Source organism: Pungitius pungitius, chromosome 10 (genome assembly GCF_949316345.1).
Source record: "Pungitius pungitius chromosome 10, fPunPun2.1, whole genome shotgun sequence".
NCBI lineage: Eukaryota > Metazoa > Chordata > Actinopteri > Perciformes > Gasterosteidae > Pungitius > Pungitius pungitius.
In genome coordinates, this window is record NC_084909.1 from 12,171,447 (window position 1) to 12,243,535 (window position 72,089).

Here is a 72,089-nt window from a genome sequence, read left to right on the forward strand (position 1 = left end):
ATGGGTTTTTAGTTAATAATAAAATCCTCCTTTTAACCACGCTTTTAAGTCTTGTGATCCATGCTGTTCTTCCTCTGATGAACAAGAACCTGTTTTTATGGAGACCATGCTGATACCTTTTTTACAAATGTATCTTATTTTTTATTAGATTTTAAGTCCCCCGCCTTACAGGGCTGACATGTGCCCCCCACAATGTAATCGTTAGGGAAACACTGACATAAAATCTACAAAATGCAGATATTGTACTTTAGACACCAAAACAGTTCATTCAAAGAAAGTTAGTCGTTACTACGTAGATTGAGAATTTAAGAAAAAAGAAAAATAATAAAAACCTACTTAATATCTATTGTGTATTATTATACTTCATGTATATAAAATTAGCCTCACTTACCATCTCTACATGTGATGCACAACAAACAATACTATTAGTATACTTTGATGCCATTACTCAGGCACAAGTCTTGCTTGAAATATTATTCCAAACATTATATTGGTGTACTACATGTAAGAGGAAAACCAATATTTCTGGAAAATACCTGATCAGGGATAGACAATAATTTCAAATATGCTTTTTTATATTAATTTAATCAGAATAATCTAATAATGCCCCAAAAGAACTCTATCAGAGTGGTGAGATGTCCGCACAGCTAAACTATGTGCTTAAATCCCTACAAAGCTATTTAAAGCAAAGTGGACCTTTTCAAGTTGTCATTTGTTCTATTGTAAAACATATTGGTCTTGACTGTCGATGTCAACAACTTGGAAATAGAAACTAAGAGAACACAAGTTGAAACATACTTCAGCAGACCCCTGCACTTGCATCTCTCTAAATCATTTTTTCTTAACACACACAACACTTCTTCACTCAACACTCCTCCCTCATCCATCCCTTGCGTTGCAGTCATTTGTTTCTGGCTGTCTTTGATCATGAGCTGGGGAGGACAGTAATCTACTGGAAGCCAAGTGTTTATATCTAGGACAGCTGAGAATTAGGTCACATGTGATTTCTGCCGCCCCGGGCCCACACGGGCGCTACCTAAAAGTTTCATTGTGAATGTCTTTTCCTACGGTGCTCAAGTTTGTCAACAATGACTCGGCAGAATGGATGCAAATGCCCTGCCAAGTGTCAAGAGGAGACTATGATAAAAGACAGATGTCCTGCATAATGCTCCATAACTTAAATCAATAGCGTGGCAGCAAGCCAGCTTCAAAGAAGGTTATGGTGATCTATACAGAAACCTCTCTTCCAGCACGCTTAAGAATGCAACAAAGGGATGGAGCACACAGCATTTTGGCTATTTAGTGAGTGGAGTTATAGGTCAGGGGACACAGGGAACACCGCTCAGTGTACCGTGGACCATGAAGAGCGACAGTTGCTGGGTCCCGAACTTTAATCCGGTCCGAAATATCTTAACAAGTATCTGATAGAACGCCATGGAGTTCTGCAAAGACATTTACGGTGCACAGAAGATAAATTCACATTTCCTCTAGCGGTGGTGAATCGTCAACAACTATTGGATGGATGGCACTGGAATTTGTTACTCCTTTGTTATGTTCCCCTCAGGATTATTTGCAAAAACTTTTATTTAAAAATAGTATTTTTTACTCCTGACCCTTTTCATGAACTGATGAAAATCATTTTTGTCATTCTCACTTGTGTTTTAGGTCTTGCACCGATTGGCAAATTACAGCACACGAATGCAGTACACTGTGATGGTGCTAAACATCAGCATGTTTAGCTTTGCTCTTATCATTTGGCTACAACCTCACATTTTGAGATACTATCCTTGCTCTAGTGTCTAGAAAGATCTATAAAGCAAACAAAACATTTACTTAATAAGAGAAATAAACTATTCATTTGAAGTCTAACAGTGTGCAGACCTCCTCTGTGCCTTGCTCTAGTGTTTCTAACAATTTGCCTTTTGTAAACAACTACTCCTAAATATATTTAAAAAAAACATTTGCCAGGTCTTATCAAAGACCGAACTGCCATTACCATCTCTACATGATACGTCACATTTATATTTGAAATAGTGCTTTGAAATGTGCCTGCAGAACCAAACCAGCAGGAGGCCCAGTTGACTTTTTTGAAAAGGTAATACCACTGCTGATCGGTTACATGGGGAGTGAAATGTAGGACTTTTCAAAAGAAAGTTATAACGTCACAACAAAATGTTTCTGCACAGTTACACATAATGCTGCTGCATATTTTCTCCGTCAGGCAGGCTACCAATAGAGAGCAGCGATGTGGCCAGGCAAACTAATGTCACACACGATGGAGACACGTGTGCTCCAGCAGATGTGCCGGTAATTATGGGGGAATGAATTGTGATGTTTTAAGAGGAGATTAGGGGCAATTACAGTGATTCCAAGCACTGGATCCAGGCCCCGAATGCACACCAACATAATTACCAGGCAAGAGCTCCCATCTCACAGTGAGCACGATGGCTTCTGTAAGATGTTTATCTTTCAATATTTAAAGATGTTGATTCTTTTCGGGATTTGGTCTGTGATGTGTTGGCTGCTGTTGTCGCTGTTAATGACTTTGAAGGAGCTTGGTGATTGTAGCGTCGACTACGTCACCGGGCAGCGGGGTAACACAGGTGGGTGGTTCACTTAATTGATTGACGTCACGGGCTATAAGGGGAAGCGAGCATTTGTTGGCAGGTGGTCTCGTCAGGAGAGATGCGCCACCGGTAAGCTGCTGTTGTTGTTTCATTTGAGCTGTTTTATGTGTGTTTGCCTGTTACGCTGCTCTGGTTTAGATGTTATTTGCTCCGTATGATAATCGCTGTCGGCTCGAAAGCGTTTGGAATTGGAGCGGTTTCGCTGTCACACTCACTACTTCCTGGTTGCGGTGCTGGATGGGAAATGTAGTAAATCGGTCTATTTTGTTAATGGGTTGCTACGCACGGCGCCACTATCTAAAACTACACTCTTTTTACTCCCGTTTACTGATGTACACCCTTGTGGTTTGGGACTATGAGTTTAATGTGTAAATTTGATTGATGTGTTTCTATGATTAAATGTTTGGTAGTCACTCAGTTAACACTTATAATAAATAGATAAAGGAGGAGAGGAAGTTAACCCTCGGGAGTCAATCAAGGACCGCAGGCTAAGGAACAGAGGTCTTGAAAGAGAGGTTATTGAACTCGGAGAGATGCTGGAAGAGTGGAAAGAGTTGGTCCCTGGTCCAAAGGCAGTCGATCTCAGGACACGCCACAAGACATTCAAGAAGAGGGTCCTGGCGTTGTCTGATAAACTGGAGGACGATGAAGCAGTAAAGGGTAGAGAAAGAAACCTGGGAGATGATGGCAGCGCGGTTGGTGAGCCGAGACAAGATGCTTCTTTCCTTTCTCTCCCTGACATGTCTGCTGATCTCAAGTTGAAGCCCAAACCATACACAGGGGCACCAAACATGAACACCCGACCCCTTAGACAGAAAAGCAGCCCCGATAGGACCAAAGGAAACTATAATCTCCAGCCTCAAATCAGCCTTGAAAGAGCACGGCTACCCACTTTCTTCGGTGACATGAGGGAATATTATCGCTGGAAGAACGAGTGGGGGGACCTAGAAGAATTGGGTAACCCACAAGGTGTTGAATGTATAAAAAAGTTCCACTTATTAAATAGTCTCCATGAGAAGGTCAAGAAGGATCTAGTTCTATCTAGCTGTGAATCTGCCGACGATATGTTCAGGCTGCTGGACAGCAAATACGGTAACAAAGCGAAAATAGTCCTACTGATCACCAACGAGGTCCAGGCTCTTCCACCCGTCAAAGGAAACAATCCAAGAAGAACCATTGAATTGATCCAGCTGTAGAAAGGGCACTGTGCAACCTCCAGATCCTTGGTGAAGAGGACGCTGTGAAGAACCGTGTTGTTGCTCAATCTCTTGAAAGCAAGCTTCCCAGTTCTCTCAAGAAGGAATGGATTATTCACAAGACTGACCCAGCAAACCGGTTCTCTCCACTGTATCATTTTGATTTCCTCCTACGGTTCTTAAAGAAGCAGGAGGAGATTCTGGAAGAGTTGGATCAGTTGGAACTGAGCTCTGCAGATAAAGGCCCTGTGGAAAAGGGTGCTGCAGACTACCCAGATAAAAGAGGGAAGATGGCTTTCACAAAATCCACAGGAGGTCAGAAGGATGACTATCCCAGCTGTACTGTCTGTGGAGATGACTCCCATGCCGGCAAGCTGTTTGCCTGCAGGATCTTCAGAGAGCAAGATCTCTTAAGAAAGAGGGCACCTTTGAAGAAGCTAGGGTTGTGTTCCAAGTGTTTACGTTCCCACCCCAAGGATGGAAAAGGATGCACACCCAGATACCTCTGCCCGAAAGGAGACTGTCGTAAAGGAGGGGTGTCCGACCACAATTACCTCCTGTGCCCTAAACCGCCAACTCCAAAGAAGGACAGCACTAGTGAGGATCAGAGTACTGTAAAATTTGGAGGAAAGAAACTTGGCCTAACCGACAAACAAGAGGAGTTTCTGGCAGAGCTTACTCCAGAACAAAGAGAGAAATACAAGGATGCATTCTCAAATAGAATATCATCAACTGTATGCGCCAAGGCTGGAAAGAGTCTGCAAGAACATCCAGTGGTGATGATGCTGATGGAAGTGACGACAAACTCAGGTTGCCTTGTTGGCTCCCTAATCGACCTCGCATCTGACACAAATTATATCACAAATGAAACCGCTGATCGCCTGGGACTGTGCGGTGAGAACATCAGACTTGTAGTCCATGGAGTCGGGGGGATGAAAAAGGCTGTCTCGACCAGAAGATATTCCCTGCGGCTGAAGATCGAGACCTCCAAGGGAAAAGTGGCAGAGCATAGAATTCTCTGCTATGGCCTGGAAACCATCGCGGAGGTCACTCAATCAGTCACCGCGGAGCAGCTGCAGAAGTTCTTCCCCAATGTGCCCAGAGACGAACTGGTCCGCCCCACAAAGATTGACCTCCTTATCAGTCACCGGGAAGGTCGTCTTGTTCCCCAGCCAATCAAGATTGTGGAAGACCTCATTCTTTGGGACGGTCCACTAGGAAAGACTGTTGGGGGAACTCATCCCAATCTCATTGAGACAGTCGATTTGGCCGTGTACCGCTCTGAAACTCACCTAGCAAGGACCATGAGAACGGCCTCGATGGCGTACAAAGAAACCATCATACCTCTGAGGGAGGAAAGACATGAGTATACCCGGAGCACTGCAACCGCCAACAAAGAGGTTTTTGAGTGGTTCAGGTGGGACAGCATCGGAGCAGCCTGCAATCCTCAATGTGGTGGCTGCAAGTGTGGCAGGTGCCCCCCTGGTGGAAAAGAAATGACCCTCAAGGAAGAGCGGGACCTGGAAAAGATAAAAGAGTGCCTAACATACGTGCTGGCGGACAAACACAGCAACTCTCCCCACTGGGACACAGCGTATCCCTGGAAGACAGACCTCAAAACACTGCCAGACAATCGGAAGGCAGTGGAGGCAACTTTCAGAAATACTGAGAAACGTCTGGGGAAGGAACCTGCGTGGAAGGCTGCATACAAAGAACAAATCCATGAAATGCTATCAAGAGGGGCTGCCGTAAAACTCACAAGGGAGGAAATTAACAACTGGGAAGGACCTAAATGGTACATCAGCCATCTGGTTGCACCAAACCCGCACTCCTCCTCAACCCCTGTAAGAATTGTCTGGAATAGCAGCCAAGAGTTCAGAGGCATAAGTCTAAATGATCTCCTTCACAAGGGTCCCGAGGTACTCAATCCCATCAGAGGTGTACTTCTGAGGTTCAGGAGTGGACTCCATGCTGCACTGGGTGACGTGAAAAAAATGTACAACTCAGTGTGGCTGAAAGATGATGAAGTTCACCTCCACCGCTTTCTCTGGAGAGACAACCCAGAGGACAACATTGAGGAGTTTGCAGTTGTCAGAGTCAATATCGGTGATAAACCTGCTGGATGTATCGCGCAAGTTGCAATGCGAGAGACAGCCAATCTTCCTCAGTTTGCTGATATGATTGAAGAACGGCGAGCTCTAACCGAGGACAGCTATGTGGATGATATCCTGACCTCGCACGATGACCTCAGGATGCTGAAAAGGGTCACTAAAGGGGTAGAGGAGATTCTGGAAGCGGGAGGATTTTTCCTCAAACCTTGGGTTCTGTCACGCCAAAGTGGGAGGAGTGGAGACCCTGCTGAAACAGCTGTACCCAGGACTCTGGTACTGCCCAATCAAATGCATGATGGGGAGAACAAAGCACTTGGGGTCGGCTACGAACCTGAGACCGACACGCTCCGGTTGCTGACTTCTATCAACTTCTCGAAGAAAAGAGGAAAAATGAGGACAGGAGTTAATCTGAGCATGGAGGAGGTCAGGAGACAAACACCAAACCCCCTTACCCGACGCATACTACTTAGCCAGATTGCCGCATTATACGACCCAGTTGGTCTTGCCTCTCCAGCCAAGCAGAAAGGAGTAATGTTAGTACGAGAATCATTCCAGGAAGCTGGCAAGGACAACCCATCTAAAGACACATGGGATGCTCCTCTCTCACTAAAACTCAGAGACGCTGCAATAACGCTCTTTGAAGAATTTGTGAGACTTGGCCAGGTAAGGTTCGAGAGAAGCCTCACGCCGCCGGGAGCCATAGGCCCACCAACAGGAATCACGTTCTCAGATGGAAGCGAATCCTCCTATGGAGCTGTACTCTACCTGCGGTGGGAAACTCAAGACAAAGTTGAAATGAAGTTGGTGGAATCCAAGGCTAAACTTGCCCCTCTCGATCAAAAGGGAGATGTGATTAAAGCGGAACTCTGTGGTGCGGTCTTCGCTACTCGCTTAAAAAGGTATTTCGAAAAACACTGCCACATCAAAGTCGACCAATGGATTCACTTTGTGGACAGCCAAACAATCCTAGCAGCCATCCAAAAGGACAGCTACGGCTTCCAGACCTTTTTCGCTAATCGAATCGGTGAGATTCAGAAAGCCGGAAATGTGGAAGATTGGAGGTGGATTGAAGGAAGACGAAACATTGCTGACATACTTACCAGAGGTGCGACTCCGGAGGAACTTAATGAAGGATCGAGGTGGCAGCAAGGCCCTGAGTTCCTGAAATTACCGAAGACAAACTGGCCCATGAAGATGGCCAGTGAAATTGCACCCTCTGCTGCTGAAGATGTGGGAAAACTTCAGCGGAAGGCCTTCTCGGCAGTGGTCACCAGGGCCCAGTTAAAGGAAAAAACTGGCCTGAGCGGGCCCGGCATCAAGGCGGACCTAAAGCAGGATGGAGTCAACCAACCGACGCCACCAGCTGTCCCGATTGCAACATCAGCGGAAGACGCACAGAGAAGGCCCTGGGCAGTTGGACTGGTGCGCCTTGTGGAACCTCAACGCTTCAGTACTCTGTCCAAACTGTGTGGTTCCATAGCCTGGACTCGACGGGCTGCAGAAACCTGGCTGGGAAAACGCCTGGCACCAGACTCCTCAAAGTGGGAGGCAGACCGCTCTTTTCTATCTTCTGAGGAGAGAGAGCGAGCCTTCGAAGACCTGGTCCTCGCAGCCCAAGATGGCAGTCAGTTCCCAGTCTCAACACTAAATCGCTTGGTGGTCTACAACGACGGGAGCACAGGAATCCTTCTCTGTGGAGGGCGAATCCAATCCTGGAAAGAAGATGGAACAGCTGTCCCTATAATTCCATCTCTCTCATGGCTTGCAACACTACTGTCAAGAGAAGCTCATAATGAGAACCACGAAGGTATTGCTGCCACGCTGCTGCGTACCAGGAGGAAAGCATGGATTGTGCAAGGCCGGAGAATAGTAAAGAAAGTTGTGAACGACTGTATCGCATGTCGCAAACGGAAAGGGAAGATGTGCCAGCAGATGATGAGTGATCTGCCGCCAGAACGCTCACAGCGTGCTAACCCATTTGAGTATACCACACTTGACCTCTTTGGCCCCTTTGAAATTAAGGATGCTGTCAAGAAAAGAACAGGGAAAAAGGTTTGGGGCATAGTATTCTGTTGCATGGCATCAAGGGCAGTTCATGTGGACCTCGTTGACGACCAATCATCGGAGAGCTTCCTCCAAACTTACTCTCGCTTTGTGGCATTGAGAGGCCATCCCAGAAAGTTGTGGTCAGATAGGGGAACTAATTTCATTGGAGCGAAGCCTGCCCTACAAGACTTGCATAGGTACCTTGCTACCTTACGGGAAGCGTCCATAGAGGACAAAACCGCTAAAGATGGGACAGTGTGGGCATGGAACCTTCATCCGGCTGACGCACCTCATCGCAACGGGGCTGCAGAAGCTGCAGTCAAGCTCATAAAAAGGGCTCTCACTAGTCTCGGAGGGACAACAAGCTCACTTACCTGGGGTGAACTACAAACCCTCTTCTACCAGGCAGCTAACCTCTCAAATGAAAGGCCGATCGACGCCAGGGCTCAAGAACAAGAAGATTCTATAGAATACTTGACCCCCAATACTCTTCTTCTCGGGAGAACCAGGGAAGGAGGAGACACAGGAGGAATTGATTTAGAGACTCATCCCTGGCGCCATCTCAGAGCCATCCAGATTGGTGTGGATATGTTCTGGAAGAAGTGGAGTGAACTTGCCGGACCTAACCTCTTCGTTCGACCAAAGTGGCACCGGATCCAGAGGAATGTAGCAGTCGGTGACGTTGTCAGGATTGCTGATCAAAACGCATTGCGAGGGCAGTTCCGGCTCGGACGGATCCAGGCCGTGTACCCCGACAAGAAAGGACTTGTGAGAGACGCTGACGTTAAGACGTGTGCAGGCCCCCCTGCCTCCTTAATGGGTGGGCAACGTGGGAGGAATCCTCAGCACCAGACGTCTGTCATCCTACGGAGAGATGTGAGGAGACTGGTAGTCCTCATCGCTGTGGAAGACCAGAGACTCCTAGACAGCACGCCCAGATCCTGCCCTCTCTAACTGGCTGGTACCTGAACAGTGACAATGCGTACTATACTTAGAGAGGAGAAAAAAAATAAATAAATATATATATATATATATATGATGAAATTGTTGTCTGTGACCGCCTTAAATCACATGATCAGTCGGTCAAGTGGGAGGTGTAGCGTCGACTACGTCACCGGGCAGCGGGGTAACACAGGTGGGTGGTTCACTTAATTGATTGACGTCACGGGCTATAAGGGGAAGCGAGCATTTGTTGGCAGGTGGTCTCGTCAGGAGAGATGCGCCACCGGTAAGCTGCTGTTGTTGTTTCATTTGAGCTGTTTTATGTGTGTTTGCCTGTTACGCTGCTCTGGTTTAGATGTTATTTGCTCCGTATGATAATCGCTGTCGGCTCGAAAGCGTTTGGAATTGGAGCGGTTTCGCTGTCACACTCACTACTTCCTGGTTGCGGTGCTGGATGGGAAATGTAGTAAATCGGTCTATTTTGTTAATGGGTTGCTACGCACGGCGCCACTATCTAAAACTACACTCTTTTTACTCCCGTTTACTGATGTACACCCTTGTGGTTTGGGACTATGAGTTTAATGTGTAAATTTGATTGATGTGTTTCTATGATTAAATGTTTGGTAGTCACTCAGTTAACACTTATAATAAATAGATAAATATATATATATATATATAGTATAATAATATTTATAAGACCAGATACTATATGTTAAAGAACCATGGTATATTTTGCATTTTTGAAATAATGTTGTTTACACTGTAACCCCTTTTTATTTATACAGGTTTATAACCTGCTATGTGGAAAATTACAGCTGTAATTGTGGAATCAATCGGCTTAATAAAAAACTACAAACGAGTTAGAACAACGTGTCCTCTCCTGATGCCCCGTTCGGTGGGGAGAATCTTATAGAACCGAACAGTGATATATTTAGCTGCTAATCAGACAAAATTAATCTAAAGTTGTCTGGAAATTGTGTTGCAGTCCAATAACTTGCAGGAATGTGTTGGATGGCATTGTATGTGAGGGGGTATCCACAAGAGGCCAAAACAGCGATGTAATTTCATTTGGTTGCCACACTCATCACATCTAAATGAAGATTAATGAACACATTATGGAGGGTTGAGAATAATAATAATCCTGTTGTTTTAGAGGCTCTAATTTGTTTGAGAACATGCTGTCAAGCTACAGACGGCTTATTGCCATTTGCTAATGAACTGCTCATTGACATGGTGGGGGGGGCTTCATCTGTATACAGTAAAGCCACAAGCTGCAAGCGTGAGGACGTATGTGACTGTGATGAAGAGAAACCTTGGAGTGAGCAGGAAGGAGATGCTGTATGCGGAGGGAGCGCCAATTCCCTAAATAACTTGTTCATTGATCGCGGTAACCAGATGCAGTATTGATAGTGTTCTTCACACAAAGGACCCTGATCCACTAAAAATGAGTTACGATAGAATAAGGAGGAAGGGCCTCTATACTGCATTGCAGCTCTACGACCCTGGAGATATGATATAGTATAGTTTGGGTAAAACAACAATACGAGTCGTTTTTCTCATTTTTGCTACTTATTGATTTATTTGAATAGACAAACAATCAATGTATAGGATTCTGTAGCTTCAAAGTGATTGGCATGCCCTTTGAGTCGAGTATACAACGGCTCACTATCACCTCTTGAGGTGCAAGTGGTCTTACGAGAGTTGACGTGCAGCGGCCCATTTCAATAGATATCTCTGCGGGGAAAAAAAACATAGCTGTCTTTGACATAATGTCAGTTTATTTCTGGAATGTTTTGAATGCTATTTCTGGCCAGATCGCACCTTGATGAAGAAACGGACTACTTTATTTCATAAATGGCAAAAAAAAAAGATTTACGTTGAACTTTATCTTTGATTCTCAGTTATATTTATAATATGAAGATTCAGTTTCCATAGACTCAAGCCTCCAGACCACCTAAACAGCACTGTGTACAGCTTTGCTAGTTCTCCACCCGCACAGAATGATCTAGTGTAGATAGAGCACACAGAAATAGACTAATCACTTCACAGAGACACTTACATATCACCCTTTGTGTGTATGTCTTTGTATATATGTGTGTGTGGGTGGGTGGATGGTTGTGTGTAGGGGGACACACAACACACAGAGATTGAATAAACCCATCTGTGAATGGTACTAGAGCAAGTACCTCACAATACTCTATCATCAAAGCATGTGTTAATTAGATGGAAATCTACATATATAAAATCTCATTACACAGTGAGGATCGACCTGAGCATTATTCAGAGACAAAAATAAAGATCTGAATAATGGACCACTATCAGTTTCTACCTCATTTTATCTCTTAAGAGTGATGGACAGTCAGTGTTTTGACGTGGCCAAGCTCCAAAATACCATCCTTGTGCACATGGGAAATACTAAATATAATTCTATGGCTCCTCTAGTTTTCCAACCACTTCCATAACAAGTAATCACACCCATTTTCACACTGATGACAGGTGCTACCATGTAAGGTGACCTCTACCCTACAGGATTATCCAAAAATTCATACCCATTAACACACCTGCCACACTTTCTGGGGAAAAGTGTTTTGCTCAAGGACAAATCAAAACTGACTACTCCATGTGTTTAGTGGCCCAGAGTCCAACCGCCAAACCTCTGATAGAGGCGAGACCGGCCCTACCCTCTGAGTCACATGAGTTATTAATAACAGCCAGCTTGGGATGCTCACACATTCAGCTCGGCTCACAACGCAGCTGCACTATGTCTTATTTGTGTGCAATACCTGAGGTTTATGAGTTCTGTCGCAGTCAGGGCCAGGAAATCACGTCCAACCCAGATGAAATAAAATGTGAATCAAAAAGGAGAGGGCATTCCTATTATTTCCTGAGTCATCACGCATCTACTCTAATACTTTCCGCCTGCCCCCCTTCACAATTCTCCCTTTATGCTCACTCTGTGTTAAAAAATTGTCTGCCTAATATGATTTTTAAGTTTATTAATCTTCTCCATCTACTTTACCCATAGACTGATACACGGAGAGCCCCTGCGAGTTAGAGACAAGGTTACATTATCATAACCCTTCTTTCCTTACCAGGGGGTACTGCTGCTCCTGTGCCGCTCAATAAGGTTGTTGAGCAGAGATGCATACTGCTTTATATCATACGGGGTTCGCACAGATCCATAGCAATACAAAGCGCCGCGCGCAAGCGGTCAAGAACCCTTTGCCCTTCCAGGTCAAACGTCCTCCCAACTGCACTGTATTTGCCCTCTTTATAGTTGAGGCAAAGTTGCAAAGTGCGCCACCCAGTGTTAAACAATGAAAAACAGGAATCTGAAAACAAGCGGGACTGACGTTGTCCTGGTAATCCACGATGGTTCTTTTATTTTCAATAAAGCACATTTTTAATAGCCTCACTCATCACTGAGGTACTGTTTACATCCCCCTCGTCAATGTAGGGACCCAGGATGTTGTACTCTAACCCTGCAATGTGTTAGGTACTTGGTGATGTGTGGATGGATCCGTTGGGCAATTTCTGATTCCTCACACCCCCCGAGATGGCGAGAAGGTGAGAGAAAAGGGAACCAGTGTGACAGAAAGAAAGATCATTGTTTGTGTGTAATGGATGCAAAAGCAATGTCAGCTCTTGACATCTTGCATTATCTTTCACAGTTTACAGCTCTGCTGTAAAGTAGACTTATCGCGCAGAATAAGAACCGTGTAAGAGTGTCTTTGAGTTAAAGAGTCTAAAGGAGATAGCAGAGGTGTGGACTCGAGTCAGACTCGAGTCATGAATTTGATGACTTCAGACTGGACTCGACAAAACGTACAAAGACTTGCAACACGACTTGGACTTTAACATCGATGACTCGTGACTTCACTTGGACTCGAGAAGACTTGCTACTTCCCATGAAAACTGGGGGAACACATTTTCACACGGCCGCGCCGCTCTGTTTATCTGCATCTGTCAAAAAAATGTGCGCCACCTGTATGCAGAGAGCGCGCGCTGCCTGCACGACATCCAATCACTGCAGTCCATTTTACCGTATCAACGAGACAGCTCGTTCATGCTTACAAAAATCTGGATTTTTGAACCCGGATTCAGACTCCGATGGAAATCCTCGCCAACATTATGTCAACGTCCGTTGTAAAGTATTATAACACAGTCACAGTCGATCCACCATTACCCTTCCCTTCGTAGTCTAGGTCTGTGAGGCAGCGCACCATCACCCAGGGTTCCCCGTCCCCACTATAATAAGAGGACTTGAAATGACTCGAAACTAAAATGGTAAGACGTTGGACTCGACTTGAGACTTGTCGGCTTTGACTTTTGACTCGACTTGACTTGGGACTCGAGGGCAACGACTTGAGTTACTTGTGACTTGCATAACAATGACTTTGTCCCACCTCTGAGAGATAGAGAGGGAGAGTCATCCTAAAAGTGACAGTGAGCCTGCCAGCATGTGTGGCCATGAATTTATAACAGGATTTCAGCAAATGAGATGTTTGTCGAACAATCTGACACAAAGGTGTGGAAAATACAGGAACTTGATTGTATGCAGCAAGAAAATCAGACATCAGCCCCAATATATAAATTCAAGCTTAATTGTCCAATGAAAGTGCCTAAACTGTCAAAAACATGTGGGAATTGTAGACCTAAGAATAGTGCAGTTGCGGTCTCTTATTGCTCTTGTTAATGTGGTGGGGTTGAACGGAGCCTTTCGGCTGGCTCCTCCCCAACCAAACGGCCAATTAGGAGCAGGCCTTTAAAATCACCTCTTGTTGTGTTGTGCTGTACAGGTATGTTTGGTTGCATGTTGTTTTGGTTTCTAATGGTGTCTTAAAATCTGTATACTAACACAGAGCACCTGTTGTTCTGTACAGTGAATCTGCTGCTGTTTTGCTCCATTATATTTGGTAATCTTTCATCTACTTTGTCATTTCTTTTTACTTTTTGTGGTTTTTCTTGCTGTGTTTTGACGACTTAAGTTTTTAAGTTTTTTTTCTATAATTCTTGGGGTGTAAGTCTCCAGGTGGCGTTGTTGGTCTCTCTCCCTAACGCCCCGCCACATTAAGGGTGGTATCTCTCTCCCTCTTCAGGTAGCTCGGCATCCTGCTGGGAATTACCAGGTGAAACTGCTTGGTGAGCGGGCTTGGAAGAAATCAGCTGGTTGGAGCCAAAGTGGGTAAAAGGCTGGGGGAAGCCAAAAAAAAAAGAAGAGCTTGGAGTTGAAGGCACGCCCTTTGCAGTGTGTGTTGATGTGTTGGCAGTTTGTTTTCGTGGCTTTTTCCTACTGTTGGACTGTAAGTTTTGAGTTCTGTCTACGATCTAGATGCTTTGATTTATTGTTAAATAAATCAATTTGGTTTACAAATTCCTTTAATAGTTTTTTATTTGTTGCTCCCCTAGACATCACTCGAGGGACGTACTAATTCGGGGCTCGTAATAACTTGTGATATTGACTCTGCTGCGGGTGTGATTATTGAAGCGCATGGTCATAGGCGTAACCACGCATCCATTGGGGGGGTCGTGTCCCCCCCCAATATACAGTAGAAAATATGTAAAATGTATGTTCTCCTTTTATGAACCCTATAAATGGATTGATCTCTCGGCTCGTTACTGCCAGCTGGAGGAGAAGAAAACGTGCCGCTGCATCTTTCTCTCCAACATGCACTCACTGAGCAACAATTTGGACCAACTTCAGCTGCTGGTGAGGAGAGACAGAGACTTTTCTACATCCTCAGTTTTGTGCTTCACAGAGACCTGGCGGGCTTCTAGCTGCTCAGAGTGGACTGCGACACTGAGCTCTCCGTTAAGGGTGGAGGAATCTGCTTCTACTCCTACACCAGCTTGTGCAACGGCGTAACAGTGATCCTGCAACACTGTTCTCCTGATCTGGAATCCTTCACCATTAACCGTAAACCCTTTTACTCCCCCCGTGAGTTCGCTTCATTCATCTTGGTCGGTGTTTACATTCCACCGTCGGGCAACGTGCACGAGGCACAGCAGTCACTCACCGACCAGATACGGCATGTGGAACGGACCAATGCGGACACCTTGGTGACTTTTACAAAGGAAGTTCATGGCTGGGGTTTCCTAAGTACAAACAGTTTATTAAATGCCCAACCAGAGAGGAGAACTCAAACAGGATCAATGTTACACCACACCTGCCTACCCGCCGACCAGCTTTATAAAAAAATGATGGGGAAGGGTATTCATTTAGAGCCCCCCCCCCCAATGTTTAAACCATGGTTATAGTTTCTGTTAGGTAAGTGAAGTTCTGTCCCTGACAGGAAAGAGCAGATTCCCTTTGGAGTTCGTTGGGGGGGGGGCATTGATAGTGTGGTGCGAAAGTGGTTAGAGCATTTGTCTTTGGAGCACGTCCGAGGCTGCGGGTGGGGTGCCAGTTCAAGGTTGCTCCACCTGGCCGGCGGGTTTCAGTTGCGTAAGTAACCACCACAAGTAACACCTGAAGACTAGCAGGGAGGTTAGTTAGTCTTGTGTTAGGGAGCTAGAGGGACTGGAGCAGCAGGGATACAATGTAGTGCAGTCGGCGATGACCCAGTCACCCGGTCAGTATGGCAGCCTTAGATATAGCGGTGTTTGGCTAATCCTTCTCTCACTCAATTCGAGAGGTGTAAAAAGAGTGAGTTGAGGGAGATGGCAACGTATTATAGTGTCCCGGTGTCTAGTTCACTTTTAAAAGGGGAGCTGAGGACTGTTTTTCTTAGTGAATTATGTAGCAGAGGGGTTCTCAGCTTGCCGGTATAGGCATGGGACGATGAGGACTCTGGTCCTCAGATTGTGGCTGAGCGGAAGCCGAGGAGTTCCACTCCAGTTATGCAGAGTAGTGGGGAGGAGACAAAGCTGGGCACAACGCCCCAGTTTTTTCCCTTTTTCATGGAGTCATCTCCAAGTTCTGTGCTGGATTCCCGTATAAAGCTGCGCTTTGCTTGTCTTCACTTGGACAAGGAGTAGCGGGAGCGGGAGGAGTTGGAGTTGCAAAAGTTGGAGGCAGAGACTGCTTATTAAATGCGCGAGTTGGAGTTACATCCAAGTGCTATGCGAGGTCCTGCAAGTGCACTATCAACATCTGACAATGCTGCTGCATTTGACGTGAGCAAGCATATTTCGTTGGTTTCTGTGCTTCGGGAGAGAAGTGGAAACATATTTTGGTGTCTTTGAGCGCATTGCTGCTGCTTTGCGTTGGCCAGAGAACATGTGGGCTATCTTGCTACAGTGCAAGTTGGTGGGTAAGGCTCAGGAAGCATGCTTCTCACTGTCTGCGGAAGATAGCCTGGAGTACGAGTTGGTGCCAGAGGCTTATAGGCAGGGGTTTCGTGGTCTTTTAAAGTCATACGACCAGAGATAAAAAGATTTTTTCATCGGTAGTGTAAGGCATGTAATCTGTTGTCTGTGTGTGAGCTGGTCATGATGGAAGAATTTAAAAATGGTGTGCTGGAGCGTACTGTTATTTATTTAAATGTGCAGAAGGTGACTACCTTGCAGCAAGCTACTCTGGCAGATGAGTTTGCTGTAATGCACATATGGCATATGTAGCACAGTGGCTCCGCTCACTCCTATCTCTCCATTTTTGGAGTGTTCTAAATCAGGTGGCTTTCCATCAATGCTCCCCCTCCCACTGTCTGTCAACAAGCTTTGAGCAATTATCCTCGTTGTTTCGATCGCGGGGCGGGGCCGCTGATATTATACTGTTACGGCCTGCCTATTGTGCCTAGGGGTGTACATTATTAAGCTATGTTTCTTTCTTCAGGCTACAAAATCGTTGTCTGTATGCTTTCGGCTAGTTCATAAGTCCTGAGTATTGCGCTTTTTACCTTGTCATACCTTGTCAGACTATTTTCAACAGAAAGGGTTGCACATGTGTCTTGTGCCTTACCAACTAACTTGCATTGCAGTAATAGAGGCCAGACCTCCTCTGACCAATGCAAGGCAGCGGCAATGTTTTTGCCAACATCGAAGGCTAAAGGAGTTGTCACTGGCTGGGGTGAAATAGGGGGTACCATAACCTCCTTTTGAGACTAACTCAAGCTGTCGGATTTTTATTGCAGTGTCAGCTTCAAGCTTTCGGCAGTTCCATTGGAATTCTAGTTCCTCTTTACGTGCCCTGTCCTTTACCTCAAGTTCAAGATGAGCTAAACTTACTTTTAGACGAGCACTTGCATTGGATCCAGAAGAAGAGTCAATCGATAATGGTTCAAACCGTGGCTTTGATAAAAGGTGGTGTGGCGGCGGGCGTGGTTTCGGCTCGGCTGCAGGTGAGAGAGAGGGGGAGCGGCTCGGGGAACAGCGCCGGGTGGAAACTAATAATTAACAGCTGTCGGTGATTGTGGTGATTGTGTGTGGGTGCTCTCCCGCATTAAAAGCAGCAAGGCGGAGACGAGCGAGGAGAAGAGTGGAACGCAACGAGCGAGCAGGACGCCGACGCGTGTGTTTAAACAAACTAAAATAAAAGAATTGTTTACGGGCAACCCGGTCTCCAGCATCTTCCTCCCGACCCCGCACACGTTACAGTGGCGCCCAACTCGGCGGGAGGGGGGCGACAACGATGTCTGACGGCGACCGACGACAGGGAATTCCGGCCCAGACGATCATGGCGCTGGGCCAGATGATCAGCGAGCTGGCGGCCATCCAGCGCGAGCAGGCGGAGGCAAACCGCCAGTTCCTGGGGGCACTCCAGACCCAGGTGGGGAGGCAGGCCCAGATACTGGAACAGCTGGCGGCGCGACCGGCGGCCACTCTCCCAGCACCCAGTCCCACAGCTCTGGCCGGGCTGACACTCCACCGCCTGACGGCGGAAGACGATGTCCAGTCCTTCCTGGAGGCCTTCGAGGCGACGGCGGAGGCATGCGGCTGGCCGGCGGAAGAGTGGCCGGTCAGACTGGTGCCCCTTCTGACCGGGGAGGCGCAGACGGCGGCCGTGGGGAAGGCTGTGGTGGACAGGCTGGGGCTGCTGCCCGAGGACCACCGGCGGCGATTCCGGGAGGCCAGGTTGGGGCCGGAGGATAAACCGTTCGCATACGGGCAGCGGCTAAAGGACGCAGCGGACAGGTGGCTACAGCCGAACGAGGCCGGGGGGGCACACGCCGTCGTGGAGAAGGTGGTACTGGAGCAATTTACGACGGGGCTCCCAGCCCGAACGGCAACGTGGGTCCAGTACCATCGCCCACCGACGCTGGAAGCGGCCATCACCCTGGCAGAGGACCACCTGGCGGTGCATCCCAGCTGGCCGAGGGGCTGAGCAGACCCGCCGGCCTCGACCAGACCAGCAGCCGCGCCCCGGAGCATCGAACACCACCAGCAACCAGCAGCGCTTCCCCGGGCTCGCGACCCGCCGACCCTAGCAAGCACTGGCGCTCTTCCCGACCCACAGGGGGTTTCTCAAGCGCCAGGGCAGGAATGTTGGCGGTGCGGGCAGCCCGGACACCTCCGGAGGGATTGTCCGCTGATGGAGGTGGGGCAGGTGATCCGGGTTGCCGGCGCTCCAGCACCCTCCCCCGGCCCGGGAGCGACGTACCGCGTTCCGGTAAGAATCCAGGGGGGTACACGCCAGGCAATGGTGGATTCGGGCTGTTCGCAGTCCATGATACATTAGAGCCTGGTTCGGCCAGGGGCATTGGTTGAAGCGTCGCGGGTGAGGATCAGGTGTGTGCACGGGGACATTCACGAGTATCCCATAGTGTCCGTCGAACTTTAACTAACAAAATCTATAAAAAAGGTAGCCTTAGAAAAGGTGGAACAACAAAGATAAAAAAAAAGGCGTGAGCAAGGTTTGTACCATATTGGCGATAATTTATTGTCAGACACTCAACAAAAATAAACCGAAACTGAAGCAAGAAATGTCAGGGTCTCCCAGGCCAAAACAAAACCCCCACACTTGCTAGAAAACAAAGTATTTCTAGCCTATGGTATAAAAATGAAAAACAATGCTGACCTCCCTGTCTATCCACAAAACAGAAATGGCAGAGAATCCTTACGTGCTTCCGAATGGTCGTCTGCACTCAGACACCATACACAGTATGCATATTCTTGGGAAGAGAACACACGGAGGAGAGAGACCGCGCCCCCTGGTTGAGGGAGTCTTTATCTGATCCCCCTAATTTCCTGACGTCTCTCAGGTGGGGCTGATTTAGGTGAATCACCTGAGGGTTAATTTACCCCGCCTAGGATAAGGTGGAGTCACGTCAGGGGACGTAACCTATATGTATGAGCGGATCATCCACCTCAGGTGTGTCTTCCTACCTCGGCGCTGGCAGTGTGGCTGTTTTCAGGGTCCAGTGAAGCTCAACTCTACATCCCCATGCATGCCCACCCAAAAACATCTCTGTCTCAGCAGAGCCAATGTCCGTTCAATGCCCTGATGCCCCATCTGGTCGTGCACACTTTTAAGAACTTGCTCTTTGAGCGAGGTCGGCAACAAAAGCTGTTCAACCTTTCCAGCATGGACATCTTCAATAACACGGTACAGGAGTCCATCCTTTTCACTGATCCGTGACCACTGTTTCAGCAAAGAGCGAACCGTCTTAGATAAACCCTTTCTCTCATGGAAAGTAGGATTCTTCCGTCTGCTCCAACACACTCTCACTACACTTAGTGTCGGGTCTGAAGCTTGAAACTTCTGTAGTTCTGTGTTAGAATATCCTGGCAAGGTTGGTGTGTTATTCTGAGCTAGCTCACATGTTGCTAACTCACTTGCCTCAGATGCATATTGCCGCCTGACCCTACCACACTCAATCCCCGCCGCAATTAAATCCAGGCCCAGAGCTGTCCCTGTCCTAAGTGAGTTGCATATGGCCACACACCCATCATACTCTGAATCCTCACTCTCAGGCTCTGGCTCATCGACTGCTGGTTTCCGGGAGAGTGCATCAGCCGCAGAATTGCACCTACCCGGGCGATACTTCACTTCGAAATCAAATACAGCAAGCTGAGCAACCCACCGCTGTTGAATAGCCCCTAAATTGGCAGTAGAGAGATGGCACAAGGGGTTATTGTCTGTAATGATTGTGAATTTGGATCCCAGAAGATAACTCCGAAACTTTTCAGTGACTGCCCACTTTAGAGCAAGGAGCTCCAATTTCATACTGCTGTAATTTTGGTCATTCCTCTCAGCCCCTCTAAGCCTCCGGCTTGCATAAGCAATGACTTTTCGCTTCCCCCCCTGCTCCTGGTACAGGACTGCACCTAGACCTTGAATACTAGCATCCGTCTCTAGAACAAAAGGGGAGTTAAAGTCTGCGTAGCCCAGTGTGGGGGCGCTGGTCAACTTCTCTTTTAAGAGTTCAAAAGCTTGTAGGCAGTGTGGCTTCCAGGCTAACTTGAACAACTCATTTTTCTTGGCATTACTGTTCTCTTTAATGCAAACATTTACAACATCGTGGAGGGGCCCTGCAATTTGGGAGAAACCCCCAATGAACCTCCTATAGTAACTGCAAAACCCTAAAAATGACCGCAGCTCTTTCACAGTACTGGGGATGGGCCATTTCTTCACTGCATCGATCTTGTCAGGGTCTGTGCCAATACCTTGAGCTGAAACTTGGTGGCCAAGAAACCTGACCTCAGGTTGGAGGAAATGGCACTTCTTCATTTTGACTTTTAGCCCCGTCTCTCTCAACCTCTTGAAAACTGTCTCTAACCTCACCAAGTGGTCCTGAAATGTTGATGAAAACACAAGAAAGTCATCCAAGTAGATCAATACAATCTGCAACACAAGATCACTCATTGTAGTCTGCATCAGGCGTTGAAAGGTTGCAGGTGCGTTACAGAGCCCAAAAGGCATCCTCAGGTACTCATAGAGCCCGAATGGTGTAGTGAAAGCAGTTTTGTTCCTATCCTTCTCGTGTACAGCAACCTGATGGTATCCACTGGCGAGGTCGATTGTCGAGAAGGACTTTGCGCCACTCAGGGCGTCTAAAGTTTCATCAATTCGGGGCAGTGGAAATGCATCACGCCTGGTCTTCAGGTTCAGCCTCCTGTAATCCACACATAGTCTTAAACTTCCATCAGACTTGCGCACCAACACAATAGGCGAGGCATAGGAGCTTGAACTTTCTTGAATCACGCCTTTTCTCAGCAGTTCAGAAATATGTTCCCTGACCTCCTTGTACTGATTAGGGGGAATGCGCCGGTACGGCTGTGAAACTGGCGTCTCGTCAACCACGGGGATTTCATGTTTCACCGTATCAGTGTATCCAAGATCTTCATCATGAATTGCAAACACATCTGCATACTTCATCAGAAGCTCTCCTAATTCCACCTGTTGTTCTAGCGTACCTCCTAGGTGTAGCTGCTTTAATAGGTTCTGTATGTCGCTGTCACCTCCATGATCATCCTTCCGGTCAATCGTCACTTCCTCGTGGTCAGCGGTGATACGCTGAAACTTTACCTCGCAGGGGTCGCCGTCCACACACTGACACTGACTAAGGACACCTAACCTCGTCTTCGGGGATAACCACACATCCTCCGGAGAGAAGTTGACCACTTGGACCGGGAACACCTGACTGTCGGCTGAAACCACTGTGGGGAACACAATCAACCCGCCAGGCAGTGGCGTAGGCCCTGGCTCAAGCAGCATGCTGGAGCCCCTACGCAGCGACTTCCTGAGCCCCCTTGCATGAACTGTAACAATAGCTGAAGCAGGTATATGCACTTTCTGTTTTCCTGCCACATGGGCTGTAGACACTTTTCCGGCAAGTTCTGCCCCCTGCATTTGATGAAAAGCGTCTCTCCAATCAGAATCCAGCACTCCCTGTAGAGCTGTGTCAAACTCTGACATTACCATCTGTCGACACCTTTTTGCAATATTCATCCCAATAATGCCAGGTGGAGATGAATCTGCTCGTTTGGTATTATCGTCTCGGATTATTAAGAATCCACACTCTGGAATGTTGAATCCCATCACCTGCACATCTAGCTCAACATAGCCTAAGTAGGGAAGAGGTAACTGATTGGCTGCTGTGATTTTAAGCCATTTAGCGGTACAATGCATATCTTCATCTTCCCCATGCAGGTGATCTCTGAAGAAGCTTTCTGTCAACGTGCTTACGTTACTACCTGTGTCCAGTAGGCACCTAAGCAGAACTCCACCAATCTGGATGTCTACCTCAGGGCATTTGCCTACAGCATGTCGTAGAAACCGTTCTTTGGTGAGGACGTCCTTTGAGCCTTTTGACTTGCCTCGCATTGCCCAGCTCATAGCAATGGAGGGTTCCTGTTTCCCTGAACCGCAGGATTAGGCTGACCAATAGGAGATCCTCCTGCGTCACGTGGTCGATTGCATTGTCTGGCCATGTGTCCAACCCCCTCGCATCGTAGACAAATCGGCTGTCCGTCATCTGTATACTTCGGCTTGATTTTAAATCGAACCTCCTTGGTTTCCCTTTCTGAACTAGTGTGGTGGGTTGTGAGATCACGGACTGCGTTGGTTAGCTCACTAATTGCTTTACCCTGCTGCGCAATTATTTTAACTACGTCCTGCAGAGTGGTGGTCAAGTCAGTCTGTGCATTACCGGCCAAATCTGTTTCTCCTGAACCCTTGTCTGGGTCACAGCACACAAGATTTCGGCTCCTCGCCACATTAGTACTGTGAGGCCGGTCTTCCAGTGTCCACATCATTGCCTCTTCTCGCACATCAAACAGGCTTAAGCCCGGCTTCTCCCTAATAAGCCTGCGCAACTCACGTCGAAGGGTGGAGTCACGTACTCCTTCAATTAACTGGTCTCTAAGTGCTAGCTGTACATCACCTACAGCGTTAGGGGACTGTTGAAGGGCAGAATTGAGCAGATGTGAGAGCGCATGTGAAAAATCCCGCAAGTCTTCCCCATCTAACTGCCTGCGCGCATAGAAAGCATGTAAGAGTTGTGGTGTAGTGCGTCTCTCTCTGAATGCCTCCCTCAAGTATGAAAATAGGTCACTGGGTTGCTTGACCTGTCCACCCACTCGTAACTTAACCTCCTCCAGAGCTGACCCCTTTAACTGCGAGAAGATGAAGTCCACCTGCTCCTCCCCCTGTAGGCCCCGTGCTCTCATCGTACGCTCTACCTCTTCTATGAACTCATCAACGGTGTGAATGTCTTTCCCTTGTTCCCCACTAAAAGGCGCAATTTGTTTTTCTCTTGGAATGTAAACAATTGACCTTGGTTGAACATCACCGAGGTTAGCAATACTTGACATTACAGCATCATGTTTTTTTCCCAGTTCCAAAATCTGTGCCTGCAGTTGTACCGCAAGGTTACCTCCCGGCGCGGCCTTCCAGGCTGCACAGCTGAACCTCATCCTGCAATCACCCCGACAGCATTTAGACCTGGGCTGCTCACCTCTCCAGCGCCAAATTGTTAAATTCCACTACCTGGTCCTTCCCTGCTGTGCTGCCTGCCCCCCCCAACCAGTCTGACGTCTCCATTTGGACTTCGCACAGAGTTACCTGACCTGTATGTAGCCGGGTGAAGTGGGGGCAGGAGGGTTTTCGCGCTGCTTAACGTGCGGGCGTACTGCCACTTTAAGTGCAGGGAACACAGTTCACGCGGGATTTGTAGAACGGGACCTGGCGGCTACTTACAACAACAGACTATTGCAAGCTAGCATCGGCACTGCTCTAGAAGTGTTTGTTCAGCGGGTCAGCGTAAGTGTTTGTCTAATAATAACCCTGACTTACCATGTAAATTGTGAGTAATTAACTGTTCACCGAGTGTTCCTGGGTTATGTGCTACTGTCTCGTTTAGAGGGGAGATACAAGCTGCCGTGGATTGGGGTTTGCACGTGTATGGAGCCGTGCACTCCGGCGCCAAGTGAGTTCAGTGTTTTCTTTTGAAGGAACGACAGTAGTTTGGTACGAGGCCGATGTACATGTTCTTTGTCTCTGTTTAAACAGGAGAGAGTCGCTACTGTTGTTTTGTATGTTTTGCTATATTATGCTGTTTAAAGAAAAGCACACTGTTATTTGTGGACACTGTTCCAAAGTATTTTCTTAATTTGACCCATTAAGGCTGTGCTCCAGGAGTGCAGTCGGGGGAAATAAAGAACCCACATTAAAGAAAAATAAATTTATCTTAGTGTCCTGTCTCATCCTTTTAATCAGGCAACATGTACATTTAAGCTGATTATTAAACTACTTGAATCACCAGTTGGTGTCCTGTATGGGATCTCTGCGTGGTGGGTCACATACAAAGTCCTAACAGAACCATCTGGCCATGGACCCTGCAGAGATCCCACAGGCTGTTAAGGCTGATGGCACCCAACGGGCTCTCAATTCCCAAGGAATTTTTCTAAGCCAACATGACCAACTAATCCGCACCCTTCTGGAAAACAACCAACAGCTAATTGATCAGGTCACCAGGTTAAGTGGCTAACCAAGTGGCTAGCTCAACTCCTTCAGTCTCACCACCTGTTTCTCCAGCCATGGCGTCCGCTCCGTCTCCACACGAGCCTCCCATTAACTCACCTGAGCCCTTCACTGGGGAGTTGGATAAATGCCGTGGATTTCTTCTACAGTGCGGGCTAATCTTCCAACAACGGCCGCAATCCTTCCCTACGGGGTCATCTAAGGCAGTGTTTGTAGTGGGCCTTTGCCTGGGAAAATTGAAATTTATTTTGAAGGGACAGCGGCGTGTCGGTTTTTTCCCGGCTCGTCCGCCCATGTTTTCAGTCAGCGCGGCAATTAGAACACGAAAGCACCCACTTCAACACCGCTGGCGCAAACCCCCCCCCCCCCCCCCCGGCGGTAACACCGCTAGCACCGCCCCCCCCTGTTGACCGATCGATTTGGGTCGCGGCTTGTCATTAAGGGGTGATGGGTGGGTCCCGGAGCCAGACCAGTTGAGAACCACTGATCTAAGGTACACTATGCCCTCGGGTTGCTCAGAGGCAGAGCACTGGCTTGGGCGGAAGCCATATGTACCAATCATTTGTTGCCTGGATTAACATTCAATGAATTTTCTTCTAAACTGAAATGTGTTTTTGATCATCCGGACTATCCTGGGAGTGCGTCAAAACGCCTGATGAACCTGAAGCAGGGTGCGGACAGCGTGGCGGATTTCTCTGTTGGATTCTGGACGCTGGCGGCAGACTCTAAATGGAACGAGGAGGCACTGCAAGGACCGTCCCACATTGGTTTGAACGAAGCAGTGAAAGATGAACTAGCTGTCCGTGATGAACCCATCAATTTAAAAAGTCTTGTGTCCCTTGCTATCAAGATAGACAACAGGTTGCGTGAGAGGGAGGCGGTCGGGTTTCCACACCACCGACCTCCCGAACTACAACCTTGCCACTGCCGCGCCCCACCTCTCCTGCTCCAGCCTTGAGGGAGGAAGATGAAGCAATGCAGCTGGGCCGGGCCCGGCCCGGGTGAGTGCCTGTACTGCAGTGACCCCGCGCATTATATTGCGAGATGTCCCTCCCGGCCAAAAGACAAGGCTCGCTGGTAAAGGTGGGCCTACTTGCGAGCCCGGCATCTCACACAGAACCCACCGCACCCCGTCTACAAATCCCAGCCACTTTGCAATATAAGAATATGTCCCTGCCCCTCTCAGCCCTCATCGACTCCGCCGCGGAGGATAATTTCCTCGATATCAACCTCGTCACTCAAGCCGGTTTCCCCATGGAGACTTCCCCTCTCTGTGTTACTCCCATGAATGGTCATCACATAGCAAAGATTACTCACCAAACCGTCCCTATTACGTTGATCCTGTCTGGAAACCATCGGGAGGCCGTCAATTTTAAGGTCATGTCAGCCTCTACCACCCCTCTAATCGTCGGCTGAGTTTACACAACCCCCGTATTGATTGGCAGCGTCAAGCTATTCATAGTTGGAGTAACCGCTGTCATTCTGAATGCCTGGGATCGGCTGTCCCTCCAGCCGATATGCCTCCTGTAGCCGTTGATACTCCATCTGATTTATCCTCGGTGCCGGTGGATTACCATGACCTTTCGGAGGTCTTCAGCAAAGTTAAAGCAGTAGGATTGCTCTATTGAGCTGCTGCAGGGTGCCCTGCTGCACAATCTATCCCGGCCAGAAAGGGAGGCAATGGAGAAGTACATTGCCGACTCTCTGGCTGCTGGCATCATCCGTCCTTCGTCATCCCCAGTCGGGGAAGGTTTCTTTTTTGTTGAAAAGAAAGACAAGACATTATGGCCATGCATTGACTTTCGGGGGCTCAATAACATAACAGTGAAAAATAAGTACCCCCTGCCGCTCGTTAACTCTGCTTTCGAACCCCTTCAGGGCGCCACAGTTTTCTCTAAACTGGACCTCCGTAACGCCTATCACCTCGTTCGAATTTGTCATGGTGACGAGTGGAAAACGGCCTTCAACACCCCTTTGGGCCATTTTGAATACCTGGTCATGCCATTTGGCCTCACGAACGCTCCAGCAGTGTTTCAGGAGATGGTTAATGACGCGTTGAGGGATTTTCTGAATCTTTTCGTTTTTGTCTATCTCAGCGACATCCTCATTTTCTCTGCGTCCCTTGAGGAACATGTATTCCACGTCCGCCAGGTCCTCCAGCGCCTTTTAGGAGAATAAACTGTATGTTAAAGCAGAGAAGTGTGACTTCCATCAGAGTTCGGTCCGCTTCCTCGGGTTCATTATTGAGAGTGGACAGGTGTCCGCAGACCCGGAAAAGATCAAGGCGGTTACGGACTGGCCCACACCCACTACTCGCAAAAAATTACAGCGTTTCCTGGGGTTTGCTCATTTTTACCGGAGGTTTATAAAGGACTTTAGGCGTGTGGTAGCTCTCCTTACGAAACTTACATCCCCCAAAGTTCCCTTCCACTGGTCCCCCGAGGCTAAACTGGCTATGGAGCGGTTACAGAGACTGTTCTCCTCTCCACCTGTGTTGACCCACCCTGACCCGTCATTGCAGTTTGTTGTAGAGGTGGACGCATCTGACTCTGGGGTGGGAGCAGTGCTCTCCCAACGCTCCCCCTCCGATCAGAAACTCCATCCCTGCGCCTATCTGTCTAAAAAATTGTCACCAGCAGAGAAAAACTACGATGTGGGGAATCTGGAGTTGTTGGCGGTGAAGCTGGCGCTGGCGGAATCAGAAGGTACATGTTTTGTAAACTGATAGTTGGGCAGTTTTAAGACACGGAGAGACATGTAAACTACACTGATGCGTTCGGTAGAGTCTCTCAAAATGACATTATTTTTTAGGTTTGCTCCAGGGGACATTTGTTTGAGGTGTGTATTCTGTGTAAATCACTGTCTCTCTTTGCCCTCTGAGCACGGTTACAGTCTGACAGGACCAGGTCTTACAGAGGACATTTCAGAACCTCCTTTCCTTGTCTCCACGCCCCCTCACTTCCCCCAGCTGCTCCGTTGCCTTGGGAACTTACACAAGCGTGCTGCACTCTCACACAGCTAAAGCATAACAGCTGATTAGTAGGGTCACATGACAGCTATGCTTTCTGTCAACAGACATCTCTTTTCCTTACCCTCTTCAAAACAAACCCGCCATGGAGGGAATTCTTACTGTAATGTTTGATGGGGCCGATAAATTAATAACTTCCTAGTTTCCTTAGCGTAGGGCGAGTGACTACCGTGTGTGAATGTTAGTTACTGATGGGCAGGTGCCAACAAATACTGTCTCTCAACCACCCACCACCCTCACCCAATACCATCATTTCAAAATAAAAGCTGCAATGATTATCTGTAATTTAACTATGAAGCTCAGGATAAAGCTGTTTGGTTGAACAACGTATTGCTCTTTCAAATAGTACTACAACCACTTCTAATATTGTTAGATATTGGTATTAATACTAAAAATGATTTTTACTACTACTAATATTACTAGCACTTCTAGTACATAAACTGGTTTTAATACTAAAATGACTCACTTCAAGTAATACTAGTAGTAAAAAAAAATACTATTCCTACCAGTAGCAGTCACACTGTAACTTGTAGTACTTTTATAGTATTAAGAGTAGTACTACTAGTATTTCTACTGCTATTAATACTTTAACTATCCCCCTTCCTCACACTTAATAAATATTTCTTCCCCTCTCCTTTCTCTAGTTTTCGTTTCTACTAGTAGTACTTCTAAAACTGATTCTTATTCTTACGACCAAAAATACATTTTTCATTCTTCTCAGCTTTTCTCGGCTTTCAGTTTCTGCAGTTTTTTTTATTTTCAAATTGAGCTTCTATGTATGTTTTTTGCCATGTATGTAGTTTCAGAAATTCTTTGTATATCATTTAAGCCTTTCTCATCCATGTTTTTTCAGCAAATCTATTCAAATTAATTTCAGCTTCTCCCATTTCTGTATTTTCAGCAATTCGTTCAAATTAATTTCAGCTTTTCTGATGTCTGCATTTTCAACAATGTTTTTAAATGTTCATCATTTATTTGCAATTCTTTCAAATTATTTTCTGCTCTTTTAATTTCTATATTTTCAGCAATTTTCTAAAATGAATTTCAGCTTTTAGCATTACAATGCATTATCAGCAGGAAATGGATTTTCCCTTGTCAGCAGGATGGTGGACAGCACTTCAAAGGACCCTAAGGGGATGGTGGAGTCCTGGTGCACCCTACAGTACCACAGGCAATTGGGTGTCACTAAGACATACGATCGGATCCTGAAGCATTTCTTCTGGCCAGGAATGAAAGCCGATGTTACCAGATTCTGTAACACTTGCGGCACATGCCAGCTGGTGGGCACTGATCAGGGGACTAATTTTCTCAAATATTTTTTAGCAGACATTGCAGTCTTTAGGTTTCTCCCACTCTGTGTCTAACACTTACCATCCCGGGTCACAAGGTGCGCTAGCGCGGTGGCATCAGACTCTAAAATCTATGTTGAAAAAATACTATCATAAGGGGGTGCCTTACGTTCTCTTTGCTATTCTGGATGCAAAGCAAGAATCACTTGGTTTTAGCCCTTCTGAGCTGGTGTTCGGCCACAAGGTGCGTGGCCCGATGAAAATGTTCAAAGACAAGTTGGAGTCAGGAGCCAAGACTGATGTCGGGAAGTTTGTTGCCAGATGTCGAGAACGGTTGCATCAGGCGTCTATGTTGGCGAGGGAATCTTTTTCTTTGTCACAGGACCACATGAAGTGGAGATTTGATAAAGCTGCAGTTGTGCGACAGTTCGAGCCTAGTGAGAAAGTGCTTGTTCTGCTGCCTGATGCGTGGTTCTGCACTCTCTGCCTGTTTCTCAGGACCTTATGTGGTGGAAAAGAAAGTGCCCGACACAGACCATGTGATCCGCCTCCCTGAGCGCTGAAAGAAGACAAGGAGGTACCACATTAAAATGCTTAAACCATATCTTGGCGGGGAGATTTCATGGGGGGGGGGCAAAGAAATGGTCGAGGCTGCTCCTGCATCTGCTTTAATTTGCCTGGATACTATGTCTGATGGCCTGGCAGTGCCTTCTGAAGGTCAGCAGGGTGGTAGGTTGTCCAATTCTGAGGTTTTGTCTTATGTGGGTTTGTACTTGGTTGATCTTATGGAAGGGGGGTGTCTTTCTCTCTCTCCCTCTTCAGGTAGCTCGGCATCCTGCCTGGAATTACCAGGTGAAACTGCTTGGTGAACAGGCCTGGAAGCAATCAGCTGATTGGAGCCAAGGTGAATAAAAGGCTGGGGGAAGCCAAGAAGAAAAAAAAGAGCTCGGATTTGAAGGCACACCCATTGCAGTGTGTGTTCAGGGGTCTGTTTGCCGATGTGTTGGCAGTTAGTTATCGTGATGTTGTGATACAATAAGCAGCCCGACTGCACTTCAGAAGCCCTATCCTTTTATTAAAGGTGCCAATTTCACACGCCCTACAACTCTGACCAAAGCACAGACGATCACTGATTGGAGGCTTGCCAGTGACTGCAAAGCTCGCCAGTAAAGAACAAACTACACCCTTGGAGGGGAGAATTGTGATGGAGCATTGAAATAACAATGTGGTAATCCACATGTATGCGTCCTGTGCTAGTTCTAGCCATCCTATTAACATGCATCATGCGGTCAAGATTCCTGGTTTGGTGATGTGTGTAATCAACCTGAGGCACAACAGCAGCGTGCATCAAACATAGTAGTTTTGTCAGTAACAAGATATTGATTTGGATCCATGCCAAATAGAAGGATGATATGTGATATGCTTAGACTGGCTAGCTGACAAAAGCATTTTTTGTATTTCTCTAACTCCTCTCTTGCACTCACTCTTTAGTCTCAACTATGGCACATCTTGCATCTGTCTTCTCTCATCCATTTCAGAGCACCTCTTCCAGTGTAGAAGGATTACCGAGAGAGTGGCAGGGGAATCTGGGACGTGACATGGAGATAAGGGTTATAGTGCTCAACAGATAGTCTGTCTCCAAACTTTGAGGCCAGATGGGCCTCTGTCTGCCAGGGAGATGGCCAACCTCCCTGGGGCACAAACCCAACTTCACACACAATTCAACACACATTGAATAAATACACCATGCAATGCATCATTATCTCAACAACTGGATTCTTGCAATGTCACAAGATCACAAGAGAATCAGGGGATTAAACATCCCGTGGGATACTCAACTCGTCTCTGGACACATTAAATAAATAAGGAGTGTATTTGTGTTTATTCAAAAGAAGGAGACCAAAGAGGCTTTCGATGGAAAAAAGGTTTTTACTCTTCTTCCGATAGGCCCTGGCAAGAGTTTGATTGACAGATGGTTCGTCCAATAACCTGCCAAGCATTATTTTAAAGTGCCTGGCCTTTTCAGTTTCCCCTACCAGTTTCCCAATGATGAAGTCTCAGTACTGAGGAACAAACCATCGGTCTGAAATTAGCAAAATAATGCTTTTGAACGCAAAAGGTATATAGTCACAGAGAGGAGTGCATACTGTTTAAATATCTGCAGATTTGTGTTGTCACAAAACTGGAATATCCAACTTTGATAAAATTCCTTGAAAGAACATGCAATGAATAATTGGTATTAGAACTGTCTAAAATAATCCGTATCGACATGCCTTGAGAGTTTTGTCAGCACTGCTGCAAATTGAACCTTCCATGTCAGTTGAATCTCTACTTAAGCAAAAAAAATACTGAAGATTTTACGCCAAATGTGTTTCCTGTGGCGTACGCAGTTGAGCTGTCCAATCCATCGCTTACAAAAAAAAGACACTTTTTTTTGTTACCGAGATCCGTCCAAGACTCCCTAACCTTCTGTAAGTCCCCCAGATCCACACACAGATGGAGACCCTAGTCTCTCCTCCTCCCCCTCCTCTCTATATTCTCCCAGGCGGAGCCGTTCATCCTACCCCCAGGAACATATGTGCTGCTTCTAGGAGGAAGTGCAAAATCTCATATGCGGGCCAAATTTCAGATCTGGCATATTTCCCGAGGGGCTTTTTATTGTTCTGTTGGACTTTCTGTTTTGACGTACAGGGTTGGACTGAGTGCCCATGTAACACAGGGCACACTGAAACGTCTTCTGTGGTGCCAGACTTTGAGGGAAGTTAACGTGTGCACCTTCTTGGAGGATTAGTACAACACAGTGAAAAGGCAGCTGCCTTTTCACTGCAGCTGCCTTTTCACTGTGCTGTGCTGTGTGTCAGCAGATGAGGCAATATTGTTAAGCCCGGGTGAGTATCATGTGAGATGTTGGCCCTTTTCGGATGGCTGTTGAAAGCCAATTACCTCATCTAATATTCCTTTTGCTTTTAGAATGCCTAAGGATGATTAAATGCAATTTCCATCCAGGTATTGGGCTATTAAATGGTTCCACCTCCGTCTCTCCTCAATCAGCCCTTCATTTAATTTTACTAAAGAAAAATAAAGAACTGAACAAGTAAGATTACTATGTTGTACCTCCAAAGGTAACCTAGCATTGACATTTGGGTGATAATACCCAAATCACTGTCTTTGTGCCTTCTTCTTTCCTTCTTTCATTCTTTTGCAAACTTCCTAAAATAAATGGCCTTGTGTCATAGAGGCGGCGTTCACACACGTCAGCAAACTATGATAGACTTTTCATCATAGTTTGCTGACGTGTGTGAATACTGCCTCTGTCTTCACTCTAGCATCAGTTTGCAAACCTATTGAGCAAGTTCAGATCCACGACAACTGAAAAATGGATTTCAAAGGAAGACAGAGTTCAGTCAGTTTAGTATCCATCAATCAAGAGGACAAAATCAGAGAGACCTCCGCCTCACAGACAAATGCTTGAAAGTTGTGCTTATATGCTTTACAATCGAGTAAGGCAGGGGTGTCAAACTCATTTCAGGTTCGGGCCAGATACTGCCCACTTCGAACGAACGCGGGCCACTGACGATCGGCGCGAATATCTGACGGGGCCGGGGGGGTAGGGGGGGCGCTGGCGGTCCAACTGTACAGCCGTGCGCACTCCGGAGGCGGACAGCATTGGACGTGCAGCCGGACACCGAGTTCGACATATGTGACCTAGATAAATCTATGGTTTAAATACACGTATTCTGCCACATACTGTTGGAGATGCGAACACGTTTACTCTGCGTCTCATAGAACTAACTTATCTCTCTGCGGCCACTGAAGCAACACAATGCGTGGAACATGCATATCAGAGCCAAGAGCAACGAGTGTGCGTGTAGTCAACTACTGCTGCTAACACATCCCGTCGGACCAGGATTATACATCCATTAATGAACTTTTCTCCTCATGTTACCCTGGTAACCGCTGGCATTGCAGACGGTTGCGTTGATTTTTACTGTGAAAGTCTGCATTCCGGTTTAGCGGCTTTGTATTTTCGTTTTATGGGAAAAACCACAAAAAGAACGGAGTAAAAAGTTTTCAGTCTGTCTAGATTTGTAATTCTAGACGAAGAACAAGAGAACAACTGCCCACTTCCGTTATCTCGTTATTTATTAAAAATGAAAAAGGAGAAACGGCCGCCCATTTCCGTTTTGGATGTAAAGCGACGACGACGACACACGGAGAGTGCATTGTGGGATTTGTAGTATCATAGTGATCCGTGCAATTGACCGCCGGGCCAACTCTAATAGTAAATAGATTTGATCATACGGGCCAAAGATAATTCATTCACGGGCCGGTTTTCTCTAAACTAGACCTCCGTAACGCCTATCACCTCGTTTGAATTCGTCATGGTGATGAGTGGAAAACGGCCTTCAACACCCCCTTGGGCCATTTTGAATACCTGGTCATGCCATTTGGCCTAACGAACGCCCCAGCAGTTTTTAAGGCGATGGTTAATGACGTGTTGAGGGATTTTCTGAACCGCTTCGTTTTTGTGTATCTCGACGACATCCTCATTTTCTCTGCGTCCCTTGAGGAACAAGGGACTTGGCACCTGCCCATCAGTAACTAACATTCACACACGGTAGTCACAGCTAGAGGAGCAATGCTGGGATTAAGTGTCTTGCCCAAGGACACATTGACATGCAGGTTAGCCGGGCCTGGGATCAGACCGCCAACTCTCTGATTGGAGGACGGCAGCGCTCCTCACTCACCCACAGTCGCCCTAAGCTAAGAAAACTAAGAAGTTATTAATTGATGGGCCTATTCAAACATTGCAGGAAGAATTCCCTCCATGGGGGTTGAAATAAGTACTACTAAAAGTACTAGAAATATTAGTAGTGGTTATAGTACTATTTGAAAGCGCAATAAGTTTTCAACGAAACAGCTGAATCCTAAGCTTCATGTTTAAATTACAGAAAATCATTGCAGCTTTTATTTTGAAATGATGGTATTGGGTGAGTGGGTGGAACCCTAACCCTAACTCCTTCACACTTTCAGCTATTTAGACCATTCAAATATTATGTTCAGCTCTTTCAGGAGAGGGGGGGCTATGACTTTTCAGCTTTTTAGCTCTTATAATTCACTACTAATATTCCTAGTACTTCTAGTATTTCAACTGGTATTACTAAAATGACTTTTAATACTACTAATATTAGTAGTACTACTAGTATTTCAACCCCCCCATGGAGGGAATTCTTACTGGAATGTTTGATAAGGCCTATCAATTAATCACTTAGCATTCTTTGCTTAGGGCGACTGTGGGTGAGTGGGGAGCGCGGCCGTCCTCCAATCAGAGGGTTGGCGGTCTGATCCCAGGCCTGGCGGACCTGCATGTCAATGTGTCCGTGGGCAAGATACTTAATCCCAGCATTGCTCCTCTGTGACTACAGTGTGCGTATGTTACTGATGGACAGGTGCCTCTGTCTATGGTAGGTCCTGTCATTAGTGTATGAATGGGTGAATGATCTCATGTAGTGTTAAAGCACTTTGAGTGGTCAGAAGACGAGAGGACAAAGTCCATTTAGTTTGAATAACAAACATTCTGTTTGTAAATGAAATGTAGGATCACCTTCGTTCAGTCAAGGCAAAGGACGACAGCTAATCACACCACTTTTGTTCCATCAAGAAATATTAATCTTTTAACTACACACACTGGATGACCATGTGGCTGTCTTTCTGAAGAGAGCTTTGCTTAATTAATTAATTAATACATTTCATAAGTGTAAGAACTGTAGGGTGATGGAAATGGTTCAGGTGGAGTGAGGGTGTGGTGAGCAAACAGAGTCTCGGTCAGAAGACCTCAAATGATATGGAGTGATGGATGAAGTATGGAGAAGGCACGGTTTCTCTGGTCACCAGTAGTATTTTATTTATTTGCCACGGTTAAGTTCACTCAAGATGCCTCGTCTGTGTGGTTAATTCATGTGGACGCACACAGTACACATCAGAGTGCTGGGAGAGAGTGCAAAAAATGAGGCAAGGGTTGACAATCAATTTATAGGCCACAGGTGAGGCGGGCATGGTCAGGTGGCGAGTACCTCTGAAAGAGCGAAATGGATTTTAATGGAAACGGAATAGGAGGAGTATTTAATAAGATACGCTTCTCCTCCAGGGCATTATATATTGGTAAAGCCATGTACTTTCAGCTAAAAGTAATATTGCAATCTTAACCCTCCTGTTGTCTTCGGGTCAAAATGACCCGACACTGTGTTAAAAAACCCCAAAAATCCCCCTTAACGATATTTTTTTCACTTGAAATTTTATGACTTTGCCTAGATTGGCCCCAACAGTAGAAAAAGTGAAATGTTGCTTTTATTCACATTTCCATGTAAGCTGTACAAAAAAATGTACAAAGGTGGTCTTCGGGTCAAAATGACCCGTGAGGCAAATAGAGTTGAAATCAAGGTCACAGAGTTATTCAAACACCACAGAATGTTACAATGTTTTAGTTGTGTCTCAGATCAATCAGTTCCAGAAGTAAACAACACAATATATCCTTTGGGATTTCTTCCCAAATATGGGATCAAGTCATGGGTGGCATGCGATGCCAAATCAAGCTATGCTTGGAAAATGCAAGTTTATACCGGGAAGCTGACCAGTGGATGCCCAGAGAAGAACCAGGGGATGCGAGTTGTGCTTGATGTGACAGAGGGACTGAGGGGTCACAATGTGACATGCAACAATTTCTTCAACTCTTATGAACTTGGACAGCAGCTCCTGAAGAGGAAGATCACCATGGTTGGTACAGTTCGAAAGAACAAGCCTGAGCTCCCACCTGCACTGCTTGCATCAAAGGAGAGAGAGGTCTTCTCATCGAAGTTTGCCTTCACTCCCACCACTGCTCTTGTTTCTCACCTCCCAAAGAAAAACAAGAATGTAGTTCTTCTGAGCACACTGCACACAGACGGTGACATTAGCGATCGTGAAGACAGGAAGCCAGTCATCATCCTAGACTATAACCGGAACAAAGGAGGTGTGGACAACCTAGATAAGGTGATTGGAACATACAGCTGCAGAAGGATGACTGCCCGCTGGCCCCTGGTCATCTTCCACAACATCATTGATGTTTCCTCCTACAATGCCTTTGTGATTTGGAGAGAGATCAACCCGACCTGGATGTCTCGTAAGCAGAACAAGAGGAGGGTGTTCCTGGAGCAGGTAGGAAAGGCACTTGTGACTCCACTGATTGAAAGAAGGAAGCACGCACAGAAGCGTCAGCCGCAGTGGTAAAAGCTATTCAGAGTGCAGGAACTCCTGATCAACCTGAGGATCCAGCTACCACAGCCACTTCCCCAGCTAGGGCAAGTAAGAGGAAGAGATGTCAGTTCTGCCCTCAAAAGAAAGACTGTAAAACACATACGGTGTGCTGCAGGTGTAAGAAATATATCTGCAAAGGCTGTGCACTTGCATACTACCCTACATGTGCCAATTAGTTGAATGGGTTATGTTATTTTTCATGTTTGTATTGTTCATTGTGGTACATTTTTTCAGACTTGTTCTTAAATTGTTCACGAGAAAAAATGAGAAACTGAGTAATTGGATGAATAAAAACTCCTTTTTCTACAGTTTTTTCTTTTCTTAACACATTCTGTGGTGAATGACAAGTTGTTTCTTCAAGCAAGTTGAAATCTGGTGTTTAAAATTAAATTAAGCTGCTTATATGAGAGGTTTAGTGAAGACGGGTCATTTTGACCCGGAGGACACGGGGTGTATACAGAAAATGAGGACAACAGGAGGGTTAAGGCAGAGGAGATTCCAGCAATGTTGTCAATGGATTGTCAATTCAGGTTGATAACTTGTCTACCTGGACTCACTTTGATCCAATTCTGTATAAACTATAAATAAAACCATAAGAGCCTTATTAAGATATTAATGAACCTCTAAAGTGTGAAAGTTAAGTCATTAACCTCACCAAGGAGAGTAAACTGGATCCCTTTGTTCGTTAGATCAGCCGGACACGCAGTTAAAAAGAAAAGAAAATCAAAGAAACATTATGCCTCTAACAGGAATTGAACTCAAGTCGGCCACGGTCTCTCTTGGCATTGTGCAATCAAAATGTCACTAAAAGAGGTTGGATCGTCTCCGTTCCTTCAGGGCAGAAAATGCGATCTGTGGGGACTATTTTTTGCAGCTATTAGCATTATTAGTTCAACACATTTTAAGTCACATCAGGAGTCTTATTAAATAAGTTGGGGCGATGTACAAAGTGCAAAACCTGAATAAAGGGTTACTTTAAACAGAAATACATTAAGTTAGAGCTGATAAACTCTCGCGATAACAACATAAACTCACGCGAGACTACGAGTGCGGCTGTGGCAGAATACTTAAACCATAGATGTAATTATATTGAACTGTCAGTGTTATTTGTCTAGGTTACATATGTCGAACTCACGACCCGCTGCCGACCGGCTGCCCCGTCCAGAGCGGTCCGCCAGCGGAGTGTGTACCGCCAGCGCCCACCCCCCCCCCCCTTACCCAGTCAGCTGTTCTCACAGATCGTCTGTGGCCCGCCAGTATCTAGCCCAAACCTGAAATGAGTTTGACACCCCTGCTGTAAAGTGTAAACATTTAAGTCAATAACCTGTAATAGCAAAATATAATTGTAACAGCTGGGTTACTAGGGGGGGAATGTAAGGACTCACAGACACCTGTTCACAGTTGGTAACCGTCTTTATTATTATTTCTCCGGCTTGCTCTCGCCCCCCGCTCTCCCCACTCGCTCCAGTCTCTCTCTTAAATAGACGGGGAAGCATCTCTTCAATTGTCCTCAGCTGGAGGTTCATTACCTGAATCAGTACCTGTGCCGCCTATCTACAGGATCGTGTCGTCGCTGCGATGTTGGCAGTCAGTGAGAGTTGGGAGTCAAGTGTCACGCCGAGGTTCCTGGCATTCTGAGTGGGCGTTAACACGGAGTCGCCGAAGTTAACAGTCAGGTCCTGAGTGGGCGAGTTTTTTCCAGGGAAGAAAAGTAGTTCGGTCTTGTCGGGGTTGATCTTCAGGTGTCGAGCGGACATCCACTGGGAGATGTCAGTAAGACATGCAGAGATCCGTGGCACCACCTGAGTGTCCGAGTCGGGGAAGGAGAGAATTAGTTGGGTGTCGTCGCATAGCTGTGATAGGAAAAACGATGCAAGCGAATGACGGAGCCAAGCTGTCTTTGTTCTGCTTGTCTTCGTGCGGAGGGTCTTCACCTAGTTTCCAGTTAAATACTCCCTCATTAGTGAAAGTCGGCTACCGCTGCACTGACCACTCCCCCGTCGTTAGGAAACAACAGGTTCATTGCCCTCAGCTGAAACTCGTCCAAATGCAAAGCGACAAGCACTTTGACACCCTAATCAGTGGACAACAACAACAACAACTGGCAGTCAAGTTAGCTTAAAACAAGAAACTGTAACGGATAAAGCAGTAGCAGTCAAGTTTCACTTAAAAACAGCAGAAGCAACAACAAGTTTAGCATACTAGCTTGGTTAAAGAAAATATACTCAATCCGATTTCAAGTCTCCTGGAAGTCTGAAGATCTGGTAGAAGAGATGCACAAGTTTCGATGTCTCCAAGACAATCCTGAAGTCTAACAAGCTGGTTGGTGTCTTCTGGCTTGATCGATAGATACAGTTGAGTATCGTCTGCATAACAATGGAAGTTTATGCAGTGTTTTCTGATAACGTCGCTCAAAGGAAGCATGTACAGGGTAAATAGAATCGGTCCAAGCACAGAACCTTGTGGGACTCCGTGACCAACATTGGTGGTCCTCAATGATTCACCGTTCACAAACACAAACTGGGATCAATCCGATAAATAATATTTAAACCAGCTGAGTGCAGTTCCTTTGATGCCAATCAAGTGTTCCAGTCTCTGCAGTGATCGATGGTGTCAAATGCAGCACTGAGGTCCAGAAAGGCAAGAATAGAGACAAGTCCTTGGTCCAATGCAAGTAGAAGATCATTTGTAATTTTCACCAGTGTCGTTTCTGTGCTATGATGCACTCGAAATCCTTCTTATGTTTTAACGCTGTCTTGCCAAGTTAGCCTAGATCCTTCTGATTTGTTGGAACGCCATAACCGCTAAAGTGTCCGCACAGTTTGCTTTAAGTTCCGGGTTTGAGGGTTATACCAAGGGGCGAACTTCCTTCTTGTTGCCATTCTTCTTTTGAGGGGAGCATTACCGTCCAGCGCCATTCTCAAAGAGCCTGTGGCAGTATCGACAAGATGGTCGATTTGTGACGGACGGAAGTTGTCACAGGAGTCTTCTGATATCTTGAGACAAGACACTGAACTTAGAGCAGAGGGAATGGCTTCTTTAAATGAGGCTACAGCGATATCCGATAAAAATCGACTGTAGAAACCCTTGGCAGGAGGAGGAGATTCTGGCAGTAGAAATTCAAAGGTTATCAGACAATGGTCCGACAGGAGAGGGTTCGGTGGAAAGATTGTTAAGTGTTCTATCACAATACCATACACAATAACCAAGTCGAGCGTGTGGTTAAAACAATGAGTTGGTTTGTTTACACTCTGACAGAAACCAATTGATTCCAGCAAAGAGAGAAATGAAGTACCAAGGCTGTCGTTATTGACATCCATATGAATAAAATCACCCACTATAATTACCTTGTCCATTTTAAGGACCAAACTCGTTAAGAACTGTGAAAATTCACATAAAAATTCAGAATAAGGACCTGGGGCCCTGTACACTATTACAAAGAGAACCGGCTGGATTATTTTCCAGGTCCAGATGCGGACCTTAGAATTGGAACAGTACTTGGGCTGCGACTGATGACGTTTCACGAGTCCACGTGAGCACAGAAGAACACATATTGAGAAAGGCCCACTGTCTCTGCTCTGCTCCCGCAATAAAGTAAAGATGTAGTTTTTGGCTTTTAATGCTTCCACATTTGAATTTAGCTTGGTATTTCATCTAACCTGCCCCAGCACCTGTTGTGATCAATTATTTCCCACGGTGGCAAGTGTGTACCTTGATTTTTTTTTTGGGTCATGGCAACCCTTCTCTGCAAGGAGGGCTAACAATGCATGGTGCTATTCATTAAGGAACTGGGTAAAGAGCTTGTCACGCCACATATGAAAAGGCTCATGGAGAGCAATCTTGCCTTGACTGAATGGGGGCAATCAAAATTATTTTAGTGATGTTTTGTTGATCATTGATTCACAACAAGTCCTGTGTTGTAGAGGTTGGCTTGATGCTTTGGAATCTGTAGACACGTAGTCATCCAGTGTGTGTAGTTAAAAGGTTTATATTTCTTGAGGTAGCAAAAGCGGTGTGATTAGCTGTTGTCCTTTGCCTTGACTGAACGAAGGTGAACCTAAATTTCATATACTTTTTGCAGGTCTTTTGGAGCTAGGCAATAGCCTCGTCTTGGTGGATTCCGTTCATGAGACCACAGACTCAGGTCTGAATGCCAGCCCCAAGAGTGATTTATTTTGTCTCTTGTTGACCCGCGGGTCTGGCTTACCGCTGCCCCCCCGACATGCAAGGGGAGGCGAAGGCCCGTTCATCGCTGCTCGCAGCTTTAATTCATTATTATGTTTGCATGTTTTATCATTTAAAAAAGGGAATATCATTTGCTTATGACTTACATCTGCCAGAGTTACGTTGGATTTACTCTCCAAAAAAGTGTAATCTAACTGCATGCATTTTAGTTTCCATAAATTTTACACTTCAGGTACATCATCATTCAAATTTAGAATGTTCAAAGTTGTACTACATATTTACATACATGTCAGAATATATAGTATTCCAGTAAAATTTATAAAAAACAACGGCTGGTGCAGGTAGTAAGCAGGGAGGACTCAGACGCAGAGTTTCCAAAGAGTGTTCTTTAATAAATCCAAAACGTGGCAAAATAGGAACTAGGGACAAACACCGACGACATGCGAACAGTACAATTACGATTGTAAAAGTGAAAAAACTGTTATCTTGGTCCACCCTGAACTAAAATGTTTTCTTGCCACTGACAGTGTACAATTTCATGACAAGTATACAAATCAGCAGGCCTGCAACATATTTTTTTGAATCCAGGTTGTGGCGAACTTTTAATGAATGTTCTTTTATGTATTTCTTCATACGTGGCAATAATGTAGTGCTCACTTATACAATCGTAATCGCTGTATTGGATATGGGATGCATTTTGAACATTTTCAGCAAGATGTTTGCAAATGTGTGACAACACAAGACAACTGCCGGTGTTAGAACACGCACGCATAGGCAAACCAGTGTTGTGCCAGATCCTCAATCCTGGCGGTGCACCTCAGCGGGCAAAGAGACCAGGGGGGCGCGCCGCCCTCGACCCGACTAGTAGTCGCACAACGGGGGCGGAGCCAGCAGCAGCCAGCAGAGCGACCCATACCGGCCTCACGACGGACACCGTTCCCCCCGGCCCGCTACCTACCAACCGCCCTTCCCGACCCACAGGGAGGTTCTCAAGCGCCAGGACAGGAATGTTGGAGGTTTTTGGGAACAGATTGTCCAGGGTTTAACAAGCTAATGGGGCGGGCTGTGGGGGTGCGTTCACGGTTGACAGGGACATGCAGTATGTGTGCTGTGCTCAGTGGTGATGCGAGGCAGTCCGACGCTGCAGACGGGGAGGGGGCACCGGCGGAGCCTCCCGTGGAGACTCCACTGGTTCCCGACTTTCACTCGAGATGTTTCGGGACTCTACTCTCAGCCTACGACCAAGTGATAAGAATTGATGGTCAACTGGTGCGCCCTGGCGCAGTGATATCCACACTTTTCATTGATTAGGGATAGACTATGTAGAGTGAGTCGTGACACTCTGACGGGGCAGGAAAACACCCAGTTGCTGGTGCCCGCCCGGGAAATGATTTTCACTCTAACCTGATGGCGGGTCATATGGGGTACAGGAAAACCCTAGACCGGATAATGACACGATTTTATTGGCCAGGCATCCGGGGGGACACGCGCTGCTGATGTGAATCCTGCTCGGAGTGTCTGTTAACAATGCGCCATTCCGAGGGCATTGTTGCGTCCTCTACCATGGACCTCATCAGGCCATTTCACCGGAGCGCACGCGGATATCGCTTTGTGTTAGTCTTCATGGATTGCGCAATATCTCGTCGCTCATGCTCTGTTTCCGGTCATCTCCCGGGTCCGAATGCCGAAAGACATTCTGACGGACCAGGCCACCTCGTTCATGTCGCGCACACTGAGAGAACTTTACGGATTACTTGGTGTGATGTTCATGGCGTAACCAACTCATCTGCGGACGTAGACGCTCAAGACACGTGAGCAGGAAGTACGTTGACCGTAACCTTGTATGCGAGAGCCGGTGAATAAATGCCTGTGAATATTGATAAAGCTGTGGTTGGACTGGTGTTTAAAAAACCTGCAACAGAAACACTACACTGGGCATTACGTCCATTCGTACTAGTGTGTACCACCCGCAGGGTTGGTGGAACGTATAAATAAGACTCTGAAGTCCATGATCCGTAAATTTCTTAGCGAAGGTGAACGTAATTGGGATAACTGGCTTGGTCCTCTGTGGTTTGCAGTACGGGAGGTTCCCCAGGCCTCCACGGGATTTTCTTCCTTTGAACTTCTGTTTGGCAGGACGCCGAGATGGGTGCTGGACCGTAATAAAGAAAACTGGGAGGAAGGTCTGAGCCCCTGCAAGAACAAGATCCAGTACGTCCTGGACCTGCGACAGAGGAGCCAGGCTGCAACAATTCACACCGGGAGAAAAGGTGCTTGTACTTGTACTTCCTTCTTCTAACTCTAAACTCCTGTGGCGAGGACTCTCTGTGAGGAACCGCTCCTCCACACACCTAGAGAACGGACTTGCGTTCCCGCGAGAATAGACTCGAGAGACGGACTCTGGAGTCTTAACTCACGGGTTCGGGAGAACGGTCATTTCCGCAAATGGAACAGCAGCTGACTTGATGACGTCACCACCTCAGCTAGTCTTGCTAATACGTTATAATATAGTTCTTGACTGTTACGTATTTTACTATTATCAAGCTTTTGTTTAATTTTAATTTTAGTCATAAAATCAGGCAAAATATCTTAATGGATCGGATCAGCAGTTGTAGTTTGTGGTGCTGCTGAACTTTACTGGATTACACTGACAGGTGTCTACCTAATTTGTATTCATAATGGATGGAAGAAACACAAAACATTACTGAGAACGTTACAGGGCTTTTGTATTACATCACACTGCATTAGCTTTCTAATGGTTTCATAAAGGAGGACGTTGGGTACAGTAACAACAATTAAACAGTAAATATTTTTACTGGATAGTAACACATTCCACACACACCTACCGTTTGTCTTGTCTCACAAGTGTTGACACAGTGAAACACATGTTGACATATACAGAAAGTGACCTCTGTCATCTCTTCTACCCGTCACGTCTTGGTACGGTCAAATCACAACAAACAATCGTACCGTATTTCCACGTGGCAAAAGATGCTGGATTTTACAGTTTCATTGATAATAATTCAGATTTATGTAAATAATCATGGTCCTCTGGGTATGTGTGCACATTTTTGTATTCTATGACGTTTAATTAATACTACTGCAAAAAATGAAGACGGTTACTAAATGCTCGCCATCTCCAACTGATTACACCAACTGACTTAATTAAGAGCCATTGACAAAGCAGCAAGAATCCTTTTAACATAGTTGCATTGGATTGGATGACTTAGAGCTCCAGGAATGAGCTTATACTATTACATAGAGATTAGTTGACATATGACCAGCCTACGGTGGCCCTGAAGTGCAAATCACAACGGCAAATAGTAAAACACAACGGCAAGAAGGTGAACACAACAACATTAACTTCTTACGGAAAGGGTAGGGCCTTTCTATCAGAGGACGGACCCTTCTGATTGGACAGACGGACTGACTGTCTTTTAACAGGAAGTAGAAAAAGAAAAACACTGAAAAGTGCCCTCTTTGAAAACATGACTACCACCGAAGAAACGTTCGCTTCTTATAACAAATTATTTTGATGCAGGTCATACATACAACGTGATTGTTGATATGTTGTCCACCCATCACAACATTAATATGAGTACACACACTTTGAAGTCATGTTTAAGAGAAGCAGGGTTGTACAGAAGGAAAAACTGATGAAGTGAGACGCGCCATCATTACAGAGCTGCGTGGACCAGGGCAACTATTCGGCTATCGGACGATGTGGCAAGTACTTCAGCAAAAACACAAGCAACGTGTTAAAAGACACACAGTTATGAGATTGCTGAAACAACTAAATCCACAAGGAACGGATGCAAGAACACGCCGGAGGTTTGTGAGGCGTACGTATCATTCCATAGGTCCAAATTACATCTGGCATGTAGATGGATACGATAAGCTGAAACCCTTTGGCCTGGCTCTCTCAGGATGTATAGACGGGTTTTCAAGAAGGATCATGTGGCTTGTTTGTGGGGCTACCAACAACAACCCATTGGTAATCGCCCACAACTATATCAATTGTGTCAAGAGTGTTGGTGTGGTCCCAATGAGACTGAGGACGGACCATGGAACAGATAATGGCACCATGGCTGCAATACAGTGTACCCTCAGACACGAGCATACAGACTACTACGCAGGCTCCTCTAGCCACAATTATGGATCATAGGTTGGGAATCAACGTATCGAGGCGTGGTGGTCCATTTTGAGAAAAGGAAAGTAAGTAATACACTGTTAGTATTCATCTGGCCAAAAGGTATTTCAGCAGGTAAAACAGAAGGTGGGCATCCACTCATGCATTCACATAATCATAAATTTAGCTGATATTCGCAGCAGTTCATTATTTTTGTCGTAGCCTCATTGTAGTTCATCAATAGTTATATTATCCTTTTGTGTAAAATGAGAATCCTAAATGAATTGTATTCCTAGGGCTCAATTTTGGATGGACCTGTTTGGAGACCTGAGAGACTCTGGACACTTTAATGGCAGCCATGAACATCAGGACATACTGAGGTTCTGCTATAATGATGTCCTGCAAAAAGACCTGGATGAGTGCACAGACCTTTGGAATGAGCACAGGATTAGACCCTCCAGACTTGCATCATGTCCTGGGGGAATTCCAGATGAACTCTATCTCTTGCCTCACAGGTAACTCCATATCAACTGACAATGAATTGACTATACACATTGTTACAAATATGTGTATTAAATAATAAATTGCACTACACTTAAATTACATTTGGTTTTCCCTTTTAAAATGAATTATTGTGTCACTATGCAAAGGCCAGATTTTAAAGGAAAACATTCTCAAATGTGGCTTAACTGTTTATTTATGATCAGGTTTTATCAACTAATGAACAGTGATAACACTGATTAAAATACTTGGAACTGAACTGAGCATGTACTCTTTTATGCTTTATGAACTGCACAAAAATTCAGACTTGGCACAGAGTTAAATGCACCCAAACCCCAGGGAGTTTTGTAAGCCAAACTCCATGTTGGTCTTAAAGACACTGTAGGTCTCAAGGAGGGGGAGCTTTAGTGTATTTGCACATGTGTTTGACATGGGGAATGGCAAATTTGTCAATAACTCGATGCATGGTGGTGGTGTTATTCCAGCAGGTGGAAGTGATGCGATCCCCGTCGAAAACATCAGTACATCCTCCAGGGACACAGCAGTCGCCTTTTCTGAATGGGAAACGTCAACATTGTTTTAGTGTCTTTATCATCCAACAAGAAAGTCAAGAGTTTCGAAATGTTCACTTTTTACAAAAAACATTAAAAAGCCATAACAAACCTTCACAATCAAGAAGAAAATCTGCCCAAAATCCAAGGGCTTTGCTTTCTTTCTGCCGACTATTACTTCCTGCTGGACTGAGGTGTGGTCTAAACAGGCTTTCCATGTCGGCAGCTGTCAGGTTTGTCGGAGAGTGCCACAAGAGTGGGGCCAACACGGACGGATGCTGCTGGAGTGCGGTCAAAAATCTTAGACTTGCAAGTCCTTCTTTGAATCTAGTAGGAACAATGATTAAACAAACTTTTCACTAAACACGCTTTGCCAGTTGTGAATGTCACACAATCCTCGGAAGCCACTTTTAAAGCATTCAAGTGATAAATCATGGGACTGGAAAGTATTTGTTTTTTAAACATGAGATTTAAATGTTTGATAAATGGAGGCAGAGAACGAGTCTTTAGAACTATTACCTTAAAACCTCCTAAGACCCAAGCTCTTATTTGCATTTTTAATTTCTCTTTGCTATTTGGGCTTATTGGGACCTGATTAGTATACAAACTAAGCATCATCATTTGACATGATGTGGTTTTTGAGAAAAACGATGTCCACATATGTGTACACTCGGTCCAAATTCCCATAGAACACAAAAGTCATCATTTTGAAATAAAGTGTTCTACTCTTTATTTAACAATCTGAACACAGCTGTTTTTTCTTTTCCATTCCTTCAAAACATTTTGCACCCTTCAGCACAGTCACATCGACACTACGGCTCATTTGAAGTGCTGCAAACAGTTGCAGGAAGAGCTCATTTCTGTGACAAGGTATAAATATATAGTATACATGTCACTGTTCCATCTAAAACTGTCCATTTCCATTTCTGAACATGGCTATGTAAAAACAAAATAGAATAGCAGAAAGCAGAAATATTTTATATTTCCAAAACCAATACAGTCCAAAACTATTATTATTTCAAACTAGGAATGCCCTTTTTTCTATATGAACATGTTCACACCTATGTGTGAAAAGCGGTGTAACAGTTGCGATCCCTTTGCAAGCACAGAAACACCTTGCATGTCCCACACTGCACTCGTGATTTCCCGGATCAGCCTGTCGCTCTGCAGCGGGCCGCATTCTTCAGGTTGACCACCTCTGGAAGATGTTCATTGGCCCTTCTGCGGATTGAGATATGGGGCACTTCCTTCACTTGACCTTTTTTCCATTGTTCTGAAAGGTCTGCATCGTCTTCTGGTACACCATTGTCATGCTGGGCCAAGAAGGCCTTAGCCACTTCCATGCGGAACTCAAGGAACTGCATGATTGTCTTCTTTGGTGTACAACATACAACAAGATCTTTGCGGTACAGTAGCCAGCTGTTGGCCAATGCCAGATCCATGAAGTGCATTAGCATCCGCAGTGTCCACTTTTTAGTGCGAATGTTCATGCGATAATAGCTCATCATTCTGTCGACCAAGTCAACCCCACCCATCTTGGAGTTGTATTCACGGATAATACTTGGTCGTGAGATAGTCACATATCGTTTCAGTTTCTTGTCCCATCGCTTGCAGGTGTCTTCTGGTTGTATAGCATGAACAACAGACATCATCAGTACTGGTTTATTGTCATACCACTTCACTACGCCAATGTTTCCATCTCCAGTGGTAACTTCTGCTGAGGTGCCTCTTCCAGCCTTTTTCATTGCTTTGTCAGTTGGTAGCTTCTGCACTGGTGCAGCAACCCGATTCTTCATAACTGTACCAGTCACATAGACGTGTTTCTTCATCATTCGTTCCACACCGGCAATGGTTGTGAAGAACCGATCACAATACAACTTTGTACCAGAATGCAGAGTTTGACAGAGACGATCGATGACTAAGCTTCCAAGACCCAGATCTTCTGGTTCTTCAACCTGCTCACGCAGTGCATCTGCACCTTGATATATGTCAAAGTCCAGCACAATGCCTGCTTAATTAAAGTGTTTTTTCTCTGTTGGCAAATGTTACAGATAGACCCCAAATGGACCTTGCATTCAAAATGTGACTGAAAGCAGAGCAACCATTGATCTTGGTCAAATAATGCCAATTGTGCTTTTTTATTCATTTCCAGAGAAAATTCATGTTTAGAAATCAGTTGAAAAGTAAATATGTCCAATAGATAAACTCAGGGAATTCTATGTTGTTTTCTGAGTGAATTGACAACAATACAGAAACCTATTTAATCTCCCAACATTACTTGAAGAAACACTATATTGTTTGCCATTGAATTGACCCTATCAGGAGGCTTAGGTATAGGGTTCAAATGATGATGATATGCCGACAGCAAGTCAACACTAGAGTTTATATAACCATTCACTCTCACTCTGAGCTATATCAAATCACATTTGCTTACCTGCACTTTCCTTTTCTCCTTTCTCTTTACCCGCATTTTACCAAAAGAAAACATTTGCCTTTCCTCTGCTTTTTTGTTCTTGGGGTTGGGTTGGATGGAGGATTCTGTGATACTACAGGGAAGCACAACATGCATTCTTATAAAATGGCAGAGCATGCATTACAGGTTCATAGAAAGAAACAAAAGTTACGTTACAAAATAAAACACATGGCTGAGAACAAGGTTTCCTTGACACATGTCACGGTTTGGGTCTGCTCTGTCTTATTTTGTAGTTTTCATGTCTCTTGTGTTCCTGGGTGACTACACTTCCTGCCTTGTCCTGTGATTGCCCGATTCCACCTGTGTCCAATCACCTGCACCTCCCTTGTGTATTTAAGCCCTGTGTGCCAGTTGTCCATGTTTCTCGTCGTTGGTGCACGTTCCTGGGATATTGTTTGGTAAATAAAGATCACTTTTTGGAAACCTGGAGAAGCCTGCGTCTGAGTCCTGCCTGCCTTCAACCTGCACCCACCCGATTGTGACAGAATGACGCGACCAGAAAAAAACTCAGCAGGATTCATTTTTGTGAACCCGTTTTTGGGAACACGTCTGGCCCTCGGCGGTTCCCGCAGCGTGCAGCAGGCTGCCAGGCGTAACGCCGCCCCCGGCTCGCCAGCAGGCTCCGGGCGGCGTTCCGGTCGACGCCCTCGCCGCTGTCCAGACACCGCTTGGGACTCGCAGTGGGAGGCCAGAGCCCAGCCTCCAGTCCTCAGCTCACGCGGGGAGCAGGTGCTGGAGCTGGCCGCCCTCCTCCAGGCCAGGTACGATCCCCACGTCCTGGACCTCCGCGTTCGGCGGCAGCAACACCGTCGACGACGCCCGTCCCCGCATGTTCCGGCCCCCAGACTCCACTCAGCGCCCGTTCCGGCCCCCAGACGCCCGTCTCCGCCCGTCCCGGCCCCCAGACGCCCGTCTCCGCCCGTCCCGGCCCCGAGACGCCCGTCTCCGCCCGTCCCGGCCCCCAGAGTCTTGTCTCCGCCCGTCCCGGCCCCCAGAGTCTTGTCTCCTCCCGTCCCGGCCCCCAGAGTCTTGTCTCTGCCCGTCCCGGCCCCCAGACGCCCGTCTCCGCCCGTCCCGGCCCCCAGAGTCTTGTCTCCGCCCGTCCCGGCCCCCAGAGTCTTGTCTCCACCCGTCCCGGCCCCCAGAGTCTTGTCTCCGCCCGTCCCGCCCCCCAGAGTCTCGTCTCCGCCCGTCCCGGCCCCCAGAGCCTCGCCTCCGCCCGTCCCGGCCCCCAGAGCCTCGCCTCCGCCCGTCCCGGCCCCCAGACGCCCGTCAGCGCCCGTCCCGGCCCCCAGACGCCCGTCAGCGCCCGTCCCGGCCCGTTCCGGCCCCCAGACGCCCGTCAGCGCCCGTTCCGGCCCCCAGACGCCCGTCAGCGCCCGTTCCGGCCCCCAGACGCCCGTCAGCGCCCGTTCCGGCCCCCAGACTCCAGTCTCCCCGGCCCCTGATCGTGCCCCCTCCCTCCCACCCTCTTGGGACCGCCTGGAAGTCGGTCCTTGAAGGGGGGGTGGGGTCAGGGGTTGGGCCGGAACCCCACGCTGTGCAGCCGGAGCCGCACCGCTCGGCGCCCCCCGCCACGACGACGCCGGAGCCGCACAGCTCGGCGCCCCCCGCCACGACGACGCCGCAGCCGCACTGCTCGGCGCCCCCCGCCACAACAACGACGACGCCGGAGCCGCACTGCTCGGCGCCCCCCGCCACGACGACGCCGGAGCCGCACAGCTCGGCGCCCCCCGCCATGACGACGCCGCAGCCGCACTGCTCGGCGCCCCCCGCCACAACAACGACGACGCCGGAGCCGCACTGCTCGGCGCCCCCCGCCACGACGACGCCGCAGCCGCACCGCTCGGCGCCCCCCGCCACGACGACGCCGGAGCCGCACCGCTCGGCGCCCCCCGACACCCTGAGGCCCGGTCGCCGACCCGGCAGACCCCCCGAGACCCTGAGGCCCGGCCGCCGACCCGGGAGACCCCCCGAGACCCTGAGGCCCAGCCGCCAACCCGGCAGACCCCCAGAGCACCCCACGCCCGGCCGCCGCCCCGGCAGGCCGCCGGACCATAGCTGTCGGGCCCCCACCCTCCCGCACCTTGTCTGATTTTCATGGTTCTGCCCTCCTTTAGGACCGTCTGGAATTCGGTCCTTGAGGGGGGGGTTCTGTCACGGTTTGGGTCTGCTCTGTCTTATTTTGTAGTTCTCATGTCTCTTGTGTTCCTGGGTGACTACACTTCCTGCCTTGTCCTGTGATTGCCTGATTGATTCCACCTGTGTCCAATCACCTGCACCTCCCTTGTGTATTTAAGCCCTGTGTGCCAGTTGTCCATGTTTCTCGTCGTTGGTGCACGTTCCTGGGATATTGTTTGGTAAATAAAGATCACTTTTTGGAAAGCTGGAGAAGCCTGCGTCTGAGTCCTGCCTGCCTTCAACCTGCACCCACCCGATTGTGACAACACATATCTGATCTTATTATCACCTCGTAATATAATTAACTAAATATCTGAAAGGCACAAGGGGAGGGAGGGAAGTTTTAGGCAGGGATGTTGTGGTGCCGACGCGATTGTCTGCCAGCGATCATAATATGCAAATAAGCATAACTAACGTCACGTATTTTCTAAACTAATGTTCATTGTTACCTAACGTTAATTCAATCGAATGTGTGGTGTTATAGCTAGCGTGATCAGGAATGACATTTACGACAAGCAGAGTAAACCCACCATTAGCTTCAAATAGGGTTACGTTAACTTACCTGAAGATGGTCCATCAGTCGGTTGAGACTCTGGTTCCACACTTTCTCTAAGTCTCTGCCCACAACCACTGCAAAAATTCTGGTGGTTCGCCAACAACTTTTGACCGCAAAACATTGTACTTTTCGCTGTATTTTCGCGCCGAATGAAAGTCTAGTGAGGGAGTACTTCCTGTTAAAAGACAGTCAGTCTGTCTTTCCAATCAGAAGGGTCCGTCCTCTGATAGAAAGACCCTACCCTTTCTGTAAGAAGTTAATGTTGTTGTGTTCACCTTCTTGCCGTTGTGTTTTTCTATTTGTTGTTCTGTTTTCCTATTTGCCGTTGTGATTTGCACTTCAGGGCCACCGTACCAGCCTGTTAGTAAATGTAGAATAAGATATTTTTGAACGTAGAAGTAATTTGGTTGACGTTCAATTAGGACCTAATCTTTTGGATGTACCGTGCATAATACACCATCTTCTTACTATTTCAGGATGCTGGCGAAGACTTTCACGGGACGTAAGCGAGTCCAGATGTCTGCATTGTGTTGGACGGACTAACTGAAAAAAAATATGGAATTGTTGTTACTGTAAAACTCTCAAATGTGGTTACTGTTTGTTCAACGTTTGATAGGTATATTTTTAAGATTCACACCGAGTTTAGGTTTGGCTCTTGTTTTATCTGGAGTTCAGTTTAAGTGTTGCTATCTAGCGTTAATGCTGCTTTATTTGTGTTGCCGTGTACACATGAATGGGACAACTCAAAAATACTTACTTATATGAACATTTTAACGTAGCACTACCAGTGTTCAGCCTCAATGAATTATCTTATGTTTGAAAGGGGACGGTAAGGGATTTAGAGAGGGATTCAGTTTGTTGTGGTGTGCAACCTCACCACTAGATTCCTCCTATTTTTTCAAATGCACTTATAAATGTGTGTTGTTTTTGTTTTGTAGCTTCTCCTTCGGGTGACTTTCTCCCAACTTCTGAGCTGCAACCAAGAGATGTGGAGTCCTCACCTGAAGGGAGAGTTTATGGACGCTGTTCAGATCTGGAAGACCTTGGAGATGATGGGCCAGTTAGAGAGACAGTTTTTGACAAAAATCTGGACTGTGCTAATGTCAGCAGGTTCAACAACAAAAGCTGAAGCACTGATCATGCAGCAAGGCACAATAGAACAGGAACACATTTGGATGACTTATTAAAACTCAGAAATACTGTTTGGCAAAGAGGTTCTACCAAGATCAAAATATTTGTTCAACAAGGTCTTTCAAAACAACTCTGACAGTGTGGAGTTTCACTTCTACTGCAAAACCGGTAAATTATTTATTGGCACAAAGGGAGACATGAAAGAAAAAATGCAAAAAATGTTAGTGTTCAATTTGTAGCACTGCTATTGAAATAGATTCCATGAACCATTCATTTTTTATCAACCTACCAATTGCACCTCAAATTCAGGCACTTTTAGAAAATCCTCGGATTCAAAATAACATGAGCTCAAAAGGAACATGTGATCTACAATGGCGAAAAGTATCAAAACCAGGTGGAATTCTCTCAGATCCAAACATTTTTTCCTTTAATTTCCATTCTGATGGCTCACCTGTGTTCAAATCCTCTAGATTCTCAATATGGCCAATACAGCTGCATTTAAATGAGATTCAACAATGTGGTACTTGCAGGTTTGGTGCTCAAGAGTCATGTCTATTTCTCTCAGACCTTTTGTTGAACAAACCAAAACACTGGCATCCAAAGGTGTGTCCTGGAGACAAAGTGGAAACTGTAAATAGTAAAGCTTTTGGACTATGTTGTTGTTTAGACTCAAAGGAAAGACCAACCATGCAAAACAAAACACAGTTTAATGGGTACTTTGGTTGTGGTTTCTGTTCAGGTGCCCTTATAGATAAAACAGTGAAGTATACTGTGACGGCCACTGAATATCCTGACAGAAGCAAAAGAAATGCTGGAGCAGGCACTGGTACAAAACCAAAGTGTCAGAGGAATGAAAGGTCCATCACCCCTCATCAACATGCCTGATTTTGATATAGTTTAGGGCTTGTTCCAGACTATAAGCATGCTGAGTTACTCGGGGTCATCAGACAACTCGGAGCTTCTTCTAAACAACCACGAACAACCCTACTATATTGGAAATGGCACAACTTATGAGGGTGCTAGAAAACAGAAAGAAAGACAAAGCCACCACAGCTGATAACTCGACTACCCAGACCTCTTGCAGAGCTCAGGCACTGGAAAGCTTCAGAATGGCAATTGTTATGTTCAAAATGAAGAAACTCCGGACGAACAAAGGATGTCTTGGATCGAAAAGTTCATCAAAAGAATTCAATAAAGATAAGTGTTGCGGTAAAATGATAACACCTCATCCGAGGATTCGCGGGTTCTCCGATCCACAGGCCACAGCGAGTCCTTTGACTACAACATAGTTCCCTCTCAGGGAACTCGAGCTGCGTAAAGACGCTGAAGCACGTGTGAAATCTAACCAATGGCGAGCTGGTACGTCATAGGCGGGGACGCTGGACCAGGGCGCTATAAAGGGACCCGAAGGGCAGGACCATTCATCTCTGTGCCTTCATCTAGTGCGGTAGTAAAGTTTTTTCACCCAGTAATGGCTGAGCGGTATTGTCCAGTGTGTCCCCCCTTGCACCCATTTTGTTACAGGCAAGGACTCAGACGACACGCTTGCGTGTCTAGCCCTTTTTATATTGTGCAGATTGTGTGTGGCAATCTCGTCTTCCCGTCGAGCTCTCTTCACTGAGGAGCGACTCGATGAGCGCCGGATGTCTTCATGGGGATCACTACAGCCGCTACTTTACCGTTCCAAAGGAGGATGGGAGTTTGCGTCCGTAAGGGAGAAGAGATACTAGATCTCCACCGTTTGAACCGCGCTGTTGCAGAGTTGAGCTTCAAGATGCTCACTCTCAAACAGATCGCGGCACAGATCAGGTCAGAGGACTGGTTTGTCACGGTAGATCTCCAGGACGCTTATTTTCCATCCTCCCACGACAGGAAGTTCTTGGGGTTCGCTTTTGGGGAGAAAGCTTACAAATATTGGGCTCTTCCGTTCGTACAGCCGCTACTTCACCGTTCCAAAAGAGGATGGGAGTTTGCGTCCGTAAGGGAGAAGAGATTACATTACATGTCATTTAGCTGACGCTTTTATCCAAAGCGACTTACAATAAGTGCATTTCCACATAGAGATACAAACTCAGAAGAACAAGTAACAAGAAAGTACATTTTTCATCAAATAAGCAGTTGCAAAACATGTTATAGAAAAGTGCCATTATAAGTACAATTTAAGTGCTATCATTTTCACCATGATATAGACTGGTCCCGATCCATTCACAGCATGGTACGTCAGTACCAATGTTATGACTGGATGCGGGCAGCCACTGGTAACCAATGAAGAGAACGGAGAAGGGTTGTGGTTTGGGAGTATTTCGGAAGGTTGATGACCAGTCGAGCTTCTGCATTCTGGATGAGCTGCAGTGGCCGTATGGCGGTACCTGGGAGACCTGCCAGCAGAGAGTTACAGTAGTCAAGGCAGGAGATGACAAGCGCCTGAATCAGTACCTGTGCCGCCTTCTGAGTGAGAAGGGGTCGTAGAGCGTGTATCTACAGGATCGTGTCGTCGCTGCGATGTTGGCAGTCAGGGAGAGTTGGGAGTCAAGTGTCACGCCGAGGTTCCTGATGCGTGGACGCTGCTCTGGCACCATAGCGTCTCCAGCGCATCCGCATTTTGAACTACATAGACAACTGGTTGATTCTAGCGCCATCCGTGCGACTGGCGGCCCAACATCGAGTTGTTGTGCTTGACATCAACCGTCTGGGGCTGAGACTCAACGGCAGGAAAAGCGTGCTGTCCCCAGTGCATAGGACCACCTTCCTGGGCGTTGTTTAGGATTCGACCACGATGCGGGCACATCCGTCTCCCGCTCGAGTAGTTTCGATCCTCTCTGCAGTCAAGCAGGACAAACTAGGCCAGCCACTCACTGCGAAACAGTTTTAGAGACTGTTAGGCCTCCGGGGCAGGATGCGTGAGGGAGATGCAGGGCAGGTGCAGGCATGGCCGAGGTCATGTCTGTACGCCTTTTCCCCGGTTGCTCTGCTCCCGGGGGATTCTGGTGAAGGTCCGTCAGGACGGTGGCCTACTGCTTGTAGCCCCGCTCGGTCCGGCCCTAGATGGTTCGCGGACCTTTTGTCGCTCCTCGCAGGCCCTCCGTTGGAGACCCCCATCGGGGTGGTCCTGCTATCTCAGGCGTCGGGGTCCATCGTTTACCCTCACTTCGAGCTATGGAAAACGTCGGCGTGGCCCTTGAGGGGACCCGCCTCCTAGGAGCCGGTCTATCGACCGAAGTCGTGGAGACCATCCGCCACTCCAGAGCCCCCGCCACGAGGAAGGCGTACCCGGTAGATGGAAGCTGCTTTGCCACTTGGTGTGGGAAACGACAGCTGGACCCAGTTAACTGCCTAGTCGGTTCAGTACTGGAGTTCCTGCAGGAGCGTTTTGCCACAGGTTTATTCCCGTCCACCTCTCCGAACAGCTGTTTGTGTGTTTCGGGCCTCCAAAACACTGGCGGCCCAGTAATTAAGCAGAGGATGAGCAAGGGGGTGGTTTAGGCCATCATACTTGCTTATGAATCGGCTGGCCAGCCGACACCTTGGCTGTCCGGCCCCATTCTACTAGGGGTATGGCGGCTTCTAAAGCCCTGTTGTCGGGAAGAGTATCACTACACGACGTTTGCATGGCGGCAGGCTGGTCCTCTCCCCACACGTTCGTGAGGTTTTACAACCTTGGCCTTAACGCTACACCTGGAGCACAGGTGCTCGTCTGAGTGTGCGTCTTAATCTTCACACCACGGTCACTTGCTCATATGGTGAGTGGGTATAGGGTTCCCACAGCTTCTTTACGCAGCTCGAGTTCCCTGAGAGGGAACGAGACGCTGCATAAACGTTCTGCCATACTCCCCGCCTGCCCGTGGCACTCGATTCGGCCTTTCAGAGATGAATGGTCCTGCCCTTCGGGTCCCTTTATTGCGCCCTGGTCCGGCGTCCCCGCCTATGACGTACCAGCTCGCCATTGGTTAGATTTCACACGTGCTTCATGACGCGGACACGCAGGGGCGGCGTTCCCACAGCGTCTTTACGCAGCGTCTCGTTAACTGTCTACCGGTTCCACCAACGAATCCCGAACAAGGGAACAAACACGTACATATGTAGACAATCACAAAAAGTGAGCTAGCTATCCTATTGGTTTACAAAGTTCTGTCATGATTGGGTTAAAGTTGGTGCGGTAGGCAGTGTCTACGCCTCTGAGCACATGAGGTCATCAGGTGTGTTCAAGGTGACTAGGTATTTGAAGTTTTCCATAGATAAAACTGTGCAATGAGGTATTACACTGAATGTTGCATTCAATGTAACGGGAATTTTGAATGTCCCTTGGTCAATGTAGTTATTACATATTATCATTCATGCATTAGCGAATTACATTTAATCTAATGCAATAATTTATACATGCTTATACATGCCAATAATTTGTTTGTTTTAAGATTACAGATGCTGTACGGAGAAGCGTCAATGACAATATACATCTATTGACTGGGGGGCTGTTGAAACTGGTTCATTGAACGAAGTGTGTAGCTCTACAGATTGTGAACAAATTCCTGTTGCATAGAGCACTACCTCTCTTAACCTCCAGGCATGCAGTAAGTGCGCAAGTCAACGGATTCTGTTCGGGGTTGACAAATCACAGAAAAGTAAAAAGTTTCACAAAATGTCAACAACAACAACAACAACGGTTCTGGATAGTGGGAGTGTGACAGAGACCACTACTGATAAGAGTGCCTTTGAGTCTGCACAAAAACAAGCACCAGATGAAATGGTAGTGCACAAGAGGACTGGTGTATACGGGCAAAAGCTACAGTAAGAGACTCAAGGACTTCTGCAAAGCTCATTGATGGAGTTTAAAAAATAGGTGTACGGTGTGGGTGCGTGGGGGCTACAGACAAGGCACAGGACCTCAGGGTGGCGGGTTTCAAAATGCTTTTATTTCGTGCTCTGCTGCAATTCGCCGGTATCCCGCTCGCTCGCTCGCTCGGGGTGGCACACTCCTCGCTCGCCCGCCTCACTGTCATTATAGGGGCGAGAGGACACACGTTAATTCACCCCAGCTGGTTGTCAAGTGTTTGCACCTGGCACTGTTCCCCGAGCCGCTCCCCCTCTCTCTCCCTCTGCGGCCGAGCCAAAACCACGCCCGCCACCACATACCCCCACCGCCCGACTTAGGCCGGGGAGCCGTCCGGCCTAGCTTACTCCCCCCCCCCCCTCCCTCCATAGGGCGAGAGAGGAAGTCCGCCACGACCATCTGCGTCCCCGGCCTATGGACCACATTGAAGTTAAAAGGCTGCATGGCCAGATACCACCGAGTGATCCGGGCGTTAGTATCCTTCATGCGGTGGAGCCATTGGAGCGGGGCGTGGTCCGAACAGAGGGTGAATGGGCGTCCCAGGAGGTAGTAGCGCAGGGAGTCCACCGCCCACCGGATGGCCAGGCACTCCTTCTCCACCGTGCTGTACCTGGCCTCCCTCTCCGATAGTTTCCGGCTGATGTAGACCACGGGGCGGTCGACCCCCTCCACCTCCTGGGACAAAACGGCCCCCAGCCCCCTGTCCGATGCGTCGGTCTGCAGGACAAAAGGGAGAGAAAAGTTAGGTGTGTGGAGGAGCGGCTCCCCACAGAGAGTCTGTTTTACCTTCTCAAACGCCCGCTGGCACTGCTCCGACCACTGGACCGGATCTGATGCATCTTTGCGGGTCAGGTCGGTCAAGGGGCTGGTGAGGTCCGCAAAGCCGGCGATGAACCGCCTATAGTAACCCGCCAGCCCCAAAAACCGCCTCACCTCTTTTTTCGTCTTGGGGCGCGGGCAGGCTGCAATTGCCGCTGTCTTGTCTACCTGAGGACGCACTTGCCCACCCCCCAAGTGGTACCCCAGATACCGTACCTCCCTCCGTCCAACTGCACACTTCCCCGGGTTGGCGGTGAGCCCGGCCCGCCTCAACGACCCCAGCACCGCGTCCACCCGCCGCACATGCTCCGCCCATGTGGTGCTGTGGATAATCACGTCATCCAGGTATGCGGCCGCATATGCGGCGTGCGGGCGCAGCACCCTGTCCATGAGGCGCTGGAACGTGGCCGGGGCACCAAACAAGCCGAAGGGAAGCATGGTAAATTGGTACAAACCATACGGAGTGGAGAACGCTGTTTTCTCTCTGGACTCTGGCGACAGGGGAATCTGCCAGTAGCCCTTAGTTAAATCCAGTGTCGTAAAAAAACGTGCAGTGCCCAGCCGGTCCAGGAGTTCGTCGACCCGGGGCATTGGGTAGGCATCGAATCGTGACACGTCGTTTACCTTGCGGTAGTCCACGCAGAACCGCACAGTCCCATCCTTCTTGGCCACCAGAACGATGGGGCTGCACCATGCGCTGTTGGACTCTTCTATTACCCCCATCTCCAACATAGCCGCTAATTCCTCCCGAACCACTTTTCTTTTGTGTTCGGGTAGTCTGTAGGGTCGTGACCTTACCGTCACCCCCGGGGGTGTCTCGATTTGGTGCACTATCAGGTCGGTGCGGCCTGGCCGGGGGGAGAACACATCAGCAAACCGCTTCTGCAACTGGGCAATGTCTGCTCTCTGGTCCTCAGAGAGATGACCCTCACACGGGAGCGGGGTGGGATTAGCCGCTTTTGGCACCTCCGGCCCCAGGTCCTCTCTTTCCGATACTGTGGAAATCAGAGAAACAGACTCCACCTCCCTCCAGGCTTTCAGGAGGTTGAGGTGGTATATTTGTGTAGCCCCGCCCCTGTCAGACCGGACCACCTCATAATCGACATCCCCCACCCGGCGTGTGACCTCGAAGGGCCCTTGCCACTTAGCCAGGAGTTTTGAGTTGGAAGAGGGAAGTAATACAAGTACCTTTTCTCCCGGTGTGAATTCTCGCAGCTTGGCTCCTCTGTTGTACAGCCGCTGTTGTCGTTCCTGGGCCTGGAGCAGATTCTCCCGTGACATCCTACCCAGTGTGTGGAGCTTTGCTCGCAGGTCCAGGACGTACTGGATCTCGTTTTTTCCGGGGGTCGGACCTTCCTCCCAGCTTTCTTTGTCACCAGGGGGACATTGTGGTTTAATTATTGGTTATATTTCAGCATGGTTTTGGTTTTATGTATGGCATGTTTTTATAAACATTTTAGCATGTTTTGTTTTATTACATTTTAGAATGTTTTGTTTTTATAACATTTTAGCATGGTTTGTTTTATTACATTTTTACTTATAAAACCAATGTTTAGCCAACTACATGCACCTGGAGGGACTAATCAACTACAGAGCCCTGGCCAACCATATTTCACTAGGAGAAAGGACCTCCCCTCTCCAATCACCCCAGCTGCTATAAGGACACCAAGCACGGCATGAGAGTGAGTAGAGAGACCACAGCAGAGAGACCATGAGCAGAGAGGCCACGGGAAGGAGAAGCCTCAGGAAGGAGAAGCCACAGGAAGGAGAAGCCACAGTGGAGTAAAGCAGTGGAGGACGGCAAGGCAACGGACGAGCAGGCAGGGTGCATACAAGGACGAGACGGATTGGGCACCTCACTGGGCAACCGGAAACTCAGAGAAAGGGCCGGACGGATCAGCGGCTGGTTGAATTTTAAACCTTGTTTTTAGCGCTTTGTTCCAGCTGGACTTTTTACAATTGTAGTTATTTATGGGCTTTTAGTTATAATAAAATCCTCCTTTTAAACCACGTTTTTAAGTCTTGTAACCCATGCTGTTCTTCCTTCGATGAACAAAGAACCAGTTTTTATGGAGACCTAGACTCCGCAACTAGGTGGCGTTGCTGGTACCCTTTTTATAAATTTATCTTATATTTTTTTATTAGATTTTAAGTCCCCCGCCTCACCGGGCTGACATCTTTAATAAGGTCCAGCACCCCTCTTGGTGACCTGCCAAACAGAAGCTCAAAGGGAGAAAATCCCGTGGAGGCCTGGGGGAACTCCCGGACTGCAAACAACAGAGGATCAAGCCATTTGTCCCAATTACGCTAATAAATTTACGGATCATGGACTTCAGCGTCCTATTCATCCGCTCTACCAACCCGTCGGTCTGGGGGTGGTACACGCTCGTGCGGACAGACTTAATGCCCAGTAACCCGTAAAGTTCTCCCAGTGTGCGCGACATGAACGAGGTGCCCTGGTCTGTTAGAATCTCTTTCGGGATTCCAACCCGGGAGATGACCTGAAACAGAGCCTGCGCGACGCTCTTTGCAGAGATATTGCGCAATGGCACTGCCTCCGGATACCGGGTTGCGTAATCCATGAGGACTAACACAAAGCGGCATCCGCGTGCGCTCCGGTGAAACGGCCCGATTAAATCCATGCCGACGCGCTCGAACGGGACCTCCACCAGCGGTAGCGGCCGCAGCGGGGCACGCGGTATGGCTGGTGAATTAACCAATTGACACTCCGGGCAGGACGCACACCAGCGGCGCGCGTCCGCCCGGATGCCTGGCCAATAAAATCGGGCCATTATCCGGTCTAGTGTTTTCCCGTATCCCATGTGACCCGCCATCGGATTATAGTGAGCCGCCTTGAAAATCATTTCCCGGCGGCTTTTCGGCACCAGCAACTGGGTGTTTTCCTGCCCCGTTCGAGTGTCACGACTCACTCTATACAGTCTGTCCCTAATCAATGAGAAGTGCGGGTACGACCGTGCTGCGTCAGGGCGCACCAAATGACCATCAATTCTTATCACTTGGTCGTAGGCTGAGCGTAGAGTATCGTCACGAGACTGCTCGAGTGGAAAATCTTCCATGGAGCGGAACTCGGGAACCGCCGGAGTTTCCTCCGGAGGCTCCGCCGGTTCCCCCTCTCCCCCGGCGGCGTCGGACGACCTCGCGTCACCGCTGAGCACAGCACACATACCGCATGTCCCTGTCGGTCGTGAACGCACCCCCGCAGCCTGCCCCATTAGCGTGTTAAATCGCTCCCAATCCGTTCCCAAAATTACGGGGTGCGTCAGGTGGGAGCTAACCGCAACCTTTATCCTATATTTTCTCCCCCTGAACCTAAGTTCGACGGACACTATAGGATACTCGTGAATATCCCCGTGCACACACCTAATTTTCACCCGCGACGCTTCTACCAATGCCCCAGGCCGAACCAGGCTCTGGTGTATCATGGACTGCGAACAGCCCGAATCCACCATCGCCTGGCGTGTACCCCCCTGGATTCTTACCGGAACGCGGTACGTCGCTCCCGGGCCGGGGGAGGGTGATGGAGCGCCGGCAACCCGGATCACCTGCCCCACCTCCATCAGCGGGCACTCCCTCCGCAGGTGGCCGGGCTGCCCGCACCTCCAGCACTCCTGCCCTGACGTTTGAGAACCTCCCGGCGGGTCAGGAAGGGTGCCGGGGCTTGCTGGGGTCGGGGGGTCCCGGTGTAGGGCCGTCGGCGCCCGCCGTGGGGCCGGTATGGGCCGCCCCGCGGTCGGCTGCTGGCTCCATCCCCGTGGCGTGGCTGCTCCTCGGATTGATGGCGGCGCGCCCTCCCGGTCGCCCCGCCCGCTGGGGTGCACTGCCAGGTGGTCCTCGGCCAGGGTGGTGGCTGCCTCCAGCGTCGGGGGGCGGTGGTAGCGGACCCACGCTGCCGTGCGGGCCGGGAGCCCCTCCACAAACTGTTCCAGCACCACCTTCTCCACGACCTCCGATGCCGTTCCTTCCCCGTTCGGCCGGAGCCACCTGGCGGCCGCGTCCCGGAGCCGCTGCCCGTAGGCGAAGGGTCGGTCCTCCGGTCCCAGCCTGGCGCTCCGGAATTGCCGCCTGTGGTCCTCGGGCAGCAGTCCCAGCCGGTCGACCACGGCCTTCCGCACCGCTGGGTAGTCCCGCCGGGCCGCCGGGGGAAGCCCCATGGCGGCCGTCTGCGCCTCCCCGGTCAGCAGCGGGAGCAGCCTAACGGCCCATTCCCCCCCCGGCCATCCGCACGCCTCCGCCGTTGCCTCGAAGGCTTCCAGGAACGCCTGGGGGTCGTCCTCCGCCGTCATGCGGTGGAGGGTCAGGCTTGCCATTGCTGATGGTCCCGGTGGTGGTGGTGATGGTCCCGACCGCTCCACCAATTGCTCCAGCGCCTGGGCCTGCCTCCCCACCTGGGCCTGGAGCATCCCCAGAAACTGCCGGTTCGCCTCCGCTTGTTCCCTCTGCATTGCCGCCAGTTCTCCCATCATTTGCCCCAGCGCGAGCACTGGTTGGGTCGGCATGCCCTGCTGCCCCTCGTCTGTCATCCTCCGCCGAGTTGGGCGCCACTGTACGGTGTGGGTGCGTGGGGGCTACAGACAAGGCACAGGACCTCAGGGTGGCGGGTTTCAAAATGCTTTTATTTCGTGCTCTGCTGCAATTCGCCGGTATCCCGCTCGCTCGCTCGCTCGGGGTGGCACACTCCTCGCTCGCCCGCCTCACTGTCATTATAGGGGCGAGAGGACACACGTTAATTCACCCCAGCTGGTTGTCAAGTGTTTGCACCTGGCACTGTTCCCCGAGCCGCTCCCCCTCTCTCTCCCTCTGCGGCCGAGCCAAAACCACGCCCGCCACCACAATAGGAAATTCAGAAAATCGTATCTGTTACTTCAGAAAGGTACAGAAATTGCTGTATTGTTCAAAAAGTGTCATGACGTGGGGGTGCGAGGGCAAGGAGGGGGGACTCAAGTGCGGAGTTGAGCAACAAAAAAGACAAATAGTCAAGATACAAAAAATCTAAACTCAAAATCCAAAAGCAAACTCAAAATCACTTCATAAAACCAAGACGAGAAGGGGGAGGAGAAAAAACGAGGCAGACAAGAGACTCACAGGGCTTAAATACACAAGGGAGGTGCAGGTGATTGGACACAGGTGGAAACAATCAGACACAAAGTGAAGCTTTCTGAACCAGTGAAGCTTTCCAGCCAATTGTATCGGAAAAAGGTTCATTCATTCAATGCATCGCAAACTCTATGATGACCCCTGATGAAATGGTAGCACTTAAATTGTACTTATAATGGCACTTCTCTATAACATGTTTTGAAACTGCTTATTTGATGAAAAATGTACTTTCTTGTTACTTGTTCTTCTGAGTTTGTATCTCTATGTGGAAATGCACTTATTGTAAGTCGCTTTGGATAAAAGCGTCAGCTAAATGACATGTAATGTAACCTCTGCTGTTGAAAACATGTAGTGCATGTTTCGAATAGCCTACCAGTGTATTTTGGCCCAGTCTCTGTGGGTTGAACATTATTATGAAAAGTTGAATCAATAAATCATCAACATGGATTCCTATATGAATAAAACTATTTTTCAGGTTTGAATTGTGTACTTGTTTGTGTATTTCAATTCTCTGTACATTGGGAAGAAGTGGAACACTTTGTCATGTCCAGGAAATTATGTTAGCGAAGCTGTTTCGTGTCTGTCTCGTGAGTTTGTTTTATTTTGAAAATTAACCCTCCTCTTGTGTCAGGCAACATGCCCCTTCCTCCTGTGTCTGTCTGATTGTCTGCCCTGCCCCTGATTGTTTCCACCTGTGCCCCTACCCGGTGTGTGTATATATTGTCTGAGTCTCCCTTTGTCCTGTGCCTGTCAGGCCCAGGAGGAAAAGAGGAAGCAGGCGCAGGGTTATCAGGTAGGGAAGGGGGTCTTTATTTGTGCAAAACAAAAAGGTTTTTAATCTTATCAAAATAACAAATGCACTCTATAGACGGAGGCAACATCCAAAAAACTAAGAACTATAAAAAATCAACGTTACAGCTAACCTCGGCATACAAAACTTTAGCAAAACCAAAATAACGAAGGCACTGGGCCCAGCGAAGATCCCGAAGGATGGCAAAAACGAACCTGTGACGTGGCAGAACATGGGAGAAACCATGGGAAATGACGACGGCACTGGCACAGGACAAAGGGAGACGCAGACTAATAATACACATGGAGGGGAATGGGGAACATGTGGACACAATCAGGAATCAGGGAAGACAATCAGACTGGTGACACATGAGAAAGGGTAAATGACCTGAAACGTGAGGGGTTATTCTTTCAAAACAAAACCGTAAATGACAAGACAAAATGCCCAACAGAGTAACACAACAGACAATTTCACCGCAGTGTGACAGTGCCAGTTTGTCTTGTCCCATATCATGGAACCACAGTGTCTTCAGCTAGAGTTTATATTATGGATTTGTTTTTGTTCTTTGATTTTGTGTAAGTTTTTCCTCTCCCACGAGTGATTTTCATTTCATCAGCTCTTGCCCCGTTTTTGTTAATAAACTTTGATTTTTTGGAGAACCTCGTCGTACGAGTTGTACGTTTTGGCTCAGGACCATTGTCCGGTCGTGACACACTTATCTATGTGTCTTTCTGCACCTTTGTGCATGTATGTTTGTGATCATACTATCACAATAATTAATAGAACATTATATATATTATATGTAAGCAATATCATTTAAAATAGCAGCAAGTGCTTCCTACTGCATGTATGCAGTTTATGGCAGTCATAGGGACTTGAATTGTTTGAATCTGGAATGTGGGAAGTGATTTACAGAGGAAAGGTCAGTGGGGCAGAGTTTGTACAGGTTTGTTATGACAGGATATTGAGGTACTTGTGAACACATGGGATGGGGCATGAAATTATTGATTTTTATTGAGATATTATAAACATCCATAATTAATAATTACACAATACAAATGAAAGACTTGGCCTGCCTATTGCCAACCTTGTTAGAGGAAATCAAATTTAAGTGCTCCCACATCTCGGAGCAACCAGTCTTTGCCACAGGTTCCATTGTAAACTTGCTTTTTTCTACTCGAAACAACACTGACTTTGACTGTATCAGACAGACAAGCCCGAACCCTGTTTCTCGCCAATTTGAATCAAATCGAAGCGGTCACGTGACTGTGCGCCGGACGGAAGCTTCGGACGTCACTGATCACGTGATCAGCAGCGAACGAACCAAGCATCGATACATTTGCTTCGCCTTGCACTTCGACACAAGCTTCAAAGCAGGAGGGTCGGAGGTAACAACACTACCGTAAGGAGTGATTTTGTTTTTGAGACGTTGCCTCCGTCGATAGAGTGCGTTTGTTATTTTGATAAAATTAAAAGCCTTTTTGTTTTCCTCCTAGAGCGGAGTGATTTTTGTTTTTGATCATTTTATAGCCACACTTCTTCCTGGTTTATTTCATCTGAAGAAGAGTGACCTAGGATAATTTCATAGCCCGCCTGTGACTCTGTCTGGAGGACCACGGCTGCATTAATAAAGACTCCCTTACGTACCAAAGAACCCTGCGCCTGCTTCCTATTTTCCTCCTGGGCCTGACAAAAACAGACTATCTGCCCGTGAAATAAAACACAGGCTATATATATGTGTGTGTGTGTGTATATATATATATATAATCTGCAAGATGCTATCAATATGGGCCAACATTTCTTAAGAATGCAATGCTTTCAGCACCTTGTTGAATCAAGGCCACGTAGAATTAAGGCAGTTCTGAAGGCGAAAGGGGGTCAAACACGGTATTAGTATGGTGTTCCTAACAATCCTTTAGGTGAGTGTATATATTTATCTTAATATGCAGTTAATTTTGTTACATAGTTATGTGGCATATACATCTAGAAAACTACAATCCACATCTGTCTTAAATATACAGTATACGATGCATAAGAGTAAATTGAATTCCCAATCACTTTCTTTTGTGTTTCAGCAAACTGCATATTATAATAAGCCTTGTGTATCAGTGTCCTCCCGGCATCACAGTATTGTATTTACAGTATGTCTGAATGTAAATTGTGTTATCAAGTACCACCATATTTGTCAGCAACATGGACGCATGGAGCAAATGATTTTTGAATGCCGATCGTAATGCCGTCATAATCTGTTAATATCGATCTACTATGCTTCAGATGCGATGCATTTAAATGCATTAGGGTCAAGGAACCGTCCTGCTGTGACATTTTCTGAAAAGATTTCTGTGGCTTAAAGTTCTCTAGAGAATCCTTTTCAATGTCACATTTTTGAAGACCAGTATCTTCCTGTTAAATAGTGCCTAAATAAATGGATGCACTTCATCACAGAGGAATTTTCTACAACATGCAAGATGGCGCTGCAGATGGCTGCCAAGGTGTTCTTTGTTTTTTGTTGTTAATAGTTTTTCCTGTTCTTTCGCCAGAGATGAGCTCTTGAACATCCGTGAAACAACTCCAGCTTTCCTACTTTCTTCTGTGGAATTACTGGACATTCTAGTCAAAAATGTGCTCACCTTTACTCACGCAGTGAGAAAATGGGCCCGGCTCGTTAGTGCGACTCCGCAAGCGTGTTTTTCGCACACCGCTGCCAGGCATTTTTCTCTCCAACGTGTGCCCACTGTGCAACAAACTCGACAAACTTTAGCTGCTGGTGAGGAGAGACAGAGACTTTTCTTCATCCTCCGTTTTGTGCTTCACCGTCTGCAATGCCAGCGGTTACCAGGGTAACATGAGGAGAAAAGTTCATTAATGATTAATTATACATTAATGGTCCGACGGGATGTGTGAGCAGCAGTAGTTGACTACACGCGCACTCGTTGCTCTTGGCTCTGATATGTATGTTCCACGCATTGTGTTGCTTCAGTGACCGCAGAGAGATAAGTTAGTTCAATGATGTCACGACTCGGGGTGCGAGGGCAAGGAGGGAGGACTCAGACGCAGAGTTAATGAAAAAACAAAAGGACTTTAATAGTCATAAACTCGAAATCAAAATCGCTCCAGCCAAAAAGGGGAGGAAGGAGGAGAAAACAAAACAGACATAAAATCAAGGACCTGGACTTGAAAATACGAGAGACTTACTTGACATGACATGACACGGTCGACATGTAATGACGCCACTCAAGACAAGAGACTCACAGGGCTTAAATACACAAGGGAGGTGCAGGTGATTGGACACAGGTGGAAACGATCAGGCTTGGCAGACAATCACAAGGGAAGACAGGACAAGGCAGGAAGTGAAGTCACCCAGGAACACAAGAGACATGAAAACTACAAAATAAGACATAGAGCAGACCCAATCCGTGACAGAACCCCCCCCCTCAAGGACCGAATTCCAGACGGTCCTAAAGGGGGGCAGAACCATGAAAATCAGACAAGGGGCGTCGTCGTGGCGGGTCTTGGAGCTGGGGGCGTGGGTCTGGGTGATCCTGTTGCCTTGCAGTAGGCCGCCTGTAGCTTGGCAGCCAAGGTTAGCACCCGGTCGACATGAGGGTCGACCCCAGGGAAGGGCCGCCAGACTAAGGCGGGTTCGGGTGCCAAAAACTGCCCGCTGGTGACCTCCCCTGAGGTCAGCGTGGGGCGGCGGGGGCAGCGGCCGGAACGCCTTACTGTGTCTCCGGGAAGGCCGATGGCGCATGCCAACGAGGCAGCTGGGGGTCCCAGGCAAATGCCGGACCCGAGGTGGGCCGCCCGCTGCACACTGCGGGGCCCTCCTCGAGCCAGACGGGTTCCCCAGAACGGGTTCTGGGGACCCCACTCCGCTGAGTCCTTCTTTGGTGGCGTCATTCTGTCACGACGCGGGTTGCGAGGGCAAGGAGGGAGGACTCAGACGCAGAGTTAATGAAAAAACAAAAGGACTTTAATAGTCATAAACTCAAAATCAAAATCGCTCCAGCCAAAAAGGGGATGAAGGAGGAGAAAACAAAACAGACAAAAAACCAAGGACCTGGACTTGAAAATACGAGAGACTTACTTGACATGACATCCTGGAACCAGCATGGAGCTCAGCGACATCCACCCACTGACAATGATACATGTTTCTGCTGTGGCGAACATGGACATTGGCACAGAGAATGTCCACAGAAAGCCTCTCAGCGAGGAGGTTGGAGGCAAGACAAGAAAGAAGTGACGAACACACAACCTGATTGACGTGAGGTGGGGAAGGAGGAGGCTGCATGTGAGGGGGAGACGGCATCCATGCTGAGACCTCACATTATAAGGGAGGTAAAACACACACACACACACAATGAAGAAACGCTTTCCGTACTAACTGCATGCTCACACACACACATACAGACTAGAACAACAACAAGCTCTCATTGACAATCATAAAGCATTTGGAAGCACAACAAAAGCTTTCACACACACACACCCAAAGGTAATTTTTTGTTTTAAAAGATCTTTTCTTTTATTTGTTTAAGATATGCCCACCAATATGGTGCAATTTTTTTTAAGGGAAACTGATTTCATTTTTTGGTTTTTGGTTGATTAAGGGGTTATATATTCTGTAATGCAAAAGTATTTTTAAAATCACAAATTGAGTGACTGACATGTTTTTCTCACAAGGGGCTTCAGGGTTAACAATGAAGGAGAGATTTACGACACCTATGACCAGCACACGCACTGACTCTACTGACCCTGAAGCAGACATTACAGTGAAACATTTGTTTTGCTGTCTGCTTTCTGTCCCATTAACCAGATGGGTAGAGACCTCACGTGTTCCTTTGGCATTAGCCTCATCTCCACTGCTACAGGTTTGCAAGTGGTGAGACGCAGAATCATCAACCAGATACAACACGTCTTTAAAGTGACATCTTCTTTCCCACACATCTCCTTGTCTAAAGCGTCAACAGACCGCTGGAGAAATTTGGGACCCTTTGTCGAAGCGTGTGAGACATTAATAGATTGGGAGGCTACACCAGATCCAACTGTTATGTGCTCTCCGTCGACAGGCTTCTTTAAACAGACATTTGTATTCTCCATACCTGCTCTCAGATCTGTTTATGTCATGGATGAAAATAACACATTTTCTGACACACACACTGATGCGTTTCAGACTGATGTCTCCTCTAATTCTCCTGCCTTCAGTTCTGTTTCCAGACACCTTGTGGGCAGCGCATAAATATGACGTGGGACTCATCAAGAACTGCCAACCTGTGGTCATCACTCATTGATCAGACTTCCAACCTCACAAACATCATTTCTCATTGCGCCAAGAGGCCATTGATGGTATAGCACCGATGTTCAACTCACTCTTAAAGGCCGGAGTCATTGTTGACTCGCCGTTAAGAACACCTATTTTTCCTGTTGAAAAAATCAGAGACGCAGGCAAACCAACTGAGTGGCGATTTGTGCAGGACCTAAAAGCACTTAATGCAGTCGTCGACGCACGAGCCCCCGATGTTCCATACTCCTACACCATTATGGCACAGGTTCCACCTGATGCGCGATGGTTTTCTGTGGTTGACGGCTCAAATTTTTATTTACTTAATTATTTTTTTTTCAGTGTCCCCATGGACACGGACAGTCAGTTTTTGATCTTTTTTAAATGGGAAGGTAAACCAGTGTTACACCAAACTCTAATAACAGAACTATTCCACAGTATGCAAAATTGACTCATGGGTTAAACCATGTGTCAAAAGGGGGAATGTTAGATAAATGCATACGTATTGACTTAAAAAACACGCAGTAAATTAAGCCCATTTGAAATCCTTTTTGCAGTTCCTCTCCACATTGGTGTGGAAGCTCCAGGAACACCACTCCCTTCCACTACACTGTGCGGAAATGACATGTTAACCTATTGCATTCAACTGTCTTCTAGTTTGTCTGATGTGAGAAAACAGGTTGTAGCTGCACTTCCGACAGAAACCACAGGTCCTCTACACCATCTTCAACCAGGTGACTTTGTGGTGGTGAAGGACTTCAGGAGGAAGAGCTGGAAAGCAAAGCGGTTGCAGGGGCCATTCCAAATACTACTCGTCACCCACACGGCTGTGAAGGTGGCAGAGAGGGCAACATGGATACACGCCACCCACTGCAAACACGTCCCAGCTCCAGCGGATCCAACCGCAACACCTCCAGCAGAATCAACCAGCACAGCTGGTATACCACCAAGCGACCGACAGACCTGTTCTGTGTTGCCAACGGAGTGATCAGCATCGAAGGTGCAGCAAGTGATGACAGACGTCGCCGTGCCATCATCAAGGACCAACCCATGAGAACTCTCCCAAGAAGATGTGTGATTAGCAACAACACATCATCAAGCAGTGTTCACTCTCAACAGACCCACTTGTGTCCGTGTTATTTAGTTTGGTTTTGGTTTTTTATTTTACTGTGGTATGCGTGATTGTAGATAGCAAATTAATCCCTGTATTAAGAATCAAACATATTGTGTATCCTGTAACATTTTATACTGTACACATGACATCCGTGGTGAAATATTCAATCGTGGGAGAAGAAGTCTTTCTGACAACTTCTCTGACAGATTTCTTCCTTTTTTTTTTAAAAAACAATTTTTTTTAGGGAGTTTTTGTTCTGTGCCAGGTACGAGTTAACAAAGGGTGTCTAGGTATACAAATCATGATTGCAATGTGTTAGATTTGGCCTATTATATTATGGTATATTGTGTGATTTTTATGTAATCAAAAGAGTGGAATGTAATGGCAAAATATAATGATGCCATAATGTTTTATTAGATCAATGTCTAAAACCAATCGTGACTTTAATTCTGAGGAAGTTCCAAGACCCCAGCTGTGTGGGAACTATCTAAGCAGAAGAATCTCAAAGCACCTCTCCTCTTTAATCCCATTTGTCTTTGCATAACACCGCTGCGTGGAGGAAGGAGAAGGTGTGAATTTCTTTGGCTATTGTCCTAGATCTAATCAAACATCTGTTGTAAGCATCTTGAGTTTTCCTTTAGGTCTGGGACCTCCTTGCCTGTCTCAAAGTCTTTAGCATAACAAAACCAAAGTGTTAACCCTGTCGATGTATAAATATAGCCGTGTTTCTCTGATACATTAAGAAGGAGCTTGCCACTGCCTGTCCATGTGCAGCTGTTGCAGGCCTCTTCTTCCTTGCAAGAAATAAACGGAAAATGCAACTTTGATTGACAAGAGACTTTTCAACTGATTCCCGATTGCATGAGAAAATCTTCCACAACAAAGTACACCCGTGATTGTAAACGCGGGACGGTAGTATACGTCAGCCAATCGCAAGTTTAGCTTCAAGTTAAGTTCAGGGTCCGCGTCGGGGAAGAATGGCGGTCGGAGTGGCCATGTGATGGAAGAGCGTCTACACCTCCGGCGTTGAAGATCGTCCGGCGCCGCGGTTAGCAAAGTATAGCTCGTGTAGTGCTAGGCGGGGTCTCCTCGCTAGCTAGTAAAAAGTGTTTAGCTAACTTTAGAAACTTTAGCTCGTCACCAACGCCGAAGGCTTCACCGCGCCAGCAAACAACGACAGCCAGCCGCCTCGCCTCTACAGCCCGTGATGTGCCCGCAGCTCCCTGGCTTTCTCCCCCTCTCTCTCCCACGCCACTAACAGACGTTTGTGAGTATTACCCTGCCACACGTGACTCCACCTTGTCCACGAACAGCAACGTGGCCGGCGGATCGTGGCTCCTTTTTTGAACTGATCGGGTAGAACCGTGAACTGCGAGTGGACATAATACTGAGGAATAACATTGTGTTATTGTGTTCAATTGTGTTCAATGTTATTCACACAGTGAATAACATTGAACTTTATTGTATACAAGGACTTCTTCGTTATGGGTAGTCTTGAATGATGTGATTGCATGTTTTCCTGCATTCAGTTAAGAGGGCCAGTGTTAAGCTTGGCCTGTCGTTTACCGCATCTATGGCTATACCCACATGGAAAGAACCTATATAAACATATATGTTTTAATATATGTTTTGATATATGTGAAATTGGCCGTTTTCCTATGTACATATAGGTGCATGTATGTAAACATATATGCATGTAATGTATGTAAACATACAGTATATGCACGCATATATAACCCATGTACAAATATGCACAGATATATACATGCATAAATGTACCTGTCACGCTCGGGCTGGGGCAGGATGTAGTGAGGACTCAGGCGCAGAGTTTCTAATCAAAAAGTGCTCTTTATTCTCAACCAAGACAAGACGTGCTCCAACGACGACTGACGTATAGACAATGACGCGACAGGGGACAACAGGCACACAGGGCTTAAATACACAAGGGAGGTGCAGGTGATTGGACACAGGTGGAGACAATCACGCAATCACAAGACAAGGCAGGAAGTGAAGTTAACCCAGGACCACAAGAGACATGAAACTTCAAACTAAAACAGGAAGCGAAGCCAAACCGTGACAGTACCTATATAGGTACATATATGCACATATGTTCACCTATATATTAATTAAATTATTCAAATCCATAGCTACTAGGAAACAAAAATAAAAGCCCAAAATGTAGAAATTTACATTATTTATTTAAGGATTGTCAAAATGCAAAAAAGACAAACAATCATTTCATGGATCTTCGTATCTCTGCGATTTTGGAAATTAGAGATGTGCCTATCTGCCCTCGGCTGGCTGCCGGCTACTTCTTTAATGTAGCATTGATGAAGACAAAAATAATTAGACAATATAATAATATTGTAACAATAATGAGCGAATGGCATTCAGCCATCTGTTCTCAATTAACAAATCCTGACTTTTTAACACATTCCGTGTTCTTTGGGCTGGGCTTTGAGCAAACAAGACCTTTTGTTTTACACACACACACACCATGCTCGAAGAAGGTATGCATTAAAATCAAGCAAATCCATTACCAGCA

General features: G+C 47.3%; 1 protein-coding gene and 1 long non-coding RNA gene across 2 annotated transcripts; one reads left to right on the plus strand and one right to left on the minus strand.

Annotated features, from left to right (window-relative positions):
• Positions 1-20,127: 20,127 nt before the first annotated feature.
• Positions 20,128-23,176, minus strand: LOC134132799 (uncharacterized protein K02A2.6-like). The gene is made up of 2 exons (XM_062564903.1): positions 20,315-23,176; positions 20,128-20,154 (listed from the first exon to the last, which is right to left on the minus strand). The coding sequence occupies exons 1-2, from the start codon at positions 22,136-22,138 to the stop codon at positions 20,128-20,130; spliced, it is 1,851 nt and encodes a 616-aa protein (XP_062420887.1). The 5' UTR covers positions 22,139-23,176.
• Positions 23,177-23,487: 311 nt separating this feature from the next.
• LOC134132786 (uncharacterized) lies at positions 23,488-24,015 on the plus strand. The gene is made up of 3 exons (XR_009956980.1): positions 23,488-23,563; positions 23,664-23,729; positions 23,813-24,015. It is a non-coding gene; the product is annotated as an uncharacterized LOC134132786 (long non-coding RNA).
• The last annotated feature ends 48,074 nt before the right edge of the window (positions 24,016-72,089 follow it).

What these genes read in the sequence shown, in the direction of transcription:
- LOC134132799 (XM_062564903.1), bottom strand. Translation starts at nt 22,138, where the DNA reads ATGAGCTGGGCAATGCGAGGCAAGTCAAAAGGCTCAAAGGACGTCCTC. An exon ending in CAGGGCCCCTCCACGATGTT is followed by an intron (nt 20,155 to 20,314) that starts GTAAATGTTTGC and finishes CTTTTGTTCTAG; the next exon opens with AGACGGATGCTAGTATTCAA.